This window comes from Rosa chinensis, chromosome 6 (genome assembly GCF_002994745.2).
Source record: "Rosa chinensis cultivar Old Blush chromosome 6, RchiOBHm-V2, whole genome shotgun sequence".
Taxonomy (NCBI): Eukaryota; Viridiplantae; Streptophyta; class Magnoliopsida; order Rosales; family Rosaceae; genus Rosa; species Rosa chinensis.
In genome coordinates, this window is record NC_037093.1 from 54,078,591 (window position 1) to 54,150,679 (window position 72,089).

Below are 72,089 nucleotides of genomic sequence, written 5' to 3' on the forward strand. Positions count from 1 at the left end.
AGGTAGGCGCCCCAGCGCCAATTCCAAATCCGCTATTTGTGTCCAGGCCAGGGCCATTCACCGCCAGAATCATGCAGGCTATCAAACCATCACATGCAAAGACGCCAAAGATGCCACAATACAACGGCATGACCGACCCTTTCGTCCATATGGACACCTTCAAAAAAGTCACTAACAATAAAGGATTCGATGATGCCACCATTTGCCATCTCTTCAGCGAAACGTTAGACAAAGAGGCCATGAGTTGGTTCTTTGAATGCCCACTGGGATCCATCAACTCATTCCATGCACTGTCAAATGCTTTCCTATCGTAGTTCATCCTGCTGGCCGTCGGGCATCATAACACAAGCCAGTTGTTCATCATCAAGCAGGGCGCGGAAGAAACATTGAAGGCATTTGTCACTAGGTGGAGAGCAGCGGCATCTCAATGCCGCGATCTTGATAAAACAATGGCACTGGTAGCTTTCAAGCAAGGACTCCTAAAGGGACTATTTCTCTATCAACTAAATTACAATCATCCAAATGCCGCACATGACCACGTCATGAGCGAAGCCGTCATCCATGCGCAGGCAGAGTTCATCACATACGGAGAAACCCCACAATCACCGCCAACGCCAGCAAAATCCACTCAGCCCTCCTCCAGCCAGAAGGAGACCGCTAACAAAACCTCTGCTACGCCGCCAACTGAAAAGAAGAGAGAATGGCAACAAGGCAACTACCAGAGTAAGCGGCAAAAGGACAAGCATTACAACAAGGGCAACTGCTCATCCCGTGGGGATAACCATAACAAGAACACAGAGTCCTCCCAGCGGTACCCAGTGTTTATAGTCCTCACCCCCTCGTATGAAGAAATATACGATTAGTGCAAAAACCAAATCCCACCGCCACCCCCAAGAAAGTACCTAAGAGTGGGAAAACTAAGAGACAGCTGCAAGTGGTGCAAATACCATGAGGACAGCAGTCACAACACCAACAACTGCAACGCTCTCAAAACGGCAATTGAGACTTTATATCGTGACGGCAAGTTGGAATAGTTCAAAGTACGGCAGCCATCGTCGGTGGTCGCCAATATCAAGCCCATGCGTAGTATCAACACCATCAACGGTGACGCTCTTATCACCAGCATGTCTCATAGGGCAAGAAAGCGTTATGCACACGCTAATCACCCCAAGGAAATTTGCAACATCTGTTATGAGAGATCCGATAAACTACCAAAGTCTGGGTGGGAACCCATTACCTTCTCTGAGGAACAAGAGCGCGGAGTACATCTCCCCCACGACGATCCATTCTTGATCGACGCCATGCTCGATAAATGTTCCGTGGGACGGGTCCTCGTTGACAGCGGATCCGCTGTCAATGTCATCTTCAACGGCTGCTACAACCAACTCCAACGAAATATGAAATTTGTAACTTCCCGTATCTTAATTTACTCGTTTAATAGTCATCTGGATGGTAAACAACAACTACTTTCACTTTTTACTTTGTTTTGATACTTTTAGTGGCCCTAAAAGTTGACTTTTTGTTAGTGTCAAAATTTGAGAAAATTTCCTTTATGAAAGTTAAAGAGGATGTTAAACCAAACGAGTGCATATATGGTACGTAAAAATTGGAGTTCGTATACAAAAGTTATAAGCGGAAAATAGAAGTTACTGTTTTATAGTAAGTTGGTATAAATTTGAATTGTTACTGTGCTGCACGGTAAATTTTCTTTTCTCTTTTCTCTTTTCTCTTTTCTCTTTTCTCTCTCCTTCCCCCGTGCATCCGTGCTCTCTCTCTTCTGCAACTCTCTCTTTCTCTCTCTTCAACAACTCTCTCTTTCTCCGCCTACAAGCCACCTGACGGCGTGCAACCGGCATCGTAGGCTTCGTCTCCTCCTCCTCTAGACGCCTACGGTGGTATTTCACGGCATCATGGCCGGAAAATGAAGATCCAACACCGAGAAACATGTGGTTACTGTAGCAAAAGTGGTCAACACCGGTTTCTCTTGATTCCGGCCACAAACCCAGGTCCATTAGAAGCACCTTGAGCCACTCTTCATGCTCTCCAAACCTTTTGCAGCGATTTGAAGCATGGAAGAAGAAAGCATAATTGGAAAATTCCACTGTACAATCGGGTTGCTTAATTGTTTGGCAACTTAGAGGTATTTGTTGACTTTGTCACAGTTGAGAAAGTTGTTAGGCTTGTTGAGTAGGTATTGCTACCGAAATTTGGTGGTCATCGGAGGTGGTGTGCCGCCACTGTGGGTGGCTCTTAGAGGTGCGTGAAGCAGGTTTCTGGCTTCAATTTTTAGCTAGTTAAATCCTATAATTATTGTAGAGGTTGAATATGTGATTTTGGTTAATTTTGGAGAAGTTTGACATTGATTGTGAATTTTCGAAGTTTGGAGTTTAGGAGGTTGATTTATGGGAATCCAACCTTCGGATTTCCCTTGTTTCCGTTATGGAATACTTTAATCGACGGATTGATATTAATGCTGAAGTTTGGCTTGAATCGGGAAAGAAATGGAGATAGGGTTTTCGGGTTTCGTTTTAGAATCGTATTTATTTGTCAAATTGTTGTTTACGGAATATAATTGTGTACAGGATGAGGTACCGACCCATCACTTGACGATGATCCTTACACTTGAGTACCACGTTAGCCGTATACTGTGAGTGGATTTTTGTTTTAAATAATGATGCATGCATTTATTTCTTAAAGTAATGCTTTATTTAATTATCATATTACTTTTCTAGCTTATGATTTGTTTTCGGAATTCGATTTCGATTCAGCTCGTGGATTTGCTTTCAATGATGATTTTCAGAGATTGATTATGATTTATCTCGGTTATGAATTTCAGATATGAATTTGTATGCTCGGATTTGGATTTATGATTTATAATGACATTTGACGAATTATTTTTCCGAGGTGATTTCCGGAATTGCATATTATATTTTTATTCGTCGATTTGAGATTTTTTTTAAAGATTTTCGAAATGAGATTTCGATGGAGTTATATTTCTTATTTATTTATCGACTTTCGGTTTTGGCATTGGGAATGCCCTAATGATGATGTTGGATTCGGTTTTGTTTCTGATTTACGATTTATTATTATTTCACGCCTATTTATTTTGATTTGACATACTCTTGGCGTGTGGGACACGTCGTTGGAAATTCTTTTGCGAGAGATGGGGAAACCTTATGTATTTATGGATTTATTGGATTTTCGGATATGTTTTCTTGTGCCATACCTTGGGGTGATTTTATCATGCTAGCATTGAGTCCGCCTTTGTGGCGACGTGATGATCATGGGAGCCCGTCTGCCTTTGTGGCGCTGGTTACTGTCTTTGTGACAGTAATGTTGAAGCCCAGTATCCTAATCGCTATACTTAGTGGCGTAAGGGTATATATGGGAGTATGGGAGTACTTTAGCCCGGGAGGCTCACTCGTATAGCTATTATCTTCCCCTACTTATTATATTATTTTGACTAGCGGGGCTATTTCGATTTCCCTTAACCAGTGGGGCTGGCTTGTCTTTACGAGGCCCTCAATTTTAAAGATAAATGTTTTACCATTGTTGCATGCATCTAGTTTTTAAAAGAATAAATGTGGGAAAGCATAAAGTCCTTTTTCTTTACAATTACTTATTTTTGTCCACTCACGCTAATGTTTTTATGTACTTTCCCCCTGGGCCCTTCGGTTTCAAATGCCCAGTTCGCAGTGTAGCTGTTCAGCTTTAGGAGTTGAGGCTTAGCACCATCGCTGCCATCTATCCTTCGTAGGTTACTTGCTAACCTACTTTGTATATCGTTGTTCTTCTGGCTTTAGACTGCTCTGATAACCATGAGACTTTTGTATTAATATTGTAAGCTGAGACTTTTTTGTAATTTGAGATACTTGGATAATTTTGATACTCTAAATTGTGGAGTTGTTCAGTTTTGGGAGCAGGGTGGCTCCAGGAGTTTTTGAAGGGTGAAATTCGAGGCGGGTCCTATCAAAATTACTCCAAGATCACGAGCCCTTGCTCAGTTTCTCCGGTGACGTCACGCAATGACTAGGTTCAGACTACATGCGCCTAGTCATCGGCGCTAGCCCATGCACAGCGGTGATACATACAGAGTTCATCGTTGTCGAATGCTTAAGTGCATCATAGCCGGGTATATGCTTCTCATGAAGTTCCCTACACCTAAAGGAACGGGCTATGTGAAGGGAAGCCAGCAGCTAGCACGAGAGTGCTACTCAACAACTGCAGCACGATCAACACGTCGCCATGAGATCCTAACGGTGGGAAACCATGTGCCATTGACATATGCAATTGAGGATCCTAGGGACGACGTGGAGGAATATGTAAAAAAGGAACCTGTCAACCCAGAAAACATCCCTACAGGTCATTAGCCTCTCAGAGGAGCACCCTGAGCAGACCGTCCTCATCGGCGCTCAGCTAGCCCTAGAGATAGCGGCTGAACTTACACAATTTTTGTGAGATAACGCCGCCGTCTTTGCATGGTCTTACGCTAATATGCCGGGTATATCACCCGAGATCATCACGCACAAGTTAAGCATCAAACCATCTTTCTATCAGATCAAGCAGAGGCGAAGGGCTTTTGACGAAGAAAGATATCGTGCAATCAGGGAGGGGGTCACTAAGCTCCAGGGCATCGGGTTCTTCCGCCAGGTCAATTATCCCCAGTGGATTTCCAACTTGGTCATGGTTAAGAAATCTAATGGAAAGTGGCGGATGTGTGTAGACTTCAAAGGTCTCAACAAGGCATGACCCAAAGACAGTTTCCCGCTACCCCGCATTGACCAACTGGTTGACGCTACGGCGGGACATGAGTTGCTCAGCATGATGGACGCCTTCTCAAGTTACAACCAAATCAAGATGCACCCCAGCGACCAAGAGTGCACTACCTTCACAACCGACAAGGGCCTATACTGCTACAATGTCATGCCCTTCCATGTTCGCGGAACACCTAGGTAAGATAATATAGGTCTACGTGGACGACATGCTAGTCAAAAGCATCAAGGCCAACGGACGCGTGGCAAACCTCTGCATTATATTCGCCATTTTCTTGGCCTATGGTATGCTCCTCAATCCCGAAAAGTGTTTCTTCGGCGTCACCGCCGGCAAGTTCTTGGGATACATCGTCAGTGAACGAGGCATAGAGGTTAACCCTGATAAGGTGTAAGCCATCCTCAACATGAAGGCTCCGGTGTGGAAAGTACACGTTCAGAGCCTCCATGGCAAACTAACAGCCCTTTCTCGGTTTATCTCCAGGCTCACCGACAGATGTCTCCTATTCTTCAAGGTCATGAAGAGGACCCACAAGAAAGAAATTGACTGGACCCCAGACTGTGAGGCAGCGTTCCAGAGCTTGAAAGAGTACCTAGTGGCAGTCCCACTTCTCTCCATACCTGTATAGGGGGAGATACTCTACATCTACCTAGTGGTATCCCTATCAGCAGTAAGCTGCGCCATTGTATGGTGAGAAGGACAGGACGAGCTCCCAGTATTCTATACCGGCAGAGGCATGAACAGGGCGAAGACAAGGTATACCCCCTTGGAACAACTCACTCTCACACTAATTATTGCCGCTAGACGCCTCCGCCAGTACTTTCAGGCCCACACAATTCACGTCTTGACAAATCAACAGCTGAAACAAGTAATGCAGAACCCTGAGCACTCCGGGCGCCTCAGGAAGTGGACCATCGAGCGCAGCGAGTTCGACATTGACTACAAGCCACGAACAGTTATGAAAGGCCAGGAGGTGGTCGACTTCATTGCTGAACTCACGGAGCAACAGGATGCACCCATCCTAGAGCCAGCGGAGGGTGACACGGCCATAACAACCGCTGAGGAACCAACACCCAAGCAACAATCAGACTGGAACCTCCATGTGAATGGCTCCGCCTGCGCTAAGGCATGTGGCGCCAGCGTTATTTTGACAAGCCCAGGGGGACTAAACGTGGAGTACATGTTGAAGTTCAATTTCATAGCCTCAAATAACATGGCGGAGTATGAAGCGCTCATCGCAGGCTTACTCATCGCCATCGACTCAGGTACTGACAGCGTCAACATATTCAGCGACTCCCAGGTAGTCGTCAACCAAGTTAATGACAGTTTCCAAGCTAAAGACAAACAGTTAGCGGCATATTTGGGATACATCAAGACACTCCTCATAAAATTCAATTTCCACACCATCACACAAATCCCTAGAGAAAAGAACGCCAAGGCTGATTCACTGGCATGATTAGCAACCGCTCAACCACACCAAAGTCCAGCGGACCCAAGGGTGGAATGCCTTGACAAACCAAGCATTACCAAAACCCTAGCGGAAATCTTTAACATTAAGGTGAACCCCAGTTGGATGGATGAAATAATCGAATACAAGCGCAATGGAACACTACCAACCAACAAGGTCGAAGCAAGGCAACTTAAGCGGAGAGCAACCCGCTACAACATCCAGAATGCCAAGCTTTACCGCTAAGGGTTCACCCATCCCAACCTCCGGTGTTTGACCCCAGAAGAGGGAAAAGTGGTTCTGGCAATGATACAAGCCAGAGAATGTGGAAACCACTCGGGCGCCAGGTCTCTGGCCAATCGCACCATGCGGCAAGGCTACTTCTGGCCCACGCTCGTCGACGACGCCATAAAGGTGTCCAGGTCTTGCCATAAGTGTCAACAGTACACTAAGCTCCCCAATGCCCCGGCGAAGCCCCTTTCGATAATCATCGGACCATGGATTCACTCCACTTGGGGCCTAGACATACTCGGCAAATTCCCAACCGCTAAAAGTTAGTTCAAATACATCATTGTCGCCATAGACTACAACAGCAAATGGATAGAGACGGAACCGCTGACAGCAATAACTACCACCAAGGTAACTCACTTCCTCTGGAAGAACATCTATTGCCCCTACAGCGCCCCCATACCATCATCACAGTTAACGGAACACAGTTCAACAACAAAGAGATCATATCTTTCACTACTAACCTGGGCACCAAAATGAGCTTTGCATCTGTCGCACACCCCCAAACCAACGGCCAAGTCGAAGCGGCAAACAAGATAATCGAGAAGCTGCTAAAAAAGAAGCTCGACGACGCCAAGGGTTTATGGGCGGAGAAGCTCCCGAAAGTTCTGTGGGCCATCAGAACTACCCCAACATCCGCTACCGGTGAAACACCATTCTGTATGATGTTTGGGAATGAGGCCGTCCTACCCATCGAGATCACCCAACCTACCACTAAGGTCGAGGGCTACTACTCCGAGACTAAAGGCGAAGGCATCAACCTCGACAAAGATCTCCTCGAGGAAAAGAGCCACAAGGCCCATTTGCACAATTTACAAAACAAGCAACAGGTATCGCATTTCTACAACGCCAGAGTCAAGGCCCAAAACCTCCAACTTGGGGACTGGGTAATGAAGGAGGTCATTCCACCGCTAAGGGCACTCCGTCCTACTTGGGAAGGACCATACAAAATAGTGAAGGTCGTCAACCCCGGCACCTTCTATTTAATGGACAAGGATGGCGTCGCAACGACCCACCCTTGGAATACCGAACACCTCCGGTATTACTACATCGTGCACTTGGAACAATTTTAATTCTTTTAATGTTTCATTGATTAGCAAAAGCCTAAGTCAAAGTTCTAGCGGTGTACAAACATTCAAACAACGCCAACATATTATCAGCGGCAATCCAACACCTGTGCAAAATGCAAAAGAGAAATAGATTCATTTCATCAAAAACTCATAGTTCCATTACAACTTATCAGAACGCGGAGCGGCCTTACAAAACAAAAACCCTAAATCTCCTGAGACTCTCCTTGCGGGGATGCAATATGGGCACCATCCACCTGCGTTGGCTGCACTATCGACCAACTTGTCTTATCGAAGCCAGGAGCTATGGGACTTGGCGTAATCATTGTCCCATCATCGCGGGTATTGGCTGCCATGAATCGGACATGAGAGGCATCGGAAGCCGTTGGCATGTGCCATTGCTAGGGCCCTTCGCTTGACTGCTGGAGGGACTCGTCACTTCCGGACCACGTGCTTTCTAGTTGCGATGACTCAGGACCACCTTCAGCGGTCCGTGGCTGACTCTCCCCCGCTTGCATCTGGGCAGCCTTCTTCTAGTCAATCACCCCTTGGCATTAAGCTTCTCGAAGTTAGCGGTGGCACCCGCTATGCCAGCTTGTGTCAACGCATCCTTATACTCCTTCGACAGCTTGAAGGCATTGACAGCAGCAACAACCAACTTCTCTTTCTTCGCCTCCCAGCTCTCAACCCAACGCTGTAAGCGCTTTACCTCTTCCGTGCGAGTGGCGGACTCTCGCTGAGCGTTATCCAGCCGCTTCACCGTGGCCGACAACTGCTCCTGGAGGCGAACAATCTCCTCCAGCAGCTTCACCACCTCAGCGTTATGCTGGACGTCTCGACCAATGGCAACATCCAGCTTCTCTCGAGAATCCACCAAATCCACCTCCGCCTTCGAGAGTTGTTGCTCGCACTCTTGGAGTCGCTTCTTCATAGCCGCCAACTCCTTCTTCAGACTGTCAACCTCAGCGCAGAGCTCTTCCTCAATGACGGATGGTTTGGATACCGCTAGGAATAGCTCATTCAACCCAACAGCAAGATGGCCGAAGGCCGAGCTAAACGGTGACCGTTGCAGCGGAATGTTCCGTACTGTGCCATCCATGCCGCCAAATCTCAACCGCTCGCATATGCCGAAGAGCAGTTCCCGCTCGCTGCTGGTAAGAAATTCAGCGTATAAGGCGAAGGAGTCCAGATCGTCGATTGGCGCCTCCCCGCCAACTTTGGAAACCACGGCCTTCCCGTCCTTCCGCGCCCTCTTTTGCTATTGGTGCTGGGAGAGAGGCATTTTGTCCACCGCTTCCTCTTCTTCCTCACTATCATTCTGCCGGCTCTTCTTCCGCAGAGGGGCCGTAGAGAAGAGCCGGCGACAGGGACTGCTCTGGGCCCGCTATGGTAACGGCCTTGCCACCGCCAAGATCCCTCCGCGGCACAGTTTTTTCCTTCTGCCCCACACGGCATGCTCTGGCAAACCTCTCTGTGGCCTTCTCACAACACCGACCCTCGACCACAGGGAGCTTCGCTTGGGCGACGGACGGTTGTGCACCTGTTTCCCCAGCGAGCGGGAGATAAGAGTGTAGAGGCATCTCCAGAACGACCTCTCGGTCGGAAGGGCGAACCTCCTTCGTCTGCGGATTGACGGTGGTCATCTTTGCCTTCAAGGCTGCTGTGAACTTGCCATCCAGATAGTTGTTCAACCCGACATTGCCCATCGATTTCTTGAAGGTTGCACGGCTTAACTTATTGCCAAGAATGGGATCTGTACGAACAACATCAACTCAATCCAACATGCAAAATAGAAAGCCAGCAAGAGGTATTCAACTATAACTACCTGGAATGGGCGTTAGGTGCAACTCCGCTAGCATTTCCCAACCAGTTAGTAGTCGCAGGTCGAGAAGGTTCTGATTTTCCTAGCAACCCTTGATCCTCACCATGCGACACTCCTCCTCTAGCGTTAACATGAAACGCAACCCCGCTACACACGCCAAGAAAAGAGAAAGTGTTAGGCTCGGGTATATATATAAAAGGGGGGAGAAGCAAGGTAAACAACTGCAACCTCGGATAGGTTGAAACTTGGATTTAATCCTATGTGTCGGTCCCTCCAGGTTCAAACCTGCGTCGTATTCCCAACCATCTGTCGCAACGCAATAGGTTGCCCGCCAGAAGGATATGGAATCTGGTGGATTTTCAACTAACCGAGGCGCCCTAGTGCGACAACTCAGGTTCACTTGGCCGCTGCACCCTTTCCTTCTCACATACGTTAGCTCGTAGAAGTGGAACACCTCAGCAACCGTTGGACCTTCACAGCCAGACATCCTCCATAGCGCATTCAATGCCATCAGTAACTTCCACATATTGGGGCATATTTGCCCAAAAGCAAGGTCGAACTCACATAATAGTATTTGGAGATTCAACAACAGCGAACACCGAACCCCCTGACGGAACACAGCTTCGTGAACAGTAGCGTACCTCGCTGGCAGGGACAATGCAGGCTAGTTCCTCAGCGGCACCCTTAGTTTCGCTACCCTGGGAAGTTTAAATACCCTCTTTATCTGGTTGAACGTCGCTTGGGTCATCGGCCCAACGGCTTCGTCCACCGGCGTTCCGTCTAACATGTTTCGTGTTGACACGATGGCGTTTTCATCAGCGGCGTTGTCACCTTCCTCATGGGAACTGCTCGCCGTGCCGTGATTGGCCAACTGTTCTTCTCGTCATTGGCTAGCCGCCGTGTCTTCCCTGGCCGACGCAGCGGACTCATGTCGTCCCCTAGCCATTGTCAGGTATATCGTTTGGAGCGGTTCGATATCTAGCGGATCGGACAGTGAGGTTCCTACAAGGGCAGAAAGACGTAAAGAATCAATAAAAACCATATCTGAACTGCTGAGCGACACATCAGACCCAGAATCCTCACTGCTCGAGATCTCTACGACGTTAGCCATCACAAACACCCTAAAACCCAAATCAGTTAGTTCCAAATGGATCTAAACTACGCCTATGTTACATTCTACCCAAGAACACCACGAACGAAACTTCAAAGAAAACCCAATGTTAATGTCTAAGATCTAGTGGTGGCTAAACCTTGGTTAATGCTGGTCCGATGGGCGGACCGCTACTTGTGACATAATCGGTACTTCCGCTACCTGTCAAGTAAAATACAAAGGGCGTCAGAGGGAGACCGCGTTGGGCGGTCTTCTCTTCTCTGATGCCTAAGTTAGTCAATATATTTATGTTAACAGAATAACAATAGGTAAGTAATAAATGCGTAATTAATGAGGAGAGAGGAGATAACCTTTTATAGGTGGGGAAAAGGATGACTTCTTCCATGTTTTCAATGTGGGACGATATGCTTCAGTTCCCATCCTCTGGAGCTTCTGATGATATCTTGGCGCGGTGCGTTAGCTGTGATCTGGGGGTGACCCGGGCCTCAGGTGGTAGCCTGCTTAGCTGTGTTTCTGTAGGTCACACCGTTGGTGGTATTTGGTACCGCTGGTGGTAGCATGAGCGTGGCTCATTATAGCTAATTCTGCTTAGCAATGCTCATGTAAGTACAAGTCTCCAGTCAAGGAGGGTAATCTTGGTTGGGGAGTTGCCTAGCAGTTTGAAGCATTACCTCCGCTAGACTTGCAAAAGCATAATTAGCGTTAGTGCGTTGTCAACCATGGACTTACTGAGTAACAGCTTTATACCCTTTAGGGTGGGCCCCTGCTAGGCCCTCCAGGGAGTCCCCCGCTCCCCTGCTAAGATAGACCTCTATTTGGTCGGTGTATTGTTTGTTGAGGGGAGCTGCATGGAGTAGAGGGTGTTGGGTAGCGAGCCCAATCTTTGGTACCCAAGTGTTGGGGGTCAACGTGCTTGATCAGGGCCGACGAAGACTGTTGACGCATCCCCTTACGTGTCCCGGAGGAGCATATCTTGATTGCAACACCGCATGACGGTCGTTGTCAGAATGAGGCGTTGCCTCGGGAGTCGCCGTTGGCGGAAGTATCTCAGTGACAGTAAAGTGGCAAGAAGTGTCGCGGGGGTAGCGGATACCTGCAAAAAGGGAGTTCTCCTAGCGGGGTTGCGCGTAGTGGAGACTGTCGCTTGCAAGATGAAAAGGGAGAAGTTTCGCTAGCGATGTTGCGCATAGCGGAGATTGTCTCGCTTGCAAGATGGAGAACGAGAAGTTCCGCTAGCGGTGTTGCAAGTAGCGGAGACTGTCTCGCTTGCAAGATGAAAAGGGAGAAGTTCTGGTAGCAGTGTTGCGCTTAGCGGAGACTATCTCGCTTGCAAGATGAAGAGCGAGAAGTTCCGCTAGCGGTGTTGCGCGTAGCGGAGACTGTCTCACTTGCAAGATGAAAATGGAAAAGTTCCGCTAGCATTGTTTCGCATAGCGGAAACTGTCTCGCTTTTTGGTGCATCTTGATAGTTACTTCGGCTAGACGCTTCGTCTAATGGTGTCTGACACGTGTCCGTCAAGCATTGGGTTAGCGTGTGGGATAATGTCTCCTTGGCATGCCCGTCTCTTCGCCATTAATGCGAGTAATTATGGATTTTATAACTCCTCGGTTAATCCGAAGAATAAGTGTGATCGTGGGGCACGTGTACGGCTGTCGTGCGATGTCGTTTTTCAGATGACGGTTCAGATTTGTTTGATGTTGACATAAAAGAGAGGGAAACCAATGGTTTTGACATCTTCTTCACTTCAAACTCAACTCGTCCTCAAGTTTTCGTCTTCTGGGAACCGAGGATTGTGTTGGGCAAATCGAGTGTTCTTGTTTACGGAAAGAGAACTGTCACTAGGAAGACAATCACCTCCAGGTTCCTCAAAGGTTCTGCTATTTCAGGTTAGTAATCTGAGTCTCATCACTATTTCATTATTTCTGTCAGTTTCTGCTTTTGATATTGGAAGTAATTTCTGCCATTCTCTGGTGTGTTCTGAGTGTCTAGAGTGGGTTTTGGGGATGTGTTTTTGCGTTTGTCAGAGAGTTAAGGTTTGGGAATTTGTTACATGGTCAAAACTGCATGGAGTGTGTATGCGTTGTGTTGTTGTTTTGGCATTTTCTGGGTTTTCTGGGTTTGGTTGTTCTTGATGTTCTTGGCTGAAATCTGTCATAGGGATAGTTTAGATCTTGTGTGAACTGACTAGTTTGGGTTTTAGTGTTTGTGATGGCTAGCGTTGTAGAGATCTCGAGCAGTGAGGATTTCGGGTCTGACGTGTCGCTCAGCGTGGCAGATAGGATATATATTGACTCGTTGCGTCTGTCTGCCCTTACAGGAACCTCACTGTCCGATCCGCTAGATATCGAGCTGCTACAGACCATACCTTGGGAAGTAGCCATGGGTCATGCTGGGCGTCCAGAGAGTTATAGGGCAAGGGAGGACGTGGCCACTCGCAATAGGCGCGAGGAGAGGCTAGCGAGCAATAGCGCCGCTAGCGGTTCCGCTGACGGTGGAGATGTTGGCGGAGAGGAAATTGAGTCAGCTTGGTACCTTTGCGATGGTACCGCGGTCGATGAGCTGGGTGGGCCGATGTCAGTGGCCGCCGTAACTCGTCTCAAGCGGGTGTACCGCTTCCCTGGCCTGGTGAACCTACGTCTGCCGAGCGATGATGAAAAGGCCTCCATTCTGCCAGCGGAGTACGCTGCCGTGTATGAGGCCATCTTCCGTCAAGGGATAACGTTTCCGCTGCTGCCCAACCTTCAGATCTTGGTGTGCAAGTTTGACCTCGCCTTTGGGCAAATTTGCCCTAATATGTGGCGGTTGCTGATGGTGCTCAACTCGTTATGGCGCTTGTCTGGCTGTGAAGGGCAAACCGTAGCGGAGGTGCTTCACTTTTACTAGCTGGTCTACGTGAGGTGCCATTTGGTAAGGGGAATTTGGGCTATTCCATGTCCTTGAATTAATATTGATAGCCCAGCCATTGCAGTCACAAAGTAATATGCTCAGAATTAAAATGGAGTCATAATGAAAAGAACTCGAAATTTTATTCATAAGTCAACGGAGTACATCATTGTCTCTTTGACCAAAGAAAATCTAATCCAAAAATGCTAGCTAATGCAAAACAATTGTAGTCTTTTGACTTCTTTCGGTAACTCCAAAATAAATATGACCAAGTGAGTAGAGAGATGTCGGTGGAGCAAAGCTCGCTTAAGTACTACTTATCTCAAAACCTTCCTAGACATCATACTCATTTTGGATGAGCCAATGTGAAGAAAAACTAAAACAATGGCATTTACTACAAAATATACGGCAATTGCCCATTACATCTCTTGGAAAAATAAAGACTTAAACAGAATTGGCGATCTATTGATCCCAACCAGATTTGTAGTCTTTAACCTTTCATTCTTGATCATCTTTTTGATCTTCTTGTTCCACATAGTGAGCTTCTCTTGCTTCACAGTATGCTTTATAGGCGGTGACAATTTCTGCACGAGATCTACAAATGTGTACCCAATGACCGGATACTCCACATTAAGAATAAACATCTCTTTGCTTAGACTCCATTGATTGAGGCGCTTTGAAAATGTCATTTAGATGGTTCTTAGTGTTAGTGGCGCCACATACATGGTCATAGGCGTTGCCTCCCTCTCTCTTTCCACGTTGACCTTTTCGATTCTGTGTTCGCCTATTTTGGCGGTTACCTTCCCAGATAGAGAGATTATATGGACCAGAACGTCCAGAAGTATTGTAACGTCCCGTATCTTAATTTACCCGTTTACTAGTCATTTGGACGGTAAACGACAACTATTTTTCACTTTTTACTTTGTTTCGATACTTTTAGTGACCCTAAAAGATGACTTTTTGTTCGGGTCAAAATTTGAGAAAATGTTCTTCATGAAAGTTGTAGAGGACGTTAAACCGAGAGCGTGCATATGTGGTACGTAAAAATCGGAGTTCGTATGCCAAAGTTATGGTCCAAATACAAAATTACTGTTCATAGTAACTTGCTATATATAGAGAAAGTACTGTGGTAAGTTTCCATTTTTTTCTAGAAACTTACCGAGCTCTCCTTTCTCCTCTCCACTCCCCATCGCGTTTTTTTTTCTGGGGTCTTCTTTGTCCGGCCATATCTTCCTCCACAGGCCTCCAATCGACTTGATTCCAAAAGCAATTTTTCTCAGCTTGACATCGTCTATAACTTCTCAGAAGACATTGGAGTGAAAATTGAACTGTGGAGGGCGCTGTAAGGCAGAGAAGCTGCACAGCTCGAGCTGGAACGGAGTTCGATTTCGTGTTTGAGTGACTGAGACGAGCGACTATAGCTTTGGGCTGTCTCCAAATACTTAGAGAATCAGAATTGTTGTTTGAAGTGGGACTAATAGTAGTAGTGGTTCTGACTTTGAACCGAGTTTCGGGGGATGTGTCACGTAGACGTGGTTGGTGTTGCAAGCATCATATTGGAATGATACCATGCAATTCACAAAGGAAACTGGATTAGAAATTCTTCCATTTGGACACCATGGGCTGTTGACCTGACCATGACTTGTGGACATAGTTTTGTTCAAATGAAGGGAATTGATTTTTGTGGCTCTTTGTGTTATGAATTGGTTTTCTTAAGTTTTGGAACGTAGTGAGTATGGAGATGTACATAAGTGAGTTTTTGAAGTCATTTTGTGTTTTAAGTTTAAGTAGGCGGGACGCTTAAAGTTTTGCAATGGAGTTTGATCTTGGTCGGTAAATAATGGAGTGAATTAGAACCAACTCTTTGTAATTGATATTGTATGAGAGTGTGTGTCTTTGGTTATTGATTTTAGGTAAAATGGTTTAATGCAATTTCGGGGATTGACTGTAGTGACACTGTTGGGTATCCATAGTGATTCAAGCGAATTACTATGTGATACGGAGTTTGATTCGATTTCTGAATCGTGAAGTCATAGGAATTGAAATGTAGAAAGTTCTTAAAGGAGCAATTGATAGATTGAATGGTTGAGATTTTATGAGAATAGTAAGTAGAGTAACTCTAAGGACATGGGTTTTCCCAGTTGACTGAGGAAGTATTTCAGGTCATAGTTTGATCAGAGTTCTAAGTTATATTTTGAGTCAAACCCTTGTGGGTTGAACTTGGAATTTGATTGGAAGTATGGTGGGACCACTATCAGATCCTGGTATCACTGGGAGTGATGCATGATGTTGGACAGGTGTCCTTCATCTTAAAACTGGTGTTGTTGTCAGGGGAGGATGAAGCGTGTAGGGAAATTTGGAAGTAGGAACTGATTAAAAGCACAAAAAGGGAGTATTGAGGTTTTGAAAGGTTTTAGAAATCAATGACATTCGGATAGTCTTACGACTGTTGCGATCACTTTTATCACGCATTAAGGTACTATTAAGTGTCTGTGGATATCCATTTGGGTGAAATTGTTGAACTTGGGATCAAGAATAGTTGCAGTGACCTCACGGGGTGTCCGTGGTAATTCAAGTGGAAGTGCTAGGTGATGTGGTTATGATCTTAGTTTAAAATCTTTGAGTTCTGGCAAAGGATTGGTAGCAGTTTTCCTTGCGGGGGGACAATAGTCAACAAGTTTCGATTAGTCTTCTGGGGACTATGAAAGAATTTCTTTCCTGATTGTGGATTACGTTGTTGCTTCAATATCTCTTTTTCTTAATTCACGAGTTGATTTCTTCTTTCTGCTATATTTGAGGTGCTTTACGCTCACGTAACACGATGCGCTTTTGCTTACTTATCGAACCATTTACAGGTTGCTTCGAACATAAGGTTTTTCAGTCACGAATGGAGGTAAACCTTTCTTTTGGGAGGATTGAGTTCGGTGGGGTTGCTATGGAATCGATCAAATTATTATGACTGGCATGATTTCAGTTTGAGAATCATTCATTTCAAGTATTGAGTTTCTAATCTAGTTGGCCAACTCTTGGATCAGATTTGGAGCATCTACTGGTGTTGTTGGAGACATCGTAGTCTATTAAAGGATTTGGTACATACAAGGTTTGGAAAATTTCCGCAATGTCGTATCTGTAATGAAATTGTCATAAGGTTTTGTCAAACGGTTGGTTGGAGATGTTTCTACTTAAGGCTGGTGGAGTAGTTATAAGAGAGAGTTTTCCTCTGATTAAGAAAGCTATTTTATTTTGGACTGATCAAATTCGAGTTTAGTATTTGATAAATTCAGATTGTGATGCTCTCGGTAGTCAGAATTTCCTGAGTATATGAATTAAGATTAACATTTGGGGGCAATAGAGATCAACGAGAACGACATGGATTCAACTAGACTTCAAATCTATGACTATTAAAGAAGTGTAGCCTCAGCTAAGAACAATTTGAGTGTGATGCATCTTCTTCCGGATATGATTCGTTGAACTGGAGTAGAGTTAGTAGTTAAAATTTTTGCTTGCACTGGATTTCTGAGGACATGGTACATGACATGGTAGTTAAGTGAGTACTAACTTGTGAGAATTATTAACAGTTTTGATTGGAGGCATTAGTAATCAGTAGATCTCTTAAGACACATTTGATTTAGAAAAGTTTTCCACATTATTGTACTTATAAAAGTTTTTGAGGAAGCTGTTATATGTGTAGCCAGTAAGGTAGCTATCAGATGAGTTTTCCTAGTCGACTCAAAATGTCATCTCAAGGCGGGATCAATGATTTTTAGGCAGGTATCAGAGTAGCGCAGCGGAAGTGTAGTGGCCATATGACCTACATGATTAAGAACTTATAGGTTCGTTCGAGGCTGATCTTTATTATGCTTGACAACTAAGGGACTTTTACGTGAATGAAATTCGATTAGAAATTTTAAGCACAAACAACTCAAGGAGGAAGTGCTGTTTTGTGGTAGCTAAGGAAGTCACTTGTCCTGGAATTGCCGATTAGCAATGAATCTCTTGTGTTTATCATAATGTTGTTGGTGACCGGGTTGAATCTTCACCGAACGATTTTTATGAAAGGGTTACGAATGCTATATTTTTAACAGGCTGGTTTGTGACGTCAATATCAGGTGTCGTCTGAGCTAACTATTGAAATGAATTTTTCTCTTACACCAGAATTCTTGTGCATGCAAGTTTATGGTGCAACATGGTTGAGCTAGTCAAGTGATTTGACTTTGGACATTGATAATTTTGGATTATAAGCATGTCTTCATTGCTTTTGTAGTGGGGGATCATAAGAGTTTCTGTTGGTTGTTGATTTGAGGTTACTAAAAGGAAAGCTTAATCTAAGGAAGAGTTGATAAGTCTTGAGATTGTGGTATTTTGAATCAATTAACGTGCTTTTTCTTTTTAACCGGCTTGAAATTTCGAGGGTGAAATTTTTATAAGGAGGGGAGAATGTAACGTCCCGTATCTTAATTTACCCGTTTACAAGTCATTTGGACGGTAAACGACAACTATTTTTCACTTTTTACTTTGTTTCGATACTTTTAGTGACCCTAAAAGATGACTTTTTGTTCGGGTCAAAATTTGAGAAAATGTTCTTCATGAAAGTTGTAGAGGACGTTAAACCGAGAGCATGCATATGTCGTACGTAAAAAACGGAGTTAGTATGCGAAAGTTATGGTCCAAATACAAAATTACTGTTCACAGTAACTTGCTACATATAGAGAAAGTACTGTGGTAAGTTTCCATTTTTTCTAGAAACTTACCGAGCTCTCCTTTCTCCTCTCCACTCCCCATCGCGTTTTTTTTTTTCTGGGGTCTTCTTTGTCCGGCCATATCTTCCTCCACAGGCCTCCAATCGACTTGATTCCAAAAGAAATTTTTCTCACCTTGACATCGTCTATAACTTCTCAGAAGACATCGGAGTGAAAATCAAACTGTGGAGGGCGCTGTAAGGCCGAGAAGCTGCACAGCTCGAGCTGGAAATCGCCTCCCTTCACCGGCTGATATCTTCCTATTCCGTCCACACCCGGCGATAAACTTTAGTCTATTGGAAGCGCCTTGGGATGTAGATGATGCTCCTAGAAGCTTTTGCTGAGATTTGAAGCGTAGAGGAAGAATCGACGGTTTGAAGTTTGAGGTTACTATTCATGGTTCGGGTTCAACCTTCCCCTTAATTGTTGAGGTATTTCTGCTCATTTTCTAACTTGGTCACAGTTGAAAGAATTAATGGGTGTGTTGAGAAGGTGCTACTGCCAAATTTTGGTGGCCATTGGAGTTGGTGGCAGTGGCGGCTAGGGTAGCTTTTTAATTTCAATTTCTGGCTAGTTAAATTTTATAATTATCATAGAGCGTATATATGAAGTTTGGTGAGGATTGGTGGAGTTTTGAATCGGTTATAAATTTCTAAAGATTTGGATTTCGGTTAATGTTAATCGTGAATCCGATTGTCGGATTTCCTCCATAATTGTTATATAGTCTGAAATCGACGAGTGGGCAGTGTTGGTGAAGTTTGGTTGGATGTGGAAGAGGTTTGGATATTAATCAGAATTTTTTCCAAAGTTTAATAGTTTGGTTATTGGTTTTCGAGAATTCCACCGTTGGATTTCTCTCAACTTTGCCGTAGAAACTTTGAATTAAAGAATTGGAGTTAATGATGAAGTTTTGGTTAAATTGGAAAAGAAATTGGAAGTTTGATTTAGGAGGATAAGATATTAGAATCGTATTTAATTGCCGAATCGTTATTCACGAATTATAGTATTGTACAGGGCGACGTACCGAGCTCTTGCTCGACGAAGGAACTCGTACGCGTGATCGTCGGAATAGTACTATGAGTGGACTTTTGTTTTTAAATAATGATGCATGCATTTATTTCTTAAAGTAATGCTCTAGTTATTTATCATATTACATTTTGAGCATATAATTGTTTTCGGATTTCTGATTTCGATTTATCACGAGGAATTACTTTCATTGATGAGTTTCATGAAGTGATTATGAATTATTCCGGTTGTGATTTTTGGATATTAATTTTGTTATGCCCGGATTCGAAACTTTGAATTATGTTGTTTTTCAACAAAGTATTTTCCATGATATTTTCCAAAATGAAATATTAGTTCATTATTGAACTTCCTTGCTTATTCATCATTGACCCAAGAATATTTTTGGCGTGTGGGACACGCCGTTGGTTTATTTATATTTCTTATTTATTTATCGACTTTCGGATTTGGCATTGGGAATGCCTTGATGATGATCTTGGAATTGGTTTTGTTTCGATTTATGGATATTATGTTTTATTATTATTCTCTCCTATTTATTTTTGAACTTGAGATTATCTTGGCGTGTGGGATACGTCGTTGGAAATTCATTTGCGAGAGTTGGGGAAGCTTTATAGATTTATGTGGTTTTCGGATTTTCTTTTGCCATACTTTGGGTGACTATTATCATTGCTAGCATTGATCTTCCGCCTTTGTGGCGAGGTGATGGGATCACCGAAGCCCGTCCGCCTTTGTGGCGCTGGTTACTGTCTTTGTGATAGTAATGCTGAAGCCCAGTATCCTAATCGCTACACTTAGTGGCGTGTGGGTATATAACGGGAGTATATGGGAGTATTTTAGCCGGGGAGGCTATCACCCGAGCCTGGGAGGCTCATTCGTATGGCTATCTTCTTCCCCTACTTTTATATTACTTCTGGGCTAGCGGGGTCTAGTCCGATGATACGATACTCAGCAGGTTTGAATTACAGTTTCCAGTTTCCTGATTTAAAGAAATATGTTTTATAAACATTGCATGCATCGAAGTTTTATAAATTTAAATAAATGCGGGAAAGTATTACAACTTTACTTCTTTTAAATTATTTAGCTAGTTGTTTATTTTTGTCCACTCACACTAACGTATTTTCAATACTTTTCCCATGGGCCCTTCGGTTTCAAATGCCCAATTTGCAGGCTAGGTTAATTGAGGTTGGGCGTACATGGAGTCGAGGCATAGCCAACAGCATTGCTTCCGCGTACTTAATTCTAATTCTGTTTTCGTTGTTACCTAGTGGGTTAGTATCGCTCTGATAATCTGTGGGATCAATATTGTATTGGGGTTAAGACAACTATATGTGAAATTGGAGTTGTGATTTGGAGAGCAGGTGGCTCCAGGAGAATAAGGATGGATGATTTAGAAGTGTAAATGTTTTCCTACAGGTTTTGGGTAACCTACTTTTAGAGGAAGTTCCGCCAAATTTTTGGTAGAATTTCTTCTAAAGTGGGCCCCACAGGGCCACTTCAGACTTCGGGGTGAAATCTGGGGCGAGTCCTGTCAAGTATCCCTAAGATTAAGGCTTCGCTCTTGGCGCCCTCTCTTAAGGGCGCGACTATAATTGGATTCAGGAATATGCTCTGTTTCCACGGATCTCGAATTATAGTTCTTCACAAGGTTATTGTCATGCTTTTCAGCGACATTTATAGCTCCAAGGAGCTCATGAAACCTTGTGATCTGTCCTGCAGTAACATCAATTCGAAACGTTTTAGCAACCATCAATGCATAAACAAGGAAGGTAAATAAAGTTTTCTCAATCAACATTGCATATGTGATCTTTTTACCACAGAATTTTATTAACGATTTAATGCAAAGTGCTTCCGAGTTGTAGTCAAGAACTGACTAGAAATCACAAAAGCGGAGGCTATGTCATCTCACTTCTAGGTCAGGAAGTAGGGAGTCACGGACGTTGCCAAATCTTTCTTTGAGTGAGAACCACAGCCTTCTGGGATCTTCTTCATTCATACACTCGTACTGGAGTGAATCATCCATATGACGAGTTATTAGGATGATGGCTTTCACCTTTTTTGCCTCTAAGGCTGCTCTATTTGCTTCCAAAGCTTGAGCTTGCTCAACAGTTAGCACGTCTTAGCTACGCTCGAGAATCGTATCTAGGATTCTATCCGCCTTAAGATGTTGGCGGACATCACGAACCTACCTATGATATCTAGAGCCAGTTCTTCCCAAAGGAGCAAAATCCAATTTGTTCAGGTTACTCATCCTGAAAGAGAACAAGAAAAGGGGTTAATTTCGAAGCGGAAAAAGTGACCACGAAAACATAAAAAATTTCTAAGCGTAATCGCTCCCAAGAAATTAGGAATTTTTTTGCGTAATCGCTTCCAAGAAATTCAATTCCAAGAGGTATTGGATTAGATCGAAACAATAACTTAAGTGGTCGATCATAAATTCTCTACAAACTCTAAGTTTGGAGATCTCAACAAGCTCCAAGCTTGGAGCATGAACCCCCACAGTTCGGCTTCATTAGGTATCCCCTATAATGAAGAAAGAGGGAGGGGGTAGAAGAAGAGAGTTTGCAAGTCCCTGAGAAAAAGAAGAGAAATTGAATAAAAACTAAAAAAACGAGAACTTTTAGTAAAAAAATACCTTAAAATAGGTCGCCGGAAAATTTGGCCAAAAAAAGGTCGGAAAAATGGCCGGCGATGGCTGGAAAAAGTCGCCAGAGCTGACGTGTCCCTTAGGTGTGCCTGCGTCAGTGGGCCATGGCTTGGGCTGCCTCCACTTTTTTATTTTTTCCTTTTCTTCTTCTGCCTGTTTTTCTGCAGGATGTTTTGGTTGCCGGTTCACTAACGAGGTCAAGTAACCTAGAGTTTGGATCAGACACATATTCTAGATTTACTTGAACAATAGATATATTAAACTGATCTACCTTCTTGCAGACGTCCACTATGATACAATTCGAATCAAATAAATTGTTTTTTCCAACATAACCTCACAACCCAGACATATTTTGATTTATAAAATGCTCCTAGGACCTATGCTTTCCACTGCACCTAGGCCTGATGCAACTGTATATTTCTTCTTGTTGTACATTGTTCTTTTTTATTAGAATGAGCATTGGACTCGATAATCTTCAGTCTTTTTTGCGAATCCATTTTTGCTTCTTGGATCAGTTTTCTAGGTTGATAGAAACTGCGTTGTATATACTTCTAAGATTCTCATATATGTCTCAGTATTGTTACTGATGAGAACTTCTTTTGGCAGTGATAAGGGTTGCTTTGTTGATCTTTTGTTGAGAGCATCTAATACACCAGATATAAAGATAAATGAAAAGGTGATAGATCTTAAAATTGCCTTTGACACTTATCCAGTTTCTGTTTGAATAAAAGAAACGTACGTTTGGAATCTGTTGCTATGTTTCTGTTTATCCTTTTTATGAACTGAATGTAACATTTCTCTTGTAACTTTTTCTGGATTGTATGTTTGGGAATTGATGGGCATCTTGTTCATCTTTTACAGCTGTCCTGTTTTGGAATGTAATAACATGTTTTCTTCCTTGACCAATTCTGTACAATGTTTTGACCTGTATTTGTCTGCAATTCTGAAGATTCTATGTGCAAAAACTAGCTTTTTGTGCCACATGATAGAATTTGTTTGATAACCCTAACTTTTGGCATCATTAATTTTGGACCATGAGGTCTTAATGGCAGTTTCTGTTTATAATTATGAGGAAGTGTTCGAAATGGAGAGTTGTGCAAGACATTTCAAGTACTTCAATCAGACATTATTTGGATTCACTCAATTTTGAGATATTTTTTTTGGCAAAGCAACATTGAGATAATTGAAGTTAGGCTCCACCTATTTTGCTGAATGCTGTCCATACTTAAATGTTCTAGTGGAAAAAATATTTGGTGATACATACTGAAAGTTATTCCTTGAAAATGAAAAGGAAAAGTAAAACTAAATGGCCAAGGGAAAAATATTTAAAATGTTAAAGTGAGTGGATAAAAATAAATACTGTAATGTAAGAAATTAAAGAGTGGTTTGTACTTTCCCACAATTTGACTTAGTTATAAAAGCATGCAAGTGTTTAAGAAGGTAATTCGAAGAGTAAAACTTAGTTATAAAAGCATACTAGTCAAAAATAATAAAATATAAGTAGGGGAAGACGATAGCCATACGAATGAGCCTCCTAGGCTCGGGTGATAGCCTCCCATACTAAAGTACTCTTGTATGTATCCTTACTCCACTTAGGCGAATAGGACATTGGGCTTCAGAGTTACCACCACAAAGGCGAACAAGCTCCCGTGATCCAATCACGTCACCATAAAGGCGCACAACATGCTAGCATGATAATATAATCACCCTAGATATAGCATAGGAAAAATATAGGAAAACCAAAATCAGTAAAGGTTCCCCAACTCTCAAAATAAAAGCATGAGCACGGTTCCTAACCGTACTCGGAAATGTGAGCCCCGAAAAATTTACCGAGCTTAATTGAGATCGTTCGGTAGTTATTTATTTACAATATTAGTAATTATTAAATGTGCTCGAGAATATTTTTCAAAAATTATCACAAGGTGAAATCCTCAATTTAAGAGCTGGATAATAAAGTGAACGACACAACGAGTTCATGGAAATTTTCGGGGAATTTTTTGGACACCCGGGGTTAGTTTTACAAATTTTAGAAGTTTTAGAATTATAGAAAATAGAAAATCACTCCATGCGATCTGGACCAAATATTTCGTAGCTTCATCACAGCCATTGATTTACCTTATATAGGTACAGGATCTGATCAGTTTCGACACCTCAAATTATTCAAGAAGAATCAAGGTTGAGACTCGGGCGACCCTATTCCATCTTCACCGTCCAGCCACGACACGGTGGCGGACCACCATCAATCGAAGCGCCTCTTCATCATAGACCTCCTGGTGGTCTCAGATCATCCATGCACTGGCTATAAAGAGATATTTGAAAGCTTGAAATTCATGATCCTTTGTCGGTTTCTGGGCAAATTTCGGCAACTCCGGTGTCCAACCACCCCACGACAGCGCACCGGCACCATTCTCTTCTTCTACCTGTTGCCGTCACACCACTGTCCATAGCTTGATCGTTTATCAACCGTGGAGAGAGAATCAATGCCAAGAAGACCCAGCTGCTCCGGTGAATTCATGGAGGTTTTCGGCCACCGATTACTTGCATGTGGTATGACAATCAATCCCCTTGTCATGCTCTACTCGTTAGACTAATTAATTCTTCAATTCAACCAATTCTTACTAATATGCATTCCAAGGTTGATTTTGGGTTCGACGGAGACACTGACGACGACGACAACTTTTCCTGTTTTCCGGGTTTGTTTGCGATAGTCTTGAAGCATGAACTGAGGTCTGCTAGAGCTTGATTTCTTAAGCTGGTTGAATTGGTGAATTTGGGTAAGTCTTGCCACTGCAGTGCCACTGTTCATGGTAGCATTGGTCTTCCTGGTTAAATTCTCCATTTTAATCAAGTTGTAAACTTGTATTGATCCTTAGTTATTTTCGAAATGCAGAGGTTAAGAGGTTAGTCGAATTCGAGAAACTGCTCTATTCTACGCCCACAGAACTTTGTTTTCAAGGATTGATACGTATTTTGGTTCTTGTTGAAGCGGCTTGGGTTTTGTTAGCTAATCGACGAATGCAAATCTGAAGTTTAAGAAAGAATGATTCTTGTTTAGCTTCTGGCTTGAGAATTGATTGAGTTGTGTGTATAGGATATTGATGGTATACAAGTCTGTGAAATGAATTATTGGTGATGAACAAGTTACTGTTGATAATTGTTGTAAAATTTGGATAACTTGGTAGAATCTGTTATTGACAAGGATATTTGGTGATAAGAGACTAAATAGGAATTATGTTTAGCAAAAAAAATGGTGGAAGTTGTACTATAGGTGTCCATAGTAACTCTAAGGAAATTACTATGCTACGTATTGACTACGGAAATGAGAAAGGATATGTTAAATGGCCTGGAAATTGGTTGATATTCCAATTTCAAGTAAAGTATTGAGTAATTGGGACTGTTTGGGATTGTAATTGTGATTGGTCAACTCCTGATCAAACCAGGATAAGTTGGTTTGACAATTTGTTGATCATTGAGACTCCAAATATTGTTCGATAAACTATTAACGTTAATTATGTTGGAAACTAGGGATTCCAATTACCCGAGGAACAGAAAGTTCGTGGATCTCGGACAACGTAAAAAATTAAAGCATTGGAATCCAGGTAGGGGACTCGGGACTCACTTGGTTAGTTGTTTTCCATTCATAATTAAATGTTTATGCATATTTGAGTTGCATGGTTTGGTAACTAATGGCATGAGAATGAGTGGAACATAGCAATTCCTTAGGCTTCGATCCCCTAAACCTCCTGATGGGCCGTATGGACGGAATGGTGTCTGACATCCTCTGAGTTGTGGCACTATTTTTAGGTGATATAGTGTAAGTGGACACTTTCGCTACGCTTACCTAGTGATGACTTTATTTGAGGTTGGTCCACGGGACTGGCCATCAGATATTATGTATGTATTTCTTTGAGTTTTGTGCACCGGATTTTGAGTTTTGTGCGGGTTTCGGTAGTGTATGTTAACGAAAATCAGGTTCCGGGTTTCAATCTTATTTTTGTTCCTTAAAGTTGTATTTCCGGAACTTGTCGAAATTTGCTTGTTGTATGCTAAGTTCATCATATCCCAATTGTTTGCAACGTTAGGTCCTAGACGAACATTTCAATTTAAAGTTTTAGAAAGGTTTTCACCTCAAAATAATTGTAAAGGCCTCCGTTGTGTACTTTTATGAAAAATTTATTTTAAACAAATTTGCCTAGTGAATTTCTAGAATGTAAATCATATTTTCAGTTTATGTTTTAGAAACTTGCGGCACTGTAACGTACTCAAGCATGGTGAGATGCAGTTTGGAGTGTTACAGGAAAATCTCGTGATAAAATTAATAAATCAAAGGTATGTCCCACACGCCAAAATATTCTCGAGTCAATAAACAAATAAGCAAAGAAATTCATAAATTCCAATAACGTCCACATTTTGAAAGATTGGTCGAAAAACTCAAAATAACTTTAAAACCAACAAGCCATTTTCAATCATTTCCAAAAACAAAAACCGTAAGCCCAAGTCAATAAACCACATTATTTCATATTTTGAAACCAAAATATAGTCTCAAATAAATAAAACCATCATTTATGAAAAGAATTATTGCATGCATATATTTTAAAAGAAAGTGTCTACTCACAATATACGGCTAATCCTGCCATCGGTCGGAATTCTCCTCAAAGTAGGGTCTTCTTAAATCCTGTACAAAACGGTAACTGTAAATAAAAACTCAAGGTTCGGAATTTAGAATATAAAGGACAATAACCGAAACTTAATCTCCGACCCAAAAACCTAATTGCTTCAACCTCTTGGATTCGACCAAAACTTCACCACTATTATCAATTCGTCAATTTTAAAAGCTCTAGCGCAGAACCGAGAGAAATCCAACAGTGGGATTCTCGTAAATCGATAATCGTAACTTCGAACTTCAGAAACCTGCGATAGATATCAAAACGACTCCAATTTTCACTAAAATTATATCTACAAGTCTTATACGTTAAATACAGATCAACCATTCAAAATAGAAGGCCAAAATCAACCCTACGCACCCTCCATGCGCCACCAACAGTGGTAGAGCTGGGCCAGCTAACCCCAAATTGGGTTACAATACCTATGCCAAAATCCAACAAGCCCAACAACTTTCCCAACTACAACAAAGTCCAGAATTACCTTGATTGGCCGAAAATCAGCTTGAAAGGAAAAAGACAGAATTCGAAACCCTAGAATTTCAAATCCTCGATTCGTTCTCCACACTTCAAATTGGATCAAGAGACTTGGAGGGATTGGAGTACGCCTCAAGAGCTTCAAAACCTTATCGGTTTCGTCGCCGGAGGTGGCCAAAATCAGGAGAAATCGTCGACGATTGGAATACGCAGCTAGGTTTTTCCTTCGATTCTCTCTCCTCTGGCCATATCGCTACAAACCACCGCCATAGACTTCAAGGGGAGGAGGATGCGGTCCAAACCGTACAGGTGGCGCCCTGTCAGGTGACTGGACGGTTGAAAAAATAAATACGGGTCGAAAAGAGAGAGAGAGAGAGAGAGAGAGAGAGAGAGTGAGAAAATGGCGTGGGGTAGGTTTCCGAAAATGGAAACCTACCACAGTAACTTCTCCTTTTATAGAAATTTACCCAGAACAGTAACTTTTATATTTTTGCTCATAATTTCTCCATACGAATTCTGATTTAAACGTATCACGTGTCCACGGACTCAGTTTAATGTACTCTACAACTTTAGTGAAGAAAATTTTCTCAATTTTTTTTCCCATAAAAAGTTAACTCCTTAACCATCTAAACCGTAAATAGATATCAAAGACAGTAAAACTCAAAGTAAAGCACTTGTATTCAGTAAAATGGATAAATCGAATACGGGACGTGTCAAACCCATTCATTAACTTTTTTGCTTTTGGAATTGAGGAGGATCCAATTATTTTAGAGTGAAGATCAGCGCTACAGTGTCATCCACTTGTTAGTCATCTCGTTTTAGAAGTTCGTTCGCCACCCTTTCTTTTTAGTGTCCAACCAAGTTGTCAATGCGTACTGCTCTGATGGAATGGTCCACAGGAAATGGCGACCTTTCCCTGTCAGGCTGTCACCATTCTTAAAAGTAACGGGGTGTCGCTGAAATTTCTGGAGCCGTGAGAGAGTCACTGAATCAATCTTCGTATCACCTAATGAAAATTTGTTATTTTTCAAGTGTTACTACTTTTGCTTGTGGTGGTGCCGGCCCACCATTTGAGGAGGGTTGTGGGCATCATGGTCACTTCTTAAACCACCAAGAAGCAGTGCAGTTGCCGCACGTGCCCTCGTCGTGATCTAGGAACTGAACCAAACATCAAAATCACAAAAGCAGTGATATGAAGATTGGGGGGATCTCCCTTTGCCAAAATTGGTTTCTATCCAAAACACAGTCATTTGCTTTCTTTCTTCTCTCCTGACACTCAAAATCTTCATGTCTGGTACTCCGCTTTTTCTTTCAAAGCCCATCACCTTGTCTTTATTTTCCACTTTGTCATGGAATATCTGAGATCAGAGTATCACACTTCCACTTCCAAATCTCATAATATCGTCAAGTGCTTTTTTGGCAGACCCTTTACATGATTTAGTTTACCCTGCAGAGAATGCAGAGATATCATGATGCCTGCCCAACCATGTATATATGTGCGTTGCTTTCTAGCTCTCTTCCTTTTGCCTTGCTTTGGTAGCCCCTAGCATGCGCAGCTAAAAGTAATTTCTTATTTATAGTTCTTGCTGCCTATAGCTATAGGTAATAATTGTTAGCTCATTTTAGCTACAAGTATTTGGTTTACAACGCTTGTGTAATATTTTGTAAGACTTATTTGCCGGAAAATGTCTTGGATTTGAATCCTCAGTGTCTTTCGTTTCAGTATATATACTCTTCATGTGCAAGATAAGGTTGCACATGAGTGACGGTGTTAGCTTGATATATGTACACACTATACATTTCGGGCAAGTGGTTGTCCAACAATACCAAATATCAGGATGTGGGATTTGATGAATTTCCACTTGAGGTTGAAGACCACAAACTGGTTCATCATGTCTTAGTATGCAACGCTGTCTGCCATTGTTAACTTGCTTACACCTAGGAGGAAACCATTACACCAACACGTTTAAAAAGCACCAACTTCCGTACAAAACAAGTCTATGTGGGTTCGCCATCTGTATTTGTCTGCTAACTACATTTGTTCAAACCATCCTACATGTAATCTGATTGTCATTGAATTGGGATATTTTTAAAGTTAGGGGTAAAATTGTGTTGGGTCCTTTAGAATACCTGTTTCAAGTTCTTTCAATTTTGTGCCGTGTTTGATATGTTGTAAATATAATCATTCAGAGCGATCAGTGCTGCTTCTGCACCTTGCAAATGCTTAACTATAAGTATTCTTCTCCCTCACGAGTTTTAATTTGGTTTTCCACGGGTATGATTTTCAGAAAAGGATGGTTCACTCATTCGATATGTCAATCATCAGCTTCTGTGTTTTGTGCCTCTATATTTTTAGCTTAAATATTTTGTATAACTTATAATCATTAGGGTGTGTGTTTTGTGCCTCTGTCTTGAAGCTCATATATTTTTTGTACAACTTACAATCATTTGGGCTGTGTACATAATAATGCAAAAGTTTATAGGCCTCCAAGCCTCCCTAATTAAAACAAATTAAAAGTCTAGAAGCCTCCATCAAATATTATCTGAGAGTACTTAATTAAGACTAATTCTGTGGACTACATAGAAACTTCAAACTATTTAATTTTATTCAAACTGTGGTTCAGAATAACATTGATCCTAGAGAGAAACTGAGAGAAAGGAGGAGGCGGGATGGGAGAAAGAGATCTAGCTAGAACATCTACAATGACCTAATGAGACAAATTTTACATTCTGAACATTCATCAAATTGCTCTCTCGAAGAGTACTTTGTCAATGTGGTGGCTAATAATTTTAGGGTCACAGTAGGTCGAATAATAAAAGCTCCTTGCTACTGAGAAAAAGCTTTGCTTGATTAAGGATTCTATGCCATCCGAAGATTTTAGCACCAATTCCACAAGCTGCTGCATGTCTGATTCTATTGCTTTGGCAGTCATGTTCATTTTTGTTCCGCAGCTGCCATTATTGTTCATCTTAAACAATAAAAAGAAAATATGTCAAGTACTAGCCAATTCATTCAATCCAACATAGACAGTCCGAGACCCAAAAAAAAAACGAAATAACATAGATAGTCCCTATCAATGATATCTAACCTGGTGCTTTTGGTTTTGGCAAAAACGAAGTTGATTGCAAACTTTGTTAGTCAGGCTAAAAAGCAGCTCATGTTCTGGATTATTGGACAACAACCCATCAGTTAGTGAAAGGCCAGCGGTTTGATTTATCGTTTCTACTAGTAGCTCAGCTTCATCTTGATGCCTTCCCCCTATCTCTAGCCACTTCAGTAGCCACTTCTCCCACTATATTTAATCAAAAAAATAATATCGAAAACAGAAAACAATAGTATTAGTGGAACTATAATATATAGACGTGATATTTATCTGAATCATATTCTACAGGTTGATTGGCACTGTGTTACTAGAATAACAATTCTGAACTCACAGATTGACGTAGAGATTGGGTAATGTCTTGGCCATGTAGCACCATTGTGCCCAATGAGAGTTGGCTTAGCATCGCCAACAAAGCCCCAACAATTCCTTGCCCGGCAGTCCTGTTCCTATTCGACCTCCTATAACACAAAACAAAAGTAAATAATAGAAGCCTTCTCAATATTCTTTAAGGGGGTTCACATTCATAATTGCATATGCATTGAATTTGTACTAGTTTATTATTACCTTGCAACTTCATACTCTCGCATATCTGAAAGGTTTTTGAACTCATCAACAAATGCCTTCTTATCTTCACGAGAAGTTTCTCTCTTAAAATAAGCCTCAATCGTGTCAACTAAGCAGGCCGTCTTAGCCCATGCGAGTCGCTCATTTGCTCTTTCAGGTTCAAAAATACTTGCTGCGGCAACAAAATAAGCCATGAGGAGACTTTTTCTGCTTAGTCCATAGCCTCCAATTTTCCATTCTCCGTACCACCTGCATTACGTATGATCGATATGACATTTAATTTCATTATTCACTGGATTCCAAACAATGGTTGAACTAGTTCAAAAAGAAAAGGAAAAATGACCACTAAGGAATTAGGTTTTGTTTGATTACTTTTGAAGGTTGTCCCATTCACTGAGATGTAGTGCTTGGCAATTGTTGAAGTCTAGCTTTGCCAGCTCAAGATACACATTATTGTTAACGTAGGGCATACTAAAAGTGAACAAACAAAGAACCAAGTAAACATTCGTTAGAATCAAAGTTTTCAAAAATAAGAATAAATTGCAAGAATAAATCACAAAGAAGCTGCCCCAAAGGACGAGAGAGAATTTAATAGTGTGAAATTATTTGATTACCTAAATACAGTACTCGATCCAAAACATAGGACGAGAGAAAGAATTTAATAGTGTGAAATTATTGAAGAAATGAAGGAAAATAATACCTGTAGAGAGTCTTGCCAATCCATACGTCATCTTCACCACCATATTGTTCGATATAGAATTTAGTCTCTAGTCGAGGTAAGCTGGCATACCATGGAACATCAAGGGCATATCCCACCTGTTTTTTCAATATTGCCCGTCTCAGTTTAGAATCTTATAAAAAGCGTTTGTAGGATAATCACTATAGTGAATTGTAACTGTCTTATAATAATCTCTCTAGCTAGATGACCTCATAAATTGTCCTTATAAGCACTAAAAACATGCAATTTTGATATACCTCTCCGGGCAAGTCCTTCATTATGATCCACTTGTCTAGAAGCTCGTTTGAAGCTTGCTTCTCCCTAAGGAACTTTGTCGAGAACTCCTTGGCTTCATAGAGTATCTTCTCTCCCGGTAACGCCACCTGACTTGCCCTATACAAGTTGTACATTCCGGTCACAGCCTGGTTCGATTGTCCCGCAAAGCAGAAAAACTCGTCCCCTTTCTTAAAATGCTTAAACACATCTGCACCACCCATATACTACCAAATTAAATTAACTAAAACACAAATCTAATTAATTAGTCTGTTCACTAGATAATTATTGTAATCAGGGGTTTAGGCTCAATGTCCCCCCCCCTTGTATTCGATAGTTTCATTAATCAATGCTAGAGGGCAACCTCACTGACCCTTTATTAAAAATAAAAATAAAACACAAATCTAATTAATTAGTCTGTTCACTAAAAAACAAAATACAAAAAATGGATAAAGTTTTAACGTATTTACACTTGTAACCTGTCCTAAAACAAACTCACCGGCTGACACTCTGTGCCCATGCAACCGGAGCAGTCTGAACCCCATCGCTGTGTCATCGATGTCTTGAACCTCTGAGTTTCTCGCCCAGCAAATCCCTTTCTCAGTCCAGTACCTTCATGATATTATTGCCCAAATTTAATTAGAAAACTAGCTAATATATACATACGTGCGTTAGTTAACAAACTTGTCATTAATTACTGCATGTCGGGATCCGTACTTGGCAACGTAGTTCATACACTCCTTAATCTCCGGCTCGAAGTATCTGCACAATCCTAACCTCTGCAACCGATCCACAGCCCACATGTGTTCGAACAAGTCGACTGGGTAAACATTAGGGACTGAAAAGCAAGACAAAACGAACATCAAGTCCTTTGCTCCAAATACTGGATAAGTGACAGTTTGGCTTGGACAATTGGCTTGCATGCAGTAAATCGAGTCAGTAAAACCTACATACCTCCTCCATTGAACTTGCGGACTGCTCTGGACAGATACGACATGCATTTTCCGTCCTTGGTCTGCTGAGCCGCGTAGGCAGTGGACGCCGGAGAGAACAAAAACGAGCCGTCTTGGGACTGGAGTTTCAGAAGCTTTTCCCAGTCGACACCTGCCATCCCTTCCACGCTATGAAGAAGCGTTGTGGCCACTTTGTGCAGTATGTCCTTGGGTATCCTACTCCAACACCCACAAGCATTAATCATTACACGCGTATATAAAGACGGGGAACCACATTATACTATACTTGCATGGATAAGGTTTACTTTTCAGAAAACCCAAAAAAAGAAAAGAAAAAAAAAAGAATAAAAGTAAAAACTTACTTGGTTAGTTTTAAGTTTCTGCAGGCATAGATCTTATGCAACACAGGAGAGTCATCAGGCACTTCAAGGTTTAAGCTCCGAGCTATTTCCAGAACAGAGGGAAACGCAACTTCGAACCCTATAGGCATGTGTTCGATATTCTCTTCTTCCAGCTTGTTTAGGTTTTCCTTGAAAAACTTCATTCCTGTATAAGAGCAATGACCAAATTGATTAATATTATCGTCGGCCTAAAAAAGATGGCAAACAACTGAGAGTGTTAATATTTGCATCGATCCCTTACCTTTGTCGCATTTGTCGGGGTGGAGATTCCACGACTTCAAAGCGACGACGCAGGCGAGGGTGCTGATGATCCGATCGTGGGCGGAGTAGATGTCCTCGTAGCCCCAAGAACCATCTTCGAGTTGGTTGTTGGCAATCCATTCGAGGCTGGAAGGGAATTGAGGTGAATCAGTTTCATTTACATTTTCAATCAAAGCAACCCAGGCGGTGTCGTACGCTGATACGCTGATCTCCCCATCCTCCATAGAAGACAGCATGGACTTGATGGAGTCCACATGTTCCTTGATGATCTCGGTTGTTGCAGAGTCGTCGTCCTAATTTTATTTTTTAAAATAACAATAATAATAATAAATGGACAAGAAAATATTTTCTTAATTTTTGTGAACCAATGAATACATGGAACAGAAAGAGATAGTGTATTTGGGACAGCTGATTTCATCCCCTCTTAATTGGGCCAAATTTAAAGATTGTTAAGTATGTATTAGAGTAATCAATTAAGGACCTTGGTAGGAGGAGCCTCTTCATCTTCTTGTGTGTCATCCCCCACGATCGTATGATTCTTACGCCACTTTATCACTGGTTGCAACACGTCTGCATAATCTGGACAAAGAATGGAGTGTGTAATTTTATTTGATATATGGTAGAAAGTTTTTAAGAAAAAAAGTAAAGAGGTACTTTAAATTTTAGCTTATCTTTTGAAAAGGTGGAAATGGAAAAGAATCGAATACTTACCTTTGGTGCGAGGTTTGGAAACCGCATTGCAGATTGAGGGAAGAACCCTTTTGTCTTTAAACCCAAACAACCAAAGACCACCTGTAAACGATGGTACAGATTGGTAAATGACAATTCACTTCTAACCTGTAGTTAACTAAGAAAATGAAAAGGGGGGTGATTGTGAATGGAAAAGACAAGGGTGGAAATATAAATGATTAACGGTGCCCGAGGTGGCAGTTACTGATAGAGAAATACACAAGGTTGCCAATATTGAGGAGACTAGACTTGGAGAGAGAATCAAGATTCAACAGCAGAAGCACATGATGTTTCAGGCCTCTCTCTGATAAAGAAACACAGACAAAACTCTGACGGCCGGAATTACAGATAAACAAACAAAGAGAAGAAAAACCAAGCCGGCCGGAGTTCATAAGATGATGATCAATTCTCAAGATAGACCTTGAATCATGCATGCAACCAAAGAAAACAAATGGGGATGAAAAATCAAGATCCAAAACCAAGAAAAGAGTGAAGGAGAAGGGAAATTAAAAACACAGCTGAGAGAAGAGAAAGAGATAGAGAAAACAGAGGTACATGACTATGAAAGATTCAATTAATTAAATGGGCAAAGACTTACCCGGTAAATGTTTAGGTTGATTGTGGTTGGAGAAAGGAGATGAAGAGAGCGAAAGAGAAGGTGGGAGAGAGAGAGAGAGGTGGTGGGTGGAATGAGAAGACATGATGATGATGTTGGGTGTGGGTGAGGGTGTTGTTTGGGTGTAGAGAGTAGAGGAAGCAGGTTAAGGTAGGCTGGGTGCGGTGGAGGGATTAGGCGAGAGATTTAAAGAGAGAGTAAATGAAATTAAAAGAAAAGAGAGATTGAGAGATGGGAAATGTTGCAAGGCTTTTAGGAGTAGAGGAGGAAGCAAACAGACAGAAGGGACTTCCCAAGAGATTCTCGCTAATAGGTGCATGGCATCATATATCTTCAACACACGCGCACTTCCTCTATATATCGAAGTGAGGGCGCTCCTGTCCTTTTAATTTGGGGGGGTTCCCTCTAGCCTCTCATTATATTTTCAAATTTCCTAATTGCTTGTCTATTTGTTGCTTCATGTTTGTGTTTGTATGGAACGACAATTCAGAGATGCATGGACTTCGCAACGATGTAATATGAAATTAAATTCCAATATGGTTTATATTTGGTTTGTGAATCAAATAATTATCCAAGTACATGGAATTTAACCTCATGGAACCTTTTAACAAGGTATTGAAAAACCTCGTAGCATAAAACAACTTATATCATAGCCATGACATTAAATAAGATATATTTAGAATAGGTAACTAATAAATAACATAGGTATGAGACATTTAAGACTTTATAACTTTTGACAAGATATTAAAGATATATGAGAAAATTAGATATAAATCCAAAAATATAAGCTTCTATTGAGAAAAACCCATAGATATTTTTCTTTCAATTTACACCCATTCTACATAAGCAAACCTTCCATATAGAGTATATGTCTATAATTAATAGTTTTTCTCATTCTTTGATATACCTAATATGTCCTTCTAATTATGGAGAGTCAAAAAAAGTATCTTGCTTAATCTTATCATCCATTTGAATTTGAAATATTAAGCTAAAAAGTCAATTCATTTGGACTTTAATTATCATAATCAATTACGTCCTTAATTTCTTCCTTACTTTATATTTTGATTACTGACTTGAGTATATATTTCTAGATATGCTCATTACAATAGTAGTGTTGTAAATATTATTATCTATATGGCTGTCCACGTAAATACTCATTAGTTATGTACTTTGATGTAAACCCTACCTCTATATAAAGGAGGCTAATGAGACTGAATGAGAAGGCTCTACCTCCTCCTACATTTTGTTTCTCTATTCTCTCTCCATATTATCTCTACTTTATAACACGTTATCAGCACGCTCTGCTATTGGTTTTTTTTAAAACTCTATGATGATCCACGAGTTTATGGTGCAACGTTGTTGCTATCACTATGCCAAAATCCTTATCAGACGACAGACAGAAACTGTTGTCTGATTTGGAGTGCCACCGTTGTAGAGCGAGCCGTTGTCTGTTGAAAATTCAGACAACGGTGGAACACAGTTGTCTGATAAACAAACAGACAACGGGTATGTGTTATAACTGTTGTGTGATGGCTCGATAGATGGCTCGGCAGATGCCATGCGCAGCTGCGCAGCAGTTGAAGTGCTGCCTTCAGACAACAGTGCTTGGTTTCAAGTTGTTGTATGTTAAGCATATCAGACAACATACTTTTATTTTTTTGTGTTGTCTGATTGATCCTCAAACTTCAGTGCTTAGACTATATCTATTGTATGATCAACATTTGGGACAACGGAGTTCAATTGCAACTGTTGTCTGATTTAGTTTTTGGACAACAGAGTTTAATTGCTTCTGTTGTGTGAGTATAAATTAGAAGAGACTGATTTGTTAAAAACTGATGTGTGATATGAACGATTGCAGTGTGTTTGTCCCAATTTTGGCCATTCAGACAACGGGCAGTTGTCATTATATCTCTATTCTGTTGTCTGATTATTTGAACATTCCATTCCTGAATTAAATTGTACATTTATTTGATCCATTTACCAAATGAACAATAGTTCATCAAATATAAACATTGCCAACCATCAAATATAAACTTTGCAAACCACTAATCATTGAAGCCAACATTTCAAATAAGAAAAGCATTCTAGTGCATGCCCATCTACTTGGGACATCAAAAAGCTGATACATATATATGTATTGTTCCAAAACATGCCACATGGTGCATGATAATGTACCAGCAGAGAAGCACAAAAAAGATGCTTTCCATATCAAAATTGTACCGGCAACAAGCGCACTACTTCAAGGCTCATGCACATATGTGTTGACAACAAACTTCCCCCACTCATTTCGCACTTGATCGATATCCGCTTGGGTCGGCTGCTGCCTCTCCTCTCCCACTAAAATTGATTTAATATATCAAAGGGTTTACTTAATCATTTTGATGAATGAGGCATGAACATAATAACAAAGTTATGAGAAATTAAGTCAAGTGACTATATTTTCTCTACCAGATTTTTGTACCTGCCAGATTTTCATACCAAACTAACTAACTGCCAGATTTTTATACCTAAACATGAGAAGCAAAGGCATGCCACTGAGAATCATATGAATGGTTAAATAAAATTACCATGCTTAGGACTCAAAAACTTACAGTTAACACAAAAGATCCCTATATAAATTAAAATCACTGAACTAGATACGGAGTCAACATTAGTAGTTTTGAACATAAAATTCCGAACAAAGCATGTTACGTGTATCCCATAAAAGCTAAGTCAACCAACAATATATTCTGACAAGGAAATTTACAGATCCGGTTCCTCTTTTACTAAGAAAAAACCCCATGCTATTAGTTATTTCAAAGTTGCAAATAGTAATGGCAGTACACACCTGATTTTGCTCAAAAAATTTTGTTAGGACATTATGCTCCCCAAGCAGAACTTCACCTGCTATTGGCTTTTGTAAACCCATTATTAGTTTCAGCAAAGTACTCTTGCCACATCCATTTGGCCCAATAATGGCCAGTTTCTCTCCTCTTTCAATTGTGAGATTTGCTCTGCTAAACAACACCTGGTAGACCACAGATATGGTTGCAATTAATACACACAATTTGCAGATGAATAGATCTTTTTAAGGTGAAAAAAAAATGGCTTGTAGCACTTTTACTTGTGAACAAAATATGTAAACCCACCTTACCTCCAAATGGAGCAAATCTCCCACTTCTTCCCCATTCAGGAAACCTGATCCTGATCTGTTTCTTCTTGAACAGCCTTTCAACAAGATCCTCTTCCTGAAGTTTCTCCAACTTCTGTTCTTGCAAAGAAAAAAATAAAAAAAGTTAGATAAAGAATTAGAGGTGGCCAATTAGATGATCTATGTAAATACCCGGTGAATAGATAATCAATCTTATTAATGCATACAGATGATCTATGTAATGCATACAAACATTACAAGGTATACATTAGAAAATGAACTGCAATTTCAGCTCATGATAAAAGAATAATCCTTAACCCAACAAAACACACTTGAAGTTCAACAAAACAGTAACGATATCCTATAGCATTGACATCGATTTTCTTCAAGGCCCACTTTTAGAATCCCTTGTAGATTTCGACCAAGATTGGTTATTATTAGAACTTGGATTCCTCCCTGCAACTCAAAAACCAAAATCAGCTTCAGAACAACAACAAAAAATCAAAACTTTATCTCAATCTAAAACCTCAAATAGAAATCAATGTTTACCCAGTTCTATAAACATTCTTTAAGTTGTTTATTTATCCTAGGAAACCAAATAGAGACGTAGCAGAAATTAATGATGAATTATAGGAATAAGGAAGAGACCTCGACAAACTGACCAACTCGAGCAGAGGAGCAAAGGATTTGGACGATGATCTTCTTCTGCTGCTGTTCCTAGTAACCTCCTTGTTGTTGTGGTTATTGTTGTTGCTGGGTCTTCTTCTCCACCACTTCTTCTTCCAGATTTATAGATCAATGTACCCGAGAAACCCCCTCCCTTTTTCCTCCTCATTCAATGTATCCTTCTGGAAATCCCTCTACGAAAACTATCTTCATCATCTCGATGGTTTCTCTTCCTAGAACGAGCTCCCCCCATGGTGAAAATCTGGTAATCAATGACTCAATATATACCTAGAAACTGCAGCAGAACAATGCTCTATCCATTCAATTACCAAACTTGAAAATACACAAGTAGAGAGTACAGAAAATAAGTAAGTATCCAGTACAATCAATTCACCCAAAACTCCATTATAATCATATTCATTATGATTAGCACTACAGATTGAAAATATGAATTGGTATTAACAGCCAATGTCAATCCTTCATAATCCCAATTTCCTTTAAGCAACGTCATATATTCCTACCATTTATAAAATCAACCAGGAATAATGAAAATAAGAACCGCAAGCAAACATTAATTTTATGAATCAGTCGAGCATAAAAATCATTAACACCTATTTATTGAGTTACTAACTTGCTATTCTTTTTTTTTTTTTTAATCGATACTCGTTTGCTAGTGGTCACGAGAATCTGGTTCTGAACTTCATCCTCACAATCAGATCCACCTCTTACCTTGCATGGAGTGAAGAAACAACCAAAACACTGTAAGCGGTCAAACAAATATAGCATATAAGCAAAATGGGCCTTTTAGTTTTCATGTTGACGAAGTACGTAGACACTGGATTGAAAGTAATATCAACTGTTATCCAGGGTGTGAAATCAGTGTTCATTTAAATAAATTTAATATAAATTACAGAAACACACACACACACACATGCACATCCAGTGTTCATTTAAATGAATTTAATATAAATTACAGAAAAACGCGTGCGCCCGCACATATGTGTGTGCGTGTGTAGAGCAACATAATGTTCATACAGAACTGCAAGACAAGGTATGGCAGGCACAATTGAATCAATGATATTTTGTATAAAACAAACCTGTTGCCCAAATTCAAGTTCTCCGACAGACTGAATTAATGAAGAAAACCAGAACACATCAGAATAAGAGTTCCCATTGTTGTCATTGTAATGTTCGTACAAAACAAAAAACAGAGTTAGAATAAACCTTTAGAAATTAATGGCGGAGGAAATTAAATAATATATAGAAAAGTGAGTGTTTTACTGTCAAAGAAAGGTCGTGCATAGTACAGAAGCAAGACAAGGAATAAGTTCACAAAATTTTACTTGCTTATTAAGTTTGGAAAGAACTTTTTTGAGACCAATTATAGGCTTGTATGACCATATAGGCCAAGTGAAAGTTCTGTTTTTGGTAACCATATATATCTCTGCTCATGCAGGTATGATAACTACCTAAAACGTAATTACCTTCAACAGTTGTAGGACAGACTCAACAGCCTCTCTTGGGCTTTTCTTGTCAGCATCTCTAACCATAGCTACAACATGTGGAATTGCATGCAAGTTATAAAAACAACTATTATATCTAGAAGGTCCTTGACAACTTCACATGCATAATTTAACATTTCTTAGATATGATGATAGCGATGTATATCTCACAAGTTGAACTGTCAGATAGATGAGTAAGACACATTTTTGAAATGATTCTTCAGCGCACTTAATCCATATTTTTGTGGACTTGTGTTAGGTCCATATCAGTTGAGAACTGAGCATGGGTAATGAAATGCTACAGTATTTCTAATAACAGAAGAATGTCCAAGTATTTTACGGCAAACTGTTCAAACAGGTGATATAAAAGTACAAATGGTATGTTCCTGCTTGCTCTTTATTTCTCTGATATAGACTCTAGTTCACTTGTATCATACTTCTTGAGTTTTTGATGAATATAAGTTGTATAACATGAGACATTTCAATATTTCATATACACTGTGCAAATCATACAAACTAGCCAACCATGGCACATGACGAACAACTTATTACATATCCTACCTCGTTGCATTACCTCAAGAAAGTATTTGGGAATATCATGGAAGTCATTTGGCCTGGCAACTTGTTATTTTCTGGAGTAAGATCACCACAACAAAAATAATTTAATAAAAGAATACTAAAAGATGAAAAGCTATTTAGAATAAGCCAATAAGGACCACTACAAAAAAGGAACATGTATTAAAAAACTATAACATGAGAGAAACTAATAACTTGAGTTCAGCAGATCTTTTATCCACCAGCAGCTTGCATAATTCAACCTTCAACCACACCACCTGCAGGTAGAACTTATATAAATCTCAATATCTAGTAGTGCATTTACAATATTAAACAAAAATTCAGAGCTTGGACCCAATTATTATGAGGCGAAAACCATTAAACAAATCTAATTTTATTCAGAAACATATGAACAGCAAAGCTGAAACCAACAAATGCAACTAAATTTCAAATTTTCAAGTCAAAAGTCAAAACAGAAAGGCAAAAAGTGACAGATGCAATTCGAACCCAGAAATCCAGAAGGACAAAACAGATCACATATCCAATTTTAATCTCATATCAGTCATATTTATAGCGTATAGCAAAAGTAACAGATGCAATTCGAACCCAGAAATCGAAGCAAGAAAGATGGCAGCAACTTACCAAGCTTGAAGTTTCCGAAATTGAGTCGAAAACTGAAATCGAAGCTGCTTCACCTAGTAGAGTTCGAGCCAAACCCAAACTTGAAGACTGAAAATTGAATACCCAGAAGAAGAAATTAAGAGGAAGCCATAAATCGATTGAAGAGTGAAGACCCAGAAGCATAAATTAAGAGAAACAAAAACCCAGACTCACCACGCACCATCAGTCCATCACGGCGTCACCGTCGAAGAAAGAAAAGGCGTCGTGCGGCCATTCCAGAGAGAGACACAGAGAGAGAGAGAGAGGAGAGCGGGGCTGCAGAAGAGAGAGAGAGGCGAGCTTTAGTCGAAAACTTTTAGGTCAGATCGAGTTTCAGGCGTTTTAGCCTAATCAGGAAATTAAAACATGGTAGAATGGGGCGAAGAGACCAAATCTAGAGAAGGAGAAGAGGGAGTTACCTTCGTGGTGATGTTGCTTAGAATCAAAACTTTGGGTTTCTTCCTTTTTGGTTTGCAGGTGAGGAGAGATGAGAGAGGAAATGGTTGGCTTCTAAGAGTTAGACACGAACAAGAAGAGGAGCCTGAAGGTAGAGTTACTTTGTGCAAGCCGAGTGGGGACACAAAGTCACTAAGGCCCTAACTAAAGGCGGGCTTTTTTTTTTTTTTTTTTTTTTTAACTTTTTCACACAACGCATGTATGAAATTAAGTTGTCTGATCATGTACATGTTAAATTTGAGTTAAGCAGCAAGGAGGGAAAATTCCCGCCTATGTGCAATCAAAGAAGCAGTTTTGACATTAGGGACATACATTTCTCATTCAGACAACACAAATAAGTCATTCCGTTGTAGGAGCTTAAATCGTGTACCAGCATTTCACTCAAATATTGGCCTTTTTGGGGCTACTCACTCACATTTTGGGGTACATGTGATTTTCTTCCAAACTTGCACAACGGAAACAAAAAAATGCGTTGTATGTTGTTTTGCAACTTACTCTCATACAACATATACAACAATACTGTTGTGCAAGGTGAGTCAAAATTTCGACCCAAATTTGAGCAAGGTGAGGGGGAATTTTTTTTTACATTCAGACAACAGACAAATCCTTAAAACTGTTGTACAATAATCTTGGACCCAAAAAAATTGATGTACGACCTCCTTATACAATGCAAATCTCATTAAACCTGTTGTGTGAAGCAGTTTCAGTGATCACACAACGGAAATTTTTTTTTCGTTGTCTAAAAAGTGTAGTGTGATGAAGTTTTTGGCATAGTGTATTAACTATAACTTATGATCTATGAGTTTATTTATGATCTATGTCATTTATGCATATCAGTTTTTATAAAGATAATTCAGCATCATATGTATATAGCCGATACTCAATGCCACGAACACTGTTCCTTATATATGCTATGCGTTTGCTTTGACTATATTCCATTTTTGAGATATAGGAATCGCACCTCACTTTGCCCTTAATCAATCTTATAATCATAAGGGTGCCATTGATTCTTGCTTCATATACTTATATACATATGTTTATTTCTTATATATATATTGTGGTTATAGTCGTATAAATATGTGATATTATCTCTAGCACAAGGACATTTTTTTTCTTCTGTTTTGTTTTCAAGTCTGATACGTCTCCCATAAACATTATCATATTTATTCTTTTTCCTTATGGTTTGAGATTTAATAATGTTGCTAGAAAATCTGAAAGAGACGTTGAATGGGTTATCATGATCCTTCTCCTCTTTCTGTTGGTAATCGGTTGTACAGACCGGAGTCATATTCAATTGATGATACAGACTCAATGGAGTATAACAACAGCAGCCGCTACAATATTAGCTACCAGATATGCATCGATTTGGGAAATAAATTAGTTACAGATCTGATTTTTGCCGATGGCTAGGGATCTATAATTCTACAGAAGAAAGCTAGCTAATCATCCGAAATAGATTTGTTCTTTCTCTATCACATATATATATATATATATATATTTCATTACTACAGCATATCAATTATTTAATTCATATATGCTTTGTTACTGATTATCTTTTTACATATGCAAGGTTAAGTCGTACACAACAGAGCTATTAACTAAATTGGTTGATAGAACACACAGTTGATAACTGTTGCAGACTTCGGTGAGGAAATAAATTTGTTTGGTTCTTTATCAAAACAATTGATTATTCTAGAAATAGTGGACTAGTTTTCCTTTGGTCTACAATCCCAGTACGGGTGAGCTTAACTTATCAAGGTATATTTTTATTTTAACCTCTGTATTTATTGCTTGATCAGACCATCTTATATTGTAATAAAAATAATCGAGACCTGAAGTCTCTTGATTCAATTACAGAGGGCCAGAAGTTCCTCAAAATTATACAATGATCAAAATCGCATGTTGCTTGATCCCTGATCATATGGGAACCTGAAGTTCCTCTAGGGTCATGAAATTTTCTCACAACTTATGCAATTAACGAGGGCCAGAAGATCCTCGACGTAATATATGAACTCACATATTTTTGATCCCCAATAATTATAAGAGGCCGGAAGTTTCTCAAAAAAAAAAAAATTTGGTATTGGGGTTCCCTCCTCTGTACGATAATGTGAATTTGAAGTTAATCTTGAACACTTGGCCAAAGCTAGAGGCTATGTTCTCCACAAGATAAAATTATGTTCTTGTGTGATTAGAGGAGCGAAGAAAGATTATCATTTAGTGAAGTTAACCAGACCAGAAGTTCTGTGTATTTCTTCATTAATGGAACCAGAAGTTTCCACAATTAACTTTATTGCATAATTTATCTATTTATTTTCCCTGCAGTTTTCCTATTTTATTATGTACTTTCATTACAGTACTTATCTTTTAAATTATTTTTTTGTTACTCATACAGACCAGCAGTCCTATACCTCGAACATATGAATTTTGAGTGTAATATTTTTGAACCAGAAGTTCAAAATTTTATAGTAGAACCTGAAGTTCTAACAGTAAAACTCAAACCCGAAGCTTTGAGTATAAAAAATAAATTAGTTAAAAGTGAACTTGAAGATTCACTTTAGTCACCTTGAGCCTGAAGTTTCGAGCACCAAATTTATTTGAACCCGCAGTTCAAATTACAAAATCTTTGAACTTGCAGTTCATAGAAAAAAAATTCGAACCTGAAGCTTCGATTACACATATAATTCATTCATAGTTTATTTGACTTTATGTCAACTCGAACTAGAAGTTTCGAGTAAATTTTCATATGTCGATTGATACATTCTTCTTTTATGCCTGCTTAAAGCATTCCACCTTAGAACTTGAAGTTCTAATTGTGCAGACTCGAGCCATAAGTCTTGAGTGAATATATAGACAATTTATCATAAAGTTTTAACCTGGGTCAACCTCAAACCTGAAGTTTTGAGGGGATTATTTTGACACCAATTTAAAAGTAAGCAGATATTTAACCGTTGGTTTATGACGAATGAGTATGAGTATACCCCAAATTTGTGATCGTGAATTTTTGTAATTAAAAGAGATCAGAACCTGTAGTCAGACCTGCAGTTCCTTGATCCTTAATTACATGAGGACCTGAAGTTCCTCAATGATCATATTCACTACATGACGATATAAAATCTCTCATTTATAAGTTATAGTCATGATTGATGCTACTACAAGATGGTCACATGTAAATACCATATTTTAGAACATGCAGTTCTAATTAGTAAAACTCGAACCAGAAGTTACGAGTAAATATATGATGGAAACTTAATGTTTCCCGATTATAACAGGACTAGAAGTTCCTCAACTTGGTATTACATGAAAATGGGCGTACAGTCTCTCTTCTTATAATTACATGTGAACCTGAAGTTCACTCCACTCTTAGAACCTGAAGCTTCTAATTGTGTAGACTCGAACCTGAAGTTTCGAGTGGATCAAGAATGAAAAAGTTCTAGTATGTGTCACCCTCGAACCTAAAGTTTCGAGTAAGTTGTTTTTCAACATGAGATTGTACAAGAACCTGAAGTTCTAAATCCTGACACATCCCATTTATGAAAACGTTGTGTCAACAACATAATGCGATCGTGTTCATGGTTTTTAAAGCTCTGGTAATAACAATAATCTCAGGTCTTGTAGATCTGATTGATCGATGACTCCGGAAGAGTTCATCTAGTGGAGTATAATTGCATTATGCACCTCCAAAAGAGACATATGTTGGAAGAGCTTACCATCTTGTATGGGTTGTATCATAAAGCCAATTTTGAAATGGCTAAATCATAACCACAAGAAGTAGAATAATGGCAAATGAAAAGACCATATAAGTGGTGCCCAAAAATCATGGGAATGCTTTCTACATGTGAGATGGAATTAAACATTGGGTATATGCATGTTTTGCACTCCATACTACAGCGGATTTTTATCAAGCCACTCGCTTGATACTAGAAGTTTCGAGTAAAATATTGTGACATGAAATTCAAAGATGTCGCCTTGTTAAGAACCTAGAGTTCTAACATTTATAGATTCCAATGCATCGTTTCCTTCTAAGTAAATTTGGTGAAAGAAAGAAGGAAAAATATGTGCTGCAATGATACGCATGATCTCTAAAGATCATAAGTAGCTCTCAACATTTATCTTTACCAAGGTAAAGGTAATCTATCCCAGATCCTATAGATCTTGGTGGATAGCTCTAGAAGAGCTCGCATTTATGTTACCAAAATGAGAGATGTCTTTGTGTTTGGTACCTTCAGTACTTAAAGTCCGTGGTGTATATTGGAAAAAACATCCGCTCTCTCATTTGGATTATATTACACAACAATAAGAGGCATATATGGTTATGAACCAGAAGTTCACCAAGCCAAATACATTAATTTGGCATGACCAAATTGGTCATTCATGTTGTGTAAGATTACCAACAAGTTCCAATGAGATTTATTGTCGAGTTCAAATATTATTGTGTTAAACAATAGTGATTGCAAAATTTGCTAATGAGGAATTTTGTCAATGAGCAGTATTGCACATATGATTTGTCACTTCAATGAGACAATATTCTTGCCGTTAGGGTAGAAAAGAGTGTCTTTAATGAACGGCGTGAATTAATCATTTCTCGTATTAGGCCTCGTACCTAAAATACGACGGGTAATTTATCATTCATGCCTGAGCATGAATCAGTAAATTTATCATGTCTCAAATTGAGCCTCATACATAAAGTACGAAGGATTTATTAATCACTACTTCTAAAGTGAATTGGTTTACAAGTGACAAAATCATGTGCTAAATACAATCCTCATACTAGGGATAAAAATTCCCAAAAGCAAAAATATTGTACAAGCAGTCTAGACCACACTCGAATTATGGAAAACGTGTTGGTCCAAATGGCATGATTCTCCTGATAAGACTGCCATACTAAAATGTTAGCGCTCCTAACGAGGCTGCACAAATAAAGCTTGCAAAAGCTATTATAAATGATGTCATGGTTGGACATTTCATCAAATATGTCAATCGCCTGAAGCGTGATATATCTATAGGTTCCAAAGTTGTAACTACTGTGAAGTAGAGGTCATAAAGCTCTATATCACTCTAACACTATAGATGAGGTTATGAGTAAAAGATCCACATTCTCTAAATAAGTTCATCCATGCGATATGACTGCCCTGTAAGAGATACAAGTCTATTGAGAAATGATGAAAGCCCCAGAAGAGGCATGGGTACCCAATATTAATAAGCTATATGGATAGCTAATGCATGCATATGAGAATAGTGGGATCACAAAATGGATGATCATCGATGATTGATATTATCTATGGTAGCTACCAAAATTATCAAGGGCTATGATGACATTGAATCACGTTCTCATACAAAATTCGACATTATTATTGGCCAAATTGGAAAGAGGCAATTCCAATGAATTTGAAACGTGATGAAATATTTGGACCTTTAACCCTACATGGTACAAAAAGGTATTTATCAAAAGTGAAGATAAATCACTATGACACAATGTCTATATATAGAGACATGAGATTATGAATATCTTCCCTTATATGAATGACAATTTTCTATAAGTACAGTGTTACATATAGCTATTATATTGATGAGAGATTTATGGCACTTTGTCATCGTATATTATGAAGACACATTGCTAAAAGCAAAATATCAAAAGTAAAGTGTCATTATAAGCGTATTGCTTATCAAATCCTCAAGGGATTCAAATACATGAATGATTCAAATGCAAGTCCATGAAAAGTTGAAAGAGCCTGAAGCTCACTGATGGAATCAAAGAGTCTAAAGCTAGCTCATATGTACTCATTTCGTTCTAGTCAACGAGATCTAAATTGTCTTAATGAGTATTATGACGAGACTACTATCGAATTCTAATTATTATTATAATGTTGCAACATATTCTAACTTTCACAAAGTTATGAATTACTTAGAGCTCTTGAAGAGCTTATATACGCAAAGATACTGATATGCATGGCTAGGTATGCCATGATGATTTTTCAATGTTTTAAAATATACAAAGTTAAATGTGTCAATTTCTTTATATTGTTTAGCTATTACTTTGTGTATGATTTTAAGCATATGAGATTGTTTTCTAACCTTATCAAATGAGGTAAGGCTTATTGAAAATCGTCTAGTTTTGTTGGTATTGCTTAAACTTTGCAGGTATGAAAATTTGTGATGAGCCCCCATATGCAAAGCACACATGGTCTCACTTTAGTGATAGACACATCAAACCACTATACATGGTACATGTAGCTTATTGCATACATAAATGAGGCTTGCAACAATCAGGGGAAGATTCTCATCAGGGGGAGCATCCAGAAGCATGTTACCTAGGACATATGCGCGTTGTGCTCTTTTTGTCCTTCGACCAGAGTTATTTTTGTCCCATTGGGTTTTTTGTTACCTGGCAAGGTTTTTAACGAGGCAACAATAAGCGCGTCCAATTTCATCATTCATTAGTGGACATTCAAGGGGGAGTGTTGTAAATATTATTATCTATATGGCTGTCCACGTAAATACTCATTAGTTATGTACTTTGATGTAAACTCTACCTCTATATAAAGGAGGCTAATGAGACTGAATGAGAAGGCTTCTACCTCCTCCTACATTTTGTTTCTCTATTCTCTCTCCATATTATCTCTACTTTATAACAAGTAGTTCATTTCCAGCACAAATTTCAATTCTTGTTTTCCTTATATGTAGGTATTTTCTTTTCGAATAGAATTTCAATTTTCTTTTCCTTGATGGGGTCAATTATTGTTTCAAAAGATGGAAAGAGATTTGGATTCAATCACTGGGAGAAAATGTTTTTCTTGCTTGAAAGAAAGGGCGAGGGGCAAGCAGGTATGATACTTCTCGCTTGTGTCTATGAAGAACAACTAAAGAAATGTTCTTAAAGAAAAGAAAAGGATTATATTCAAGATGGGGTCAAGAAATGGGAAAAAAAAAATTTGTTATTGTGTTTTCACTCTTAGGCTCACATTCGGTGCCTCTCTATATTCTCGAAAGATATCTAATTGTAAGGTATGTTTCTTGTTCTTGGATTACTTTCTTCTTCTTTTTAGGTATATTGTCATATTAATCTCATGATAGCTTTTTACTCTCAACTACTACATTTCTAATTTACCTATTAAGTAATTAGATGAAAGTGAGGGTTGAATACCATAAACCTTCAAGCTAAAAAAAGATCGTATCTTCTACAATCATAGGTATAATATAGTAGAAAACCTAATAAAGAGGTATGATACCAAAAAAAAAAAATTGTAATATAGAGATGTCTGTGTCATACAAAAAAAAAACAAAAAAAAACCTCCTATATATCAGATACATACTTGAAATCAAATTAACTAGAAAAAGTGTTTTGATGATCAGATACCTAGCTTATTGTATAGGTATACGCATACAGGTATAATATAGAGACTTTCAACCTAATAAACATGGTCAACTCGCAATGATAGAGTACCTAAGAAAGAGGTTGATGTTAAAAATGATTCTAATAAATAGGTTGATATGAAAATTTCTAGAAATCAAGTTAGCTAAACATACCTGTCTAACTTTAGGTTGTAATTTAAAATAAAATAAAAAACGATCTATGGTTAAAAACGTTAAACTTCTACCTTTAGGTTAGGATGCAAGTAAAACAGAAAGTTACTTTTAAAATAGAAAGTTTAAATTATCAAAAAGTAAATATCACATTCACTTAAATCTATATAACTTTTGAATTCAGAAAATTATGCATGTAAAAAAAGATCTATAATTCTAGCAATCATGATGAATTTAATGAAAATTGAGATAATAATGGTACCAATAAAAAATATCTACAATTAAGGTATTAAAGATGACGTTAATTTTGCTAGTTGATTTATGATTGTCAGATTTAAATTATGGCAATTTGTGTAATTCTTTGAAAAATGAAATCTAATATTTTATTCTAGTTGGCAATAATTGGGTGTAGATTGAAAAGATATAATAGGTGGGTTTTTTCCATTAAATATTCTAGAAATTGGGTGTATAATGAAATGCCCCAAGAAAAACTAATGACATAAAAGTAAAACAACCTACTTCATAGCCATGAACACCGCTAAATGTAAGGACTAAAATATCGGATATCGAGGAAATATCGATAGTCCAAAAAATAAAAATTTCGATCTCAATAAATTTTTTAAAAAAATTAATGGAAATTTAGAAGAAAACATGGAAATCATTAATGAATTTTCATGACAGTTTTACACAATTAGTTATCTACAGTATTTCAAAATAAAAAATAAAAAAACGTTTTATTGTATAATGAGTTGTAGTAATTTAGAGTATAGTAAGATACACGTACATGACAAATATTGAAATTTTGCATGACAAGTCTAAAAAATAACTTAATATTAGAGACTAGGAGAGTTAATTATTTTGTTGATAATAATATTTTACAATTATATAGATATGTTAAAATAAACATTGGTATTCAAACAAATAGAGCAAGCAAAAAATGGTTTATAGAAATACATAGGAAAATTTCTTAATAGTTAGGAAAATAGATAATTAAAATATTTATAAACATAGAGGGAAGATACAATAAATATAAAAAAAAATTGCTACTTATAAGTTATAATGTTGTCCAGTCGGATTGGATAAGGACGTGGGCCTGTTTTACAGGTTCGAACCCTGACCTTGTCAAAATTTGGCTTCTATTTTGTCAAAATATTTTCTAACTGACCCACATATCGTGACAGATGGCAATAATTTCTCAGATTTCTTGAAATTTCACGAAATTGGGGATATTTTCACGATATTGCAAAATATTGAACAAAACTAACTTGGTAAGTAATATAAATATCGCCGTGTCAAAAAATGATATTTTCGCCGAAATATCAGCGATATTTTCATTTTCGATATTTAAATCCTTGGCTAAATGTCATACATTTAGAACAAGTAACCAATGAAACTCATAGCATAAAAAAAAAAAAAAAAAAAATCAATAGGCAATATAGTTTAGAACTTGAAATTCATACCTACTACATTTTTTTCAATCGTCACCTGAAAGTCAGGTGTTGTACCCAACTCCTAAAATTAGCATGGGTATAATAGGTATGGTATAGATGTATAGTCGAACAAACCTATATGGTAGGTATGCAACTAATAAACCATTATACGAACTAAATTCTTAATAATATTTCATTGCATACATTTGACTGTTTGAGTGCACCGGCTATGCTTTTCACACCTCCTACTGAATTCTTAAATACTAAATTTACTCATTAAATCTCACCAAGTTCCTTAAATAACCTCACACATATAATTTGCAAACAAACTATTATCTTTAAAATAAAATAAAATTAGCCATTTCAATGATTTAATTACTCGATAAATTTTAATTACATATCCATTCCTTAATCAGACAACATAAATCTCTTATCTAATCAAACACAAGGTATTGGGTTTCAAAATTTAATTTCTAATCAACAAGAATGTTTTTTTTTTATAACTTTTTATTTTTCTCTTTAAGATGTGAGAAAAAATTGAAGAGTAATCATTTTTTCTTAATGTTTATTTTTTTTCTCAATTTTCTATACCTCATGATTAATTATTCAATAGTTTTTTAGTATTTCTTTTTATTTACTTGCTAGCTCTTTGTTTTTTTTTTTTTCCAAATATAATAGATGGACTTAGATTTAGATCATAATAGGATTTCTTTTGTTCTCCCCTCATCAATTTGCGTTTAACATATATGATGATAGAATTTTTTATGTCACATGATCTTAATCCTAGTTTTAATTCTTATTATATATATATATATATATATATATTTAATAGTATGTAGTGAAATTTTTTTTTGATCAAAAGTATGTAGTGAAATTGAAAAATGAAAATAGATAAGAAAATTAATAAAGAATGCAATCTTGTTAAAGGAAAAACACATTATGTGCCTTCGTCAAAGTGATTAACGGAGAGGGAATCAAGTAATTAGCAATCACCATCAATCAGCATGGATCAATGACCAATCAGTAGTTAATGTCATCATTGTAATTGATATTTCCGTTGTACTTCTCTCCCTCTCTAAAGGTGCTATTAAATGAAATGAGTAGACCATTCCAATTGTCATTTTACTTTTACACGTTATCAGCACGCTCAAAGCAAATAGCCAAGAAAAAAACCTAATTTTCAAATTTGTTTCTTTCTCCCGTCGAAAAAAAAAAAAAAAAAAAAAACCATGGAAGAAAAAAACTCCAGATCGGCCTCCTCCTCTCCGGCCCTCCCTGCCTGCAATACCCTAGCCTACCTGCCTCACCTCACCGGTCAGACCGGCCTCACCTCACAGGTCAGACCGGCCTTACCTCACCAACCCACCTGCAACGGCGCTGCTCTCTCGCCCAGCCCAGATTTGCGTGCGTTCTCCACCCATCGTTGCTGCAGCAACCCAGCCGGCAAACCCATCACTGATCCCTGCAGCACCAGACTTCAGCGACTAGACCTGCACTTGCTCCTCACACTCCGACCAGCAGGCAGGACCTCCGACGATCAGATTTGCTGCACAAGTCCCGGACCAATCTTGCTTCGACAACCAGATTGAGGCACTACAAACCAAAAGAAGAACAGAGCAGATAACCAGAAAACGCGAAGAAGAAGACGTGAAGAGAGAGAGAGAGAGAGAGAGAGAGAGAGAGAGAGAGAGAGAGAATCAGAAAGGAAAAATCAAGAAAAAAAAGGTGACCTAAGCCGAAGTAAAGACCCGGCCCAATTCAAAAAGAAAAAAAAAGAAAAAAAAAAAAAGCAGGCCTCTGCGGCCCAGAACAAAAAAAATAAAAAATAAAATAAGACCTCGTGGCTCACTGCTGAAAAGAGAGGAAGCGACCCAATTTTTCTCAAGCTCAAAAACATCATTACGCATGCTTGCATCAACACGCGCGTGCGCTAGGATTGTTTTATTTTCTCCAAACCAAGTATGTTCTATTTTATTTATTTAATTTCATATTATGGTATATTTCATTATTTATAATTAGAACTTTTGAACATGTTTAGTTAGATAAATTAAGCATGTTTTTGTTATTTATGTTTTACATAATTATGTTTAAGCATGTTTTAATTATGCTATACTTTATACTAGGGCTGGGCATGGGACGGGATGGGACGAAATTCTGGTGATCCCGATCCCGGACCCGGAAATAAAACTCGGGACGGGACGGGACGATTTGGCACTTTTTGAGAATTGATCCCGACCATCCCGAACCCGAACGGGACCGGGACCGGACCGGGACATCCCGAAAGGAAAAAAAAAAAAATCTCCTGCACTTTCATCAATTTCCCTGTTTTGCATTTCTACATTTCCATTAAAGCAAGCTACAACTCAAAGAAGACCAAAGTATCAAAGCAAGTTGCAACTAAAGCTAATGCATTTCTACATTTCCATTAAAGCAAGCTGCAACTAAACCTAAACAAGAAGAAAAACATGATATAATAAGCAAACTGCAACTCAAAGAACTGAAAGAAGACCAAATCTGCATAATTTAATAATCCATTACAGTCCACAATTTGACACTTCATTGAAAATGTGCACACAACTAAATGAATTGAACAAAGTTCAAACATCTATCACATTAGATAAAGCCACTCTAAGACCAGAGAAGCCTTCTGAATGAGTGAGAAAGACGGAGAGGAACAGAAGGGGAATCCACCTGTGGACTATAAAAATTCTCCATTAGATAAAGCCCAGCAATTGCTTTGAAACTACATCACTACGGTTTAGGCACACCACCCATCCATCAGGAATTGATCTCTTGACGAGTTTAGCCCATGATTAATTGGTTTCAGTTATGACCTTGAGAGTTAGATCACTGGTAAATTATCATCCAAAACGGCAAAACAAGAGCAACCCAGAATAATTGAATACCCAGCAGCAAAGCAGCAACTTACCAAGCGTCCAAGCAAGACTTCGACTGAAGGTTGAAGAATCGAACCCAGAAGGCCAGAATATGGAAGAGAGCAAAGGAGGAGAGGCTGGAGTGCAAAGGAGAGGCTGGAGAGCAATCGAACCCATAAATTCGATCGGTGAACTGAAATTGATGACCAGGAACTTTGGGAAATTGCAATCGATCGGTGCGTCCGCCACCACAGCTTCACTCTCAGACTCTCGGTGTCGGTGATGCTTATGAGCTGAATTGATAGAGGTGAATTGTAGATCACTCGACCTTGTGCCTTGATGGAGGTGAATTGATCGGTGTCTCACTCGGTTATTGTTGATCGGTGTCTCACTGGCTTGTGGATTGTGAACGAGAGGTCGAGAGTTATCTGCTAGGTCAAAGTGTCAAACTAAAAAACAAAGAAACAAAATGAGTTTTAATACATCGGGACGGGTCGGGACGTTGAGGGATTCCAGCGACCCAAACCGAAGCCCGTCCCGTTAAAACGGGACGGGACGGGACGGGCCCAAACAGTGAAAAATTAAGTTTTGAAACCGTCCCGTCCCGGCAATTTTGGGGACGGGTCCGGGTCGGGTTCGGTTTTCCGGGTTCAAGTGCCCACCCCTACTTTATACTTTATTAATTTGCATAAGATGCAGTATTAAACTATTAATGAAACGAGAGCATAAGTATATGGACAATGCGTTGAGAATATAACATTAAAATACGACTTAACAAACAAATACTACTACGGGTGTTCTCCGCGGAGTCGGCGCCTATCAAGCGTACCTCGAGACCAAAGCACTGATGCAACTTTTGAACATGCCATATATATCTTGTTATATATTATTTATGCAATTGTGAGCATGTTTTGTAAATTTTATTTACTCTTATATATTCCTAAGCATGCCTTTATATTATGCTATTGTTTATATTTTATTTTACGCATGATATATTATTTCTATTATTATGTGTAACATATATTTTGGTATATATTTGTGAAATTTGAGCATGCCATGTAATTTATTATATGCTATGTTTTTATTATTTATTATTAAATGTGCTATTATTAATTTTAGAATGCAACATATACAATCCGCTTTGCCATGATAATGAAAATTCATGCGCATCATACACACACATTTACCGTGATAAAGTATTTTCACATAGCATTGAAAAAAAATATGACCATTATGAATCTTGGTCTTGAAATCTAATTCATATGTTTGGAATGAAAAGAACACCATTCTACGCAAATAGAAATACTCTAAAGAATATGAGTTATATTTTCTAAATGCCTCCCATTTATTTGTAGGAATGAATGGAGGAGAACTTGAGTGCTTAGTTGATAGTGGGACTACCCACACAATATTAAGAAATAGGAAATTATTCATTGAATTAATAGCCTCCTCTGTGACTACGATGATTGGATCATCACAAGTAATAAAAGGGCGAGGAACTGCCAAATTTTTGTTGCCTAATGGCACAACATTTCAAGTCACAGACGCTCCATATGCACCAAGAGCTAATCGAACCTTGTTAAGTTTCAAAGCTATTTGTGCCAACGGTTATCTAGTAGAAACACACTGTGAGAATGGAACTGAATACCTTGATATTAACTCTAATGAATGTGGAAGGAAACGCATTTTAGAGAAACTTATGAGTCAATCTAGTGGACTGTACCTCACTACGATTTGAATCATTGAATCATATACTGTCACCAACAATGAAATGTGGGACACTGACTCATACAGGCTTTGGAATGACCGCCTAGGGCATCGAGGTCGTGACATGATTATCCGTATTTTAAAGAACTCATATGGACATCCCTTCTTTCGAGTGAAAAATAAAGTGGGAGAAAAATCCATCACACTGCAAGGTGTCGGTCCTAGTACTGCTCAAATGCAGTCATTTCTTTCTGAAGTACCAGAAGCACTACCTCCCATTATGCCTCATTGACTATTTCAAACGCACATCACTTATTTTCCAAAGCCTGCTCTTTAGCAAAAATAGGATGGAGACCTTCCTATGCTAAAGACACAAAACAAAACATGCTATTCTTACAAAGGATACAAAGAGATATTTGTGGACCTATTCATCCAGAATGCGGACCATTCAAGTACTTTATGGTTCTGGTGGATGCTTCGACAATCTGGTCACATGTCGTTTTATTGTCCACAATAAATGCTGCAAAACTCCTAGCACAGATTAAACGTTTAAGGGCTCACCACCCTAATCACCCTATCAAGTCTATAAGGCTTGATAACGCTGGAGAGTTTACATCAAAAGCATTTGATGCTTATTGCATGTCTATCAGGATCGATGTAGAGCATCCTGTACCCTATGTGTATACACAAAATGGTCTCGCAGAATCCACCATTAAAAGGCTACAGATGGTGGCTAGGGCATTGGTTATGCGCACCAACCTGCCTATATCTGCATGGGGTTATGCAATATTGCACGCAGCTTTACTTATTCATTTCAGACCCACTGCTAACCAACCATTTTCTGAGTACCAGTTGGTAACTGGATATGAGCCTGACATTTCACACTTATGCATATTTGGTTGCGCAGTATATGTGCATATTGCGCCCCCACAGCGCACCAAAATAGGTCCTCAGAGACAATTAAGTATTTATGTTGGATACGAATCCCCAACAATTATCCGCTATTTGGAACCCTTGACATGCGATCTCTTTACCGCTAGATTTGCGGATTGTCACTTTGATGAGACAGTCTTCAAGTCGTTAGGGGGAGATAGGAAAAAGGATTTTCTAAGGGAACGACAGGAATTGTCGTGGTTTGTCCCCACTCTGTCTCATTTTGATCCCCAAACTTCACAAAGTAAAAGTGAAGTGAAAAGAATAATCTATCTTCAGAACGTAATAGATTCGATGCCTGATGCGTTTACTGATATCGCAAAAGTGATGAGATCACATATACCAGCTGCAAATGTGTCTGCAAGGTTAGAAGTCTCCAACAAGGGGCACGATGCCGCAGATAGAGGCACTGCAACCACACTTAGTGGAGGTGTGGCTGAGGTCGTGGCTCCCCAAAGGAAAGGGGGAGGCCACTTGGTTCGATTGACACTCACCCAAGGAAGAAGAGGGTGAGTAAGGCACAAACCGATCCATTAATCATCAATGTAGAAAATCCCTCTCATGAGATTGTCTTTGATTACAGTTATGTCCATGAATCAATATGGAGGACGCTCCAATGTTTGAAATGATTCCAGAGAACAAAGAAATCTCAATGTATTATGAGAGTGCGTATGAGTTGATAGAAAAATCTTCCATACACATTGATGATGAATTTGCATACACTGTTGCTCAAGAAATCATAGAGCACGATGATATCAAACCATGCTCTGTTGCAGAATGTCAACAAAGAGCAGATCGGCCTAAATAGAAATAAGCAATCCAGGCAGAATTAGATTCTCTAACAAAGAGACAGGTATTTGGTCAGGTAGTGCTAACCCAACCAAGTGTAAAGCCTGTAGAACATAAATGAGTCTTTGTCAAAAAGTGTAATGAGAAGAATGAAGTCCTAAGGTACAAGGCTCACCTTGTGGCTTAAGGTTTCTCACAACGCCCTGGAATTGACTATGAGGAGACATACTCTCTCGTAATGGACGTTATAACGTTCCGCTACTTAGTTAGCTTAGTAGTTTCTGAAGGACTGGAAATGCAGCTCATGGATGTGGTTACTGCATATCTCTATGGGGATCTAGATTCATATATATATATATATATATGAAAGTGTCTGATGGCTTTACATTACCTAAGTCAAGTGAATCTAAACCACAGAGTGTGTTTGCAATTAGGTTAAAATGCTCACTTTACGGATTGAAACAATCTGAGTGGATGTGGTATACCCGTCTAAGTGACTACTTGATTGGGAAGAGATATAAGAACGATGAATTATGCCCCTGCATATTCATAAAGAAAACAAGTTCCGGATTTGCAATTGTAGCAATATATGTCGATGATATGAACATAATAGGTACTCTTGATGAAATAAGAGAAACCGCGAGCTATTTAAAATCCAAATTTGAGATAAAGGATCTTGGGAAAACTCGATTCTGTCTAGGCCTGGAACTAGAACACTGAGTTTGTGGAATACTATTCCACCAGTCTGCATATGTCCAAAAGTCAGGCAATTTAACATGGACAAAACGCATCCTACTAGCACTCCCATGATCAGTCGAAGCTTGGATGCAAAGAAAGATCCATTTCGTCCAAAGGAAGATGACGAAGAGGTGTTGGGAGCTGAAATTTCCTATCTAAGTGCAATAGGCGCATTATTGTACTTAGCCTAATGTACTCGACCAGACATTGCATTCTCAGTGAACTTGTTAGCTAGATTTAGCTCAGCGCCAACGCAGCGTCACTGGAATGGTATCAAGAACATTTTTCGATACCTAAAAGGAATCATTGACTTGGGACTGTTCTTTCCCTACAGAGAGACAAGAGGGACCGCAGATGGAATTACAATCCCTAAAGGAAATGTTGATGGCGAAAGCGCCACTCACTACACCAAAACGCCAAATGACTTTTTGGTTGGTTTTGCTTATGACGGGTACCTCTCTGACCCACATAAAGGTCGTTCCCAAACTGGTTATGTATTTACCATTGGGAACAAGGCGATATCTTGGAGATCAACCAAGCAAACCTTTGTGGCTACCTCCTTGAACCACTCATAGATCATTGCTCTACACGAGGCGGTTCGTGAGTGTGTATGGTTAAGAACTATCATTACACATATTCGAGGGACTAGTGGTTTGAGTTCTACCACTGAAGATCCTACTTGCATTTAAGAAGACAATGCAGCTTGCATCGAACAGATGAAGCTAGGTTATATTAAGGGTGATAACACAAAACACATATCACCAAAGTTGTTCTACAATCAGCAACAACAGGATCTCCTCAAGATTTAAGTGAATCAAGTAAGGTCTGAGGAGAATGTGGCAGATTTGTTCACCAAATTATTGCCCAAGGCCATATTTGAGAAACATGTGAAAAGCATAGGAATGCAAAGACTTTCCAAGCTCCCCTGATTAATGTAAGTATCAGGGGGAGGTGTAGACGTCAGGGGGAGTCTAACACACACAGATCATACTCAAATATAAAAGGGGCGTTGTGCTCTTTTCCTTCGACCAAGGTGTATTTTTTATCTCACAGGGTTTTTATTGTTACTTGGCAAGGTTTTTAGTGAGGCAACAACTCATGCACCATTTCATCTTTGACTTGGCACAAGGGGGAGTGTTAAAGGAAAAACACATTGTGTGCCTTCGTCAAAGTGATTAACGGAGAGGGAATCAAGTGATTAGCAATCACCATCAATCAGCATGGATCAAGGACCAATCAGTAGTTAATGTCATCATTGTAATTGATATTTCCGTTGTAATTCTCTCTCTATATAAAGGTGCTATGAAATGAAATGAGTAGACCATTCCAATTGTCATTTTACTTTTACAAATCTAATATTATTGGATTGGAAAGTCTTGATAAAGTAAATAAATATTGTTTTGGTATAATTAATTGTCCTTATTAGTCATTTTATATGAGATTATATATGTAATTTAATAATTGGTGGTTCTAGTTGATGAACCTCCTAATTTGCTCTTTAGACCTCCCATCTCAATTTTTTTCAACAAACTTCCTATTTTGTCCTTGTTTGTATTTTACTATGATACATGCATTTCCTTTGAACATCAATTTTTATTTTATCTTTGTCCGGTAAGGAACTATATACATACAGAGGAGAGGAATGATTAATATATGACCACACTACCAACTTTAAAGTCTAAACTCTATACATGGTATGAAGGGTCATCTACAGGTTCGTCAAAAGGGTTAAATACAGGCATACAATAGAGTATTTAATTGAGAACTACAAGTGAAATTGTGTTGGAGTACAGAAGAAGGGCCAAGCTGGAGGCTACGTTCTCAACCCAAAAACCCACAAAAATTTATGGGTTCTTGCATAATTTAAAACCACCTGCATATCTCAAGTGATGTAATATGCTCTTTACTCGTTCTTCTTTTCCTCTTTAATTTCTCATGGCTATGGAGTTATGAAGTGCATCACAAATTTTGAATTAAAAAAATAAAAAATAAAAACTCTATGATTCATATATGTCAATTGGCTAATAACAATTGCGAAGGAAGAGAGTATTTTTAGAATAATGACTCTTACGTACCAATGGTATTCATTCTATATATTCAATTTTTTTTTAAGCGGGGTGAAATTTGCACACCCTATATTGCAAACCACACACTCTTATATTATTTTAATAATATTTTACCTCATATCTTTTTTCACTTCCTAAAATGCCATTGAGTCAGATTTGTTTTTCTTCTCTCTCTCTCTCTCTCTCTCTCTCTCTCTCTCTCTCTCTCTCTCTCTCTCTCTCTCTCTCTCTCTCTCTCTCTCTCTCTCTCTCTCTCTCTCTCCCCTCCAAACCACGACAGGGATTTTTCTCCTATTCTTGGCTATGATGTTGGCCAGGCAGATTATACTACAAATGCAACTCAATTTCAAATTTTGAAACAGAAATGGGCATCCAGCTTGAAGTTCGAAACCCAGAAAGGCAAAACATACTACATATACAAATTTCATCTCATATGTATTAGCAAAACAGATGCAATTCGAACCAAGCTTGAAGAAAGTCGAACCCAGAAATCAAAGCAAGGGCGCAACAATGGTGGAACCATGAATCTATACAATTTCTCATCTCAATTCTCATATACAAATTTCATCTCATATATTGATATAAAAATGTCCCATACTCTCATCTCAATTTAATGAATTTATACACTGGCAAAAGCCAAAACAGATGCAATTGGAACCTAGAAATCAAACAAAGTAACTAAACTTGAAGAATCATAACCAACCTTGAAGAATCCAAAATCGAACCAAGCTTTCTGACGTCTATGCTTTGCGCCGTCGCTGCTTTGCTACTTGAGTTCGACCCAGAAAAGCCGTCATTGGACCACCAAGAGCCACCACCACCGGATTGGTATTCGTACCAGCAATTTCTCCTGCACCAGATCTGATCAGCAGAGAACACCCCATAATCAAACCACCATGAGATATCCACCACCATCCCAACCAAACCGACCATGAGAACGCCCCATCTGATCCGGACACCTTGAGAACACCCCATCAGATCTGGAAAACTCAAACCCAACGCGCCGCCGTCGACGTCCGTCGAAGCAGTTAGCCATGGATCACAATTGCTTCTTCTCCTTCATGAAGAAACCGTCAACCACCCACCCGACAGAAACCACCACGCCCTAGTGAGGCCAGAGGCCCTTGCCGGCACCGGGGCCCCAAAAGAAGAACAGGAGAAAAATCCATGTCGAGGTTTGGAGGAGAAAGAGAGAAAGAGAAAAGAAAAAGACCAAAACCAAAACCAAAAAAAAAAAAATCTGACTCAAGGGCATTTTAGGAAGTGAAAAGAGATGTGAGGTAAAATATTATTAAAATAATATAAGGGTGTGTAGTTTGCAATATAGGGTGTGCAAATTTCACCCCCCCCCCCCCTTTTTTTAATTATAATAGAGGGTTAAAATAGGGATTAAATTTTGAAAAAAATTTAGATAGGTCCAAAGAGCAAATTAGGAGGTCTGAATAGAACCATCCTTTAATAATTCATATAATTGTCCTTATTGTCCTTATTAGTCATTTTAGAACTTGAATATCATATTGTTAGCCAAATAGCCACCCTCAAATATAAGGGTCAAGTTATAGTGTAGGGATTATGAGTAGGAAATATCGTACCCAAGGGATTGGAAAACCCACTCTAGCTAGAGAAAACCTAGTGTTAATGCTCAAATCCGGCGGTAGCCGACTCTTCGCTTAACGCGGGTCCAATGGGCGGACCACTACTCCGAGGATTAAATGACTTCCGCTTGCTGCAACACGAGAGACAGGGCGTCAGATGGAGACCGCGTTGGGCGGTCTTCACTTCTCCGATGCCTAAGTCAGTCACTGTATGGGCAGCATAGCAATAAATGAGTAGTAAATGCGTAATTAATGAGGAGAGAGGAGAGAACCTTTTATAGGTGAGGAGGAGGTTGATCTCCTTCTTGTTTTCGATGTGGGACTGATGTGCTTCGATACCCAGCGTCTGCAGCTTCTGATGCTAGCTTGGCGAGGCGCGTGGCGGAGCGTTAGCTGTGATCTAGGGGCGATCCCGGGCTCGGGCGGTAGCCCGCCTGGCTGTGTCTCCGCAGGTCCCCCACTTGGTTAGATTCAGTACCTCTGGCGGTACAATGAGCGTGGCTCATTATAGCTAATTATGCTTGCAAACGTACAAGTAGGTACACCTAGAGGATGCTAGAATATGCAAATGTACAAATCACAAACAAGGGCTCACAAGTGAACCAAAGTTCATGGTGATTATATGCAAGGTGGAGTAGTGTTTTGATTTTTGTTTTGGAGATGATTTGATTCGAAAATAACTAAATGAATACTTGAAATGTAAACTAGGCTAAGCTAAATAGATGTAATGAAATGGATGGGAGTTAGGACTTAAGATTTTTACCTCTAGCCTCTTTTGCAAACAATGATGCTTCTATAGTGAATGATTTCATTTTAATTAGCCAATTTCTCTCATTGCATCCCTCTCAGGTATGACAAGGGACATGCTCATTTGATGATATCAGGTGTTAGTCAAATAGCCACCCTCAAGTATCAGGGCCAAGTTATAGTATAGGGATTATGAGTAGGAGATATCATACCCAATGGATTGGAAAACCCACTCTAGCTAGGGAAAACCTAAAGGGTGCTAGATGAATATGCAAATGTACAAATCACAAACACTGGCTCACAAGTGAACCAAAGTTCATGGTGAATATATGCAAGATGGTGTAGTGGTTTGATTTTGGTTGTGGAGATTGTTTAAACTCAAATTAACACACAATAAAACTTGAAATGTAAACTAGGCTATGCTACACTAGATGTGATAGAATGGATGGAAGTTAGAGCTTTAGGTTGTTCACCATAGCCTCTTTTTCATGCATTGATGTTCAAACTATAAGTAATGCAATCCCAAGTATCCAATTACCCTCTTAGCATCAGATAAGATTACTAAGGCCTAAACTCCTTTGATTTTATCAATTTCCACCAGATAAGTGCGAAACTAACTACCCAATAACAAGTTATATTACCATATAAGTATCAATTCCTCGCTCCTTGATGCATAAAGGTTTGAGTTTAGATAATCAAGCAAGCAAACAAATCCTAGGTCTAGGTGATTTTAACTCACTACCCTCACATACACACCTAGTGTGCTATCATGCTTTCAATGTTCAAAGCTAGCTACTCTCTAAACATTGTTCATATAATGACAAATGCAAAGTATTCAAATTAGCTAGATTCAAATACGAGCATTCACTTCTTGAATTAGCATGTAAAGATTATCATGGAAATTGCGTCAAATAAGCTTTCAACCCTAGCCCCGACAATAGACTATTCACACATATCTACATAAACTAGCATCAACATAATGGAAAACATTAAGCTATCAAAGAATAGAGTTTAAAAATGACTAAGGATGATCACAAGTGAAGGATGATGAAGTGGTTGATCATGGAAACTTTGTCATGGAGATGATGTGGTGGCTCCTCTTGTGCTCTAGCTTCTTCCTTGAACTCCTTCTTTAAGACTTAAGATGATAATGATACTTGATATATGTAAGAAGTATGAGTAGGGATGTAGTTGGAAAATGAAGCGGTGGAGATGGTGGTGGATTGTGTAGAGAATAGAGAGATAAGAAGATGAAATGGCTAAGTGTGAGTGATGCTTCTTCCTTAGGAGAATGGGTGCTTAAATAGATGGAGAGAGAGAGAGAGAGAGATATGTGAAATGATGTTGAGAACCAAAAGGGAGTAGCTCAAGCCTTGTAAGAAGCATGGAGGTGAAGTATACGAGTGGTAATAGATCCCAAAATCAAGAGAAAATGGCATGGGAGTGATAGTGTAGGTTGGAGTAGGAAATGATGAGTGACCGATGGTGATTAAGCCTAAAACATGATAGATATTAAAGTGTTAATGATGATGGACTTTTGGGTAATAGGGAGTGTTTGGTTGAATTGGAACCAAAAGGTTTTGGAATTTGGTTAAGATAGAATAATTGTGAATTGATGTAATGAAATAGATGCTATGGTACTCATCCTCCTTGCTCCTCCATGAATGTGGCTGGAAAATACATGGCACCACCGTGAGTGGTGGTGCACAGAAAATTTGCCAGAATTTCACATTTTTCTCCTCTTGTCAAGATTTTTTGCAAAACATGGAATTGGATTAGTCAACATTAAATTGGACTTTAGAACAAGTAATTTTCATGTTTTATGACACAAATATGTATATGAATTATGATCCAACATCAAGCAACCCCTCTCAGGTGTAGTACTTAACTACTTAAGTCATACATTTCAATCTGGTTAAGTATCGCATGCATTTACCTAATTACATAAACCTTGGAGATGAAGAGATTATGCAAACCAATCATGCTAATCTCTAAGTGATTGTAATTGATCACAACCCTAACATGCACATATGATATGGTATCATGCTTCAAATAACCAAGGTTAATCAAGCCCAAATTGTTTCTCATGTCATGGAAAATTTTCATACCCAAATTGATTAAGTTTAAGCATAAACATTCAACTCTTGAACTAGCATGTTAAGGTGTTAATGAAAAGTGCATCACACATAATATTTACATTAAAGTCATACAAGATTGGCTACGGCTTTCAACCCTAACCTCAACAAACTAACTACTCACTCACAATCAAATACATAAGCTTCAACATGTTTATAAACATCAAACTAAAAAGTAGGGATAGAGAAGTGACTAGTGATGATCAACTTGATGATGGTGTAGATGAACTCATGAAAGCATTGACATGATGCTAATGGTGATGGTGATGGTGATTCCTCAAGTAATGCTAAACTCTGCTCCTTCTTCTTCAAAGCTTGATGATGGAATATGCGATATAGAGATGATCTAGTGGTGTAGTGGTAAAGCTTTATATATATGAAATAAAATGGGTAGATAGAATGATGAATTTGGTGGTGGTGGTAATGGAGGTTATGGATTGAAGGTGGTAGTGGTGGTGATTTGTGGAGGAGATGCTAGTGGATTGTGTAGAGAAGAAGATGTAATAGCTAAGTGTGGGTGATGTGTCTTCCTTATGAAGAATAGGTGCCTAAATAGATGGAGAGAGATGTGAAAATGGTGTTGTGAAGTCAAGATAGCAGCTAGGCTTTTGAATTTAGCCAAAAGGTAGAGTATAAGAGTAGTAATAGATCTCAAAAAAAAAAAAAGGGGGAAAGAGTATGAGTATGAGAGTGATGGTGTAGGTTAGAGTAGAAAATGATGAGTGAGGGATGGTGATTAAGCCTAACATATGATAGATATTGAAGTGATGATGGTGGTGAACTTTTGGGTAATAGGGAATGTTTAGTTGAATTGGAAACAAAAGGTTTGGAATTTGGCTAAAATAGAATGATGGTGAATGGATATAATTGAATAGATGCTATGGTATTCATCCTCCTTGCTTCTCCATGAATATGGCCGGAAAATACATGACACCACCGAGAGTGGTGGTGCACCACCACTTGTGCCACCAAAAGTGGTGGTGCATGGAAAATTTGCCAAAATTTAACTTTTTTCTCCTCTTGTCAAGATTTTCTACAAAACATAGAATTTGATTAGTCAACATTAAATTGGACTTTAAACAAGTAATTTCCATGTTTTAAGACACAAATATGTATATGAATTATGATCCAACACATACCTACTACATACTTTTTTTTAATCGTCACCTGAAAATTAGGTGTTTTACCCAACTCCTCAAGTTAGCATATAAACACTAGACCAAAAACTGCATCACACAACGGAGAACAAATCCTCTGTTGTCTGTTGACGACAATTGAATCATACAACACATTTAATAAATCTTCGTTGTATAAAGATGCTCAAATTCTAAAACTTCTAGTTAGGAGGTGATGGCACAACGGAAAGAAAGATTATCTGTTGTCTGAATGAAAAAAAAGATCGGCATATTTGGCTCCTACCATTGAGTCAAATTTGGCTCCAAATTGTACCCTAGATGCTATTAAATTGGACAACAGTTTAGTTACTTCCGTTATAGGAGTATACCTGCAAATCATCATACAATGGTTTTTACTGTCCTGTTGTGCAAGTGAGTACCAAAATTTGGAGATCGCTCCAAAATGACATTCATTCCCCCCAAAAAGAGAAAATTTGGCTTCAATTGTTTGTTTTGCTTGCAAGTTCCAACAACAGAATGAACTATTTCTGTTGTGTGAATAAGAAATGACTAGCCTAAGCGCAAAACCTAACATTTTGATTGCAGAGGCGGGAAATTTCCATCTTTTATTCCCTTAGCTATGTAACAAATCAGACAACGTAAACGTATCTATAAGTTGTCTGTCTGAGTTAAAAAAATAAAAATAAAAATAAAATTAATGCCTATTGCTTCAGCCAACTCGAGGGCACACTCAAACAAAGTTGACACCTTGGCCATTTTTCCTATCTGAGAGAGAAACCTGGAGCTTTTCTTCATTTCGAGCAAAATCTAGAGCATTCCTTCACCATCTTCTCAAAACACTTAGCCATCACAAATCACCATCTTTCAAAGTCTGGATTTAGGTTCTACTCGATTAGGGTTCGAGTTAGGTTCGATTTGGGGGGTTTTCATTCTGCTGAAATGGGGGATTTGGGTTCTGACCAATCGAGTTGGGTTCTACTGGATTAGGCTATTTCTTCAGCCCCAGAGAGAAGATAAATCTAAAGCTCCAGACTGGGTATTTCTTCTCTTCTTCTCTTCTTTCTTAGAAGCTTCGACTCCTCTTCAAGGCTTGACTCCTTTTCAAGGCTTCAACATCGTGCCTTGCCTCCGACACCTTCTTCCACCAAATCCAATCATAGCCACCAAACTCTAATCAAGACCCCATAATCTCATCGTCCTCTCTAGTTCTTGAAAGTCTACCCGTCTCTAGCCAAACCCCAACTCAACCCTAAAAAGAATCTCCATCGGAGCACTCGATCGAAGTCTTCGCTCGAATCTGAGACAATCCATGAGCCAAAGACCAGCAACACCTGCAACATCATAGCTTTTGGTTCTGGGCCAATTTTGGGTACCGAGTTTTCACCCTAGATGGGGTCTCGAAGTCTGATGACAACGATCTTGGTGAGGAGTTAACTCTAACCCTAAAGGAACGATTGCAATTCTATTTGGGTGTGCTTTGTTTTTGCTCAATATCATGTTTTGGGTCCTAATTTATAATTGTAGCTCCGAACCTGTTAAGTCTATCCGGGTGTGCTTTGTTTTTGCTCAATTTCTTGTTTTAGCACCTGGGAATTGGTGGTTTTGAGTGTATATTGAAGATGTACGATTGATTTTCTAGGATTTTGAGCTTGTTTATTTGCTGGGTTTCAGATGAAGAAGATGCAAGAGGAGATGGAGAGGAGAATCTTGGCCAACACTTATGGAAAATGCTTTCAACGATGAAACTCCAATAAGTAAGTGACTTTTCTTTTATGGTTTGCTCTTCTTTGTTTCCATAACAAACCCACAAAACAAATATGCATTTGAATTTTCAAGTGTGAAGTCTCTTCTTTGTTTCCAGATCAAGCATGATGCCCATGAATTGAATTGGTTGTGTACAGATTGGATTATAAAGGCTGTGATATATAATGGAGGATGTCTGAGAGCAGCAAAGTCAATCACTTGGTGTTTCATCCTATTTCGTTCAAGGCGTCTCAATCAGTTTTTATATGAAAGATAATTTGCATTTAGACCCTACTGAGGTATGCACTATGCTCATCTTTGTATTCATATTTATCACTTGTAGTTGATGACAAAGGTAATTCCAGGACATATAATAATGTGGTTGATTTATGATTTAAGTTGCTGCTGAATTGTCATGTACGTGAAACATTGAACTAAAGGTTGCTAATGAATAATACACTTGTAGAAACTCTTTTTGTTAGTGAAGTAATGATTGCTTTACATATTGAAACAACTGCTCGCTCTTTTTGTTCACTGCAGTGGATCATTGATCAATACACTTCATGCTGTTAATTGTTGTGAATCTTCGGGTTACATTATCTTACTTGTAAAACCTTTTATTTCAGCAAGAGGAAGCCTGGAACACATACCCAATATGCAAAACAGGTTTGGCGTGTCTTTATCTTGTTATTTTCTTGTATATCAATTGTTAAACAATCTTAAATAATTTATCTAACAAAGTTTTCTACTCTGGTTTCTCTGCAATGGATGGCCAATCATACAGTAATTAAGGTAACATTTCTTGTCTCTCTTGAAATAATAAGTATTCCATGTACATAGTTTGCACTTGAAGACTGCTGAAGAAGCAATATTTGTTTTGTATGTGCGTAGTGCCCATATTCACCAAATTACAGTTGACCATTAAACCTGTTCATACGGCTGACAATGGCCATTTCATATTTGAGTAACAAGTTTGGTATATCTATCATTTCTGTATTTTTCTCTCAAGTTTACTTTATGTATTTTACTTTGTACATTTTGATATTTTACAATGGTTTTTATGTCTGAGTACAAAATGAAACTTCTAAAACTTACAATAGTTTTTGCTTAATTTATTGAATCTGGGTTGGTTGATTGATGAAAACCTCTATGGGGCTGTGTTGAATTCGGATGCACAACTTAAACTTGTTGGGGTCATATCATTAATTCCTAGTTTCAAGGAAAAGAAAAAAAAAACTTAGTCTAATTTTTTGCTTTAGGAGGATCTGTTTGTCAAGTATTTCCATCCTATGAAAGCAAGTCATTTTGTTAACTTTGGTTCACTGTCGTTTCAAGTTTTAATTGAGAAGATGGGGCTTCCTGAAGCATCTTGAAGTATGGGATCAAGTAATATGGATTTACTAGGTAAGCCAAACTCTAGACTTGAAATGGTTCATTTTATTTATGTGGTTACAACTTTGAACATTAGCATGGACAGTCGTATGTTCTTGCACTCCATTTTTCTTTCAATTTCCTCAGAATGTTTAAGATTTCAATTCTAAAATGAGGTGCTACATTATGGCAGGGTTCAATAGATGTGTTGGAGAGAAGCACTCGGGTTCAGTAGCTTGATGGAACTATTGTACCACTATGATCTTATCCATTGGAGGTAACTTTGAGTGATTCTCCCTTTTGTGTGTTTTTTATGAAATTATCAGCTTCGGGAAACTTTCAAGGCAGAGAATCTCATTTTTGATGCATACTTGGTGTAGGTTTTTCAGGTGATTTCTCTTGACTCCATAATTTTTCTAAACAAGCAATACAAAACTTTGAGAAGTATATATATGTCTTCTTTTAAGTGTGCTATGCAAGAGTGTGCTATGCAAGAATGAACATTACTATAGAGCATTGTTATGTAGTAAGGCATAATCCCATTGCATTTGTAAATTGTGTCAGGAACTATATGGTGGACTGTTGCATAAAGAGTCATTGGAAGATCAAGCATGGAGTACCCGGCATTGCAGCAAGCTATATTTTCTTTCATCATGTAAAACTTAGCAGCTTCTTAGTCTATGAGATGTATGAATGGTTTAAGAATGTTCCTTAAATTCAATATTTGATGAATTGATGTATCACAATGCTTTCGGTACAAATATTGATCATTTGATGGTTTGCATTCAATTTGTATTTCAATTGTTCACTATTAATTTATATCTATTCAAAATGTGGGTATTCACACAACGCAGTTCTAGATATCACACAATGGATTTCAATAAGTAACGTCATCTAGTTTTAAGCTCATACAACATAAAATACTAGAACATAGTTGTCTTACTCTAAATCACACAATAGACAAACTACAAAACCGTTGTATGAAAATCTTAACCCACAACGGCATAAAAGCAAATTATGTTGTGTGAACTGCTGCGCACAAGTGTTGCGCATGGATGTGTCCGGCATCTGTCGAGTTCTGAGACAACGGTGTTAAGGAATATACGTTGACTGACTTTATATCATACAGCGGTAAATTCACCGTCGTTTGATTTTTCATCAGATAACATTGAGATAGACGACAGTGAGTCTCCAAATCACACAACATTTTTGTGCCGTTGTGTGATGCAATTTTTGGTATAGTGATAGGTATAATGGATATGTTATGGACGCATTGTTAGGTCCATAATTACCTAATAATTATTCTCATAATCTTGCATTTTTGCTTAACTTTTGTGTTTATTTATATTTATTTATTATGTTTTCCTTATTATGCTAGAAAATGATGGAGAAGCTTGGAAATGCGCTAAAAATCAACTTTAGCACATTTTCCTACTCCGATAAGGAGAAACCGAGCTAAGCAAGGAGGGAGGAGCGGCAGCCTGACCAAATGAATTCCAAATGAGGTGAAATTTTATAGAGACATTATAGACATCCTGAAGATTATTTCATATAAGTAGTAAAAGAGCTTTTTCAGAGTGGAATGCCTTTAAAAGATCAGTGCAAGTTTCTGCACTAAAAGACAAAAACTGCAAAACCGGACCTATATAGATTCCGGCAAAATTTCTTGCCAAACCACCGTGAACTAATCCCTAAAATTTTACCACAATGATCTATACTCATGGAAAAATATTTTTTATGAATAAAGAAAAAGTCAATTTCGAAGTCTTAGTGGAGATTGAATTAAAGGAAAAAAAGAGAAGAAAGTGCGCAAAGGGATGAAAAAAGGGGTAAACACAGGTCAACACCGGATTCCGACCATTTTCGGCCAAGTTAGCCAACCAAGAATGTGTGTGGAGGACAAGGAAGAGCTTTTGACTAGGGTTAGAGACTTTAAGTGGGAAGATGTGGTGTAGATTGTTTTTAAATTCAAAATTTGAAAGATGACAAGTAGTTCCCCTCTTACATCTTACACATTTGTCTCCCATTTATTATCTTGTTTCCTTGAATAATGACCCTCCTACGCTTATTTTATCCCCTCTACCAAAATATCTACGGGCTTATATGTCATTTTTATGTGGAATTAAATACTAAATCTACATTTTGTGCTTACACATTTGACCATTACATCTAACCATTGATTCCTTTTGATCTCTACCCTTGATTTGAATTATCTTGGCCTTTAAATAACCTATTCTCTCTCTCTAAAACCGTTCACCCTCCTACTCTCTCATTTTTGCTACATCAAAAGCTCCCATTTCTCTAGTTCTAGCATAGTTTTTCTCTAGTTTTAAGTTATAATTCATAGTTTTTTAAGTTTGTGTGAGAAATAGGTGTGTAGGCACTTGGGTTTCACCAAAACTGAAGTTAATACACACTCTAGATCAATCACAACACTTGCTTTCACATACTCAAGCATTTGTTCTTGCTTGTTCTTGAGTTTCGTGGATGTGTATGGTGTTTTGGGTTGTAAAAACTGAAAATCTCATATCTTGAAGCAATTCTCTCATCATTTTACATCTAGAGAGCTAGGTGGAATCTTTGACATCTTGATTTGACTCTACCAAGAGTCAAACCCATGGGTAGTTCTTCCATTTTCCCTTTCTTCTCTCTTAATTTGATGTTTATAGCTTGTATTTGTAATAACATGAGTTGTGAGTAGTTGGATACTTATGTGCAAATAATGTAAATTTCCATGTGTTTTGAGGCTTATGCATGTTTTGAATTTATGGGCTTCTAAACTTGAGTGCTTACTAAATGTGTTTGCTAGCTTAGTCACCTAGAAAGCATGTTTAGGAAACTAATGAATCAGAAACTTGAACTTGACCACTTCTTGAATCTGTAAGCATGAGTAGACTTTAAGTGGTGGCTTAATGATTCCTACGAGAATCGTTAAATTGCTTGAATTTCTTACTTTAAACTTAATGCATGAACCGTGAGTTTAATTGCTCTAAGGGGGTCTTAGGCTTACAGTTTATAACCCACTTGTGTTTTAATGAAGTATAAATGGGACTAAGGTTGTGTAATTTAACTTAGCTTTACTAAAGTTTGTTGAATTGCATGATTAGTTGGTTTCTTGGTAGCTTCACAAAAGCACTAAGAGAAAATTTGTCAAAGTATGTTATTACATCAAATATGGGTTACATTTTGTGCACGAGTAAATTTCGGTATGATGCCTAAGTCTCTACTTCTCTCATTGATTTAGTCTCTACACTCTTCTTAGTTGAGTTTAATTTTTGTGCAACTTAGTTTATGTTAAAACTAAAATCAACCAAGCCGTTCACTACCATAATGGCACGTTTACTTACTTGGAATAGAAAATAATCATGAATCGGAGACAAGTGGAATGGGAGAAGAAAGGAATCGGTATTGATTCCGGAGGAATGATTCATAAACCCATCTCCCCCCTTCGTAGTCGAATTCCTGAGTATTCAGGAATCGATTACTGATAAGGATGTGGGACCTACATCCATTCTGATTCCTTCATGTGTTAGTAAACGCAAGAATTCTTTTACCCGGAATCATTCCGATTCCTTTATATGTTAGTAAACGCATGAATGTTTTTACCCCGTAATCATTCTCTTTCCTTCCAAGTAAGTAAACGTGCCCTAAGTGTTAATACCATCCTTGCAATCTTTAGCTTCCAAAGGGCTAAGGTTGTAAACTTGTAAAAAGTTAGATTGCATGTTTTTCTAGACTTTCTTGCCAAAACCTAGCAGGGTTTGAGTTTCCTCCAATCCTT

General features: G+C 38.9%; 1 protein-coding gene and 1 long non-coding RNA gene across 4 annotated transcripts; both read right to left on the bottom strand.

Moving 5' to 3' along the window:
* Nucleotides 1-29,540: 29,540 nt before the first annotated feature.
* On the bottom strand, nt 29,541-34,852 carry LOC112169264 ((-)-kolavenyl diphosphate synthase TPS28, chloroplastic). 2 transcript variants are annotated; one of them, XM_040509323.1, is made up of 16 exons: nt 34,535-34,852; nt 33,919-33,999; nt 33,689-33,786; nt 33,403-33,500; nt 33,188-33,333; nt 32,908-33,091; nt 32,547-32,761; nt 32,310-32,430; nt 32,092-32,204; nt 31,577-31,803; nt 31,302-31,417; nt 30,974-31,072; nt 30,602-30,850; nt 30,369-30,495; nt 30,023-30,226; nt 29,541-29,902 (listed from the first exon to the last, which is right to left on the bottom strand). In XM_040509323.1, exons 1-16 carry the CDS (start codon nt 34,635-34,637, stop codon nt 29,675-29,677), a joined length of 2,409 nt encoding a protein of 802 aa, XP_040365257.1. In that variant the 5' UTR covers nt 34,638-34,852; the 3' UTR covers nt 29,541-29,674. The 2 variants fall into 2 exon arrangements, with proteins under 2 accessions (XP_040365257.1, XP_024162045.1); XM_024306277.2 differs by having other exon boundaries at nt 33,188-33,500.
* Nucleotides 34,853-36,687: 1,835 nt separating this feature from the next.
* Nucleotides 36,688-41,617, bottom strand: LOC121050249. Of its 2 annotated transcripts, none has more exons than XR_005802467.1 (9): nt 41,485-41,617; nt 41,240-41,341; nt 41,048-41,134; nt 40,622-40,683; nt 39,446-40,482; nt 38,331-38,643; nt 37,681-38,138; nt 37,380-37,559; nt 36,688-36,889 (listed from the first exon to the last, which is right to left on the bottom strand). It is a non-coding gene; the product is annotated as an uncharacterized LOC121050249 (long non-coding RNA). The 2 variants fall into 2 exon arrangements; XR_005802466.1 differs by having other exon boundaries at nt 38,980-40,482.
* Between the last annotated feature and the right edge of the window lie 30,472 nt (nt 41,618-72,089).

What these genes read in the sequence shown, in the direction of transcription:
- LOC112169264 (XM_024306277.2), bottom strand. Translation starts at nt 34,637, where the DNA reads ATGTCTTCTCATTCCACCCACCACCTCTCTCTCTCTCTCCCACCTTCT. An exon ending in TTCCAAACCTCGCACCAAAG is followed by an intron (nt 33,787 to 33,918) that starts GTAAGTATTCGA and finishes TTCTTTGTCCAG; the next exon opens with ATTATGCAGACGTGTTGCAA. An exon ending in TGTATGAACTACGTTGCCAA is followed by an intron (nt 32,205 to 32,309) that starts GTACGGATCCCG and finishes AATATCATGAAG; the next exon opens with GTACTGGACTGAGAAAGGGA.